The sequence below is a fragment of the Mytilus trossulus genome, chromosome 6 (assembly GCF_036588685.1).
Source record: "Mytilus trossulus isolate FHL-02 chromosome 6, PNRI_Mtr1.1.1.hap1, whole genome shotgun sequence".
Taxonomy (NCBI): domain Eukaryota; kingdom Metazoa; phylum Mollusca; class Bivalvia; order Mytilida; family Mytilidae; genus Mytilus; species Mytilus trossulus.
In genome coordinates, this window is record NC_086378.1 from 59,222,810 (window position 1) to 59,294,898 (window position 72,089).

General features: G+C 34.9%; 3 protein-coding genes across 6 annotated transcripts in view; 1 reads left to right on the forward strand and 2 right to left on the reverse strand.

Annotated features, from left to right (window-relative positions):
- Positions 1–37,232: 37,232 nt before the first annotated feature.
- LOC134722855 (uncharacterized) lies at positions 37,233–38,135 on the reverse strand. The gene has a single exon (XM_063586487.1). The coding sequence runs from the start codon at positions 38,133–38,135 to the stop codon at positions 37,233–37,235; it is 903 nt and encodes a 300-aa protein (XP_063442557.1).
- A 26,089-nt stretch (positions 38,136–64,224) lies between these two features.
- Positions 64,225–68,336, forward strand: LOC134721606 (uncharacterized). Of its 2 annotated transcripts, none has more exons than XM_063584709.1 (2): positions 64,225–64,317; positions 67,058–68,336. In XM_063584709.1, exons 1-2 carry the CDS (start codon positions 64,306–64,308, stop codon positions 68,264–68,266), a joined length of 1,221 nt encoding a protein of 406 aa, XP_063440779.1. In that variant the 5' UTR covers positions 64,225–64,305; the 3' UTR covers positions 68,267–68,336. The 2 variants fall into 2 exon arrangements, with proteins under 2 accessions (XP_063440779.1, XP_063440780.1); XM_063584710.1 differs by having other exon boundaries at positions 64,228–64,330.
- A 726-nt stretch (positions 68,337–69,062) lies between these two features.
- The window catches only part of LOC134721607 (lipid transferase CIDEA-like), a 6,681-nt gene continuing 3,654 nt past the window's right edge, over positions 69,063–72,089 (reverse strand). For all 3 annotated transcript variants that reach the window (XM_063584714.1, XM_063584713.1, XM_063584712.1), the window contains 2 exons: positions 71,475–71,540; positions 69,063–69,532 (listed from right to left, as the gene is read on the reverse strand). In XM_063584714.1, coding sequence (XP_063440784.1) covers positions 69,456–69,532; positions 71,475–71,540 — 143 coding nt within the window. In that variant the 3' untranslated portion in view covers positions 69,063–69,455. The remainder of the gene's footprint in view (positions 69,533–71,474; positions 71,541–72,089) is intronic.

Consider the following 72,089-nt stretch of genomic DNA (forward strand, 5'->3'; position numbering starts at 1 on the left):
ACTTCAAAGTCAAAGAGTGCATCTACAAATGCAAATTATCATTTTGGTAAAGTTTCATTCAATTTGTAGCATTTTGAAAATTTGGAAATTTTTTGCTATTTCCATGGTTACGGCGGCCATTTTGAAAATTCCAACTTCAAAAGTCAACTCTACTTATGCCAGTGACCATTCCTGTAAAGTTTCATCTAGTTTGCAGCATTTTCATTTTTTTGAAATTTTGGGCATTTTTGCTGTTTCCATGGCAATAGCAGCTACTTTGAAAATTCCAAGTATTGTTGGTAACTTAGGGCACCACTGCCAACATTTACATAAACTTTCAAGAGGTTGCCTCTTATAACGAAAGAGTTAGAATTTTGATTTTTTTTTGTATTTTTGCAGTTTCCATGGTAACGGCGGCCATTTTTTACCATTCCAATGTCTCTTGCACAACTTCACATGACGGTTCATATTATGGTAGAGTTCCATCAAAATTGGTCTAACCAATTCCGAGAAATAGCGTGGACAAAATGTGTGGAAGAATAAAAATAAGAAAAAAAAGATTTGTAATTGCTAGCAATAACGGATGGCACCCTTCCCCAATTGCCAGGTGAGCGGCAGCCAGTTTGAAAATTCCAAAGTCAAATAGTCCATCTACAGATGTCTAGTAACATTTTTGCAAAGTTTCATTAAGTTTGAAGCATTTTGAAATTTTTGATATTTTTTATGTTTCCATGGTAACGGCGGCCATTTTGAAAATTCCAAACTCAAAAGTCAAATCTACATATGTTAGGCAACATTTGTTATAAGTTTCATTAAATTTAAAGCATTTTGAAGTTTTTCATATTTTTGCTGTTTCCATGGTAACGGCGGCCATTTTGAATATTCCAAAGTCAAACCCGTGCTGCAATTTTTTCCCTCCATAATCATATACCATTTAATGTCTCTAGAATAAATTTAACATTGATGTTCTGGAATGTTCTGTGAAAATTCAAAGTTTTGACCTTTTTGCATTGTTTCCATGGTAACAACAGCGATTTTGGAAATTCCAACGTCAAATTCCACATCTTCCAATGTTGCTCATCGTTACTGTGAAGTTTGCTGAAGTTTGGAGCATTTTGAGATTTTTGAATTTTTTGGAGTAGTTTCCATGGCAACATAGTAGTTCCAATGAGTGCCAAAATCATCCAACACCTGTATATAGTGGGCACCTACATTGTATTAAAATATAATGATTCTGAGTTAAATAGTATCCAAAAAGTTCACCAAAACCAAAATTTAGATTTTTTCACAATTGTGCAGTTTCCATGGAAACGGCGGCCATTTTTTACCATTCCATAGCAAGGTGCACAACTTCACATGGGGGTCTTCATTATAGTAGAGTTCCATCAACATTGGTCCATTGGATTCCAAGAACTCGCGCGGACAAAATTTGTTGCAAGAAAAATAATAAGAAAAAAAAGAAACGTAGAATAACAATACGTCACCCCAACTCCGTTGAGGGTGCCATAAAAAGAAACGTACAATAACAATATGTCACCCCAACTCCGTTGAGGGTGCCATAATAACTAGATTTGCCATTGCAAGCAATAGCGGATGGCACCCTTCCCCTATTGCCAGGCGAGCAGCAGCAATCTAGAAGATTCTAAAGTCAAAGAGTGCATCAACACATTCAAATTATCATTTTTGTTAAGTTTCATTTAGTTTAGAGCATTTTGTAATTTTTGACATTTTTGCTGTTTCCATGGTTACGGCGGCCATTTTGAAAATTCCAACTGCAAAATGCAACTCTGCTTATGCCATTGACCATTCCTGAAAAGTTTAATCCAGTTTGCAGCATTTTTATTTTTTTTGAAATTTTTGACCTTTAAGCATTGTTTCCATGGTAACAAGAGATATTTTGGAAATTCCAACTTCAAATGCCACATCTTCCAATGTTGCTCATCGTTACCGTGAAGTTTCCTGAAGTTAAGAGCATTTTGAGAATTTTGAAATTTTTGGTGTAGTTTCCATGGCAACACAGTAGTTCCAATGAGTGCCAAAATTATCCAACACCTGTATATAGTGGGCACCTACATTGTATTAAAATATAATGATTCTGAGTTAAAGCATATACAAACAGTTCATCAAAACAAAAAACTGGATTTTTTCACATTTGTTCCGTTTCCATGGTAACGGCAGCCATCTTGAAAGTGCCACCCCCAAAAAGCAAATCTTCATTTGGTGGTTAACATTTTGGTATAGTTCCATCTTCTTGGGTCCATTCATATGAGAGTTCCAGACTGGAGAAAAATGTGTGGAAGAAAAATAATAATAAAAATAATAAAAAAAACAAAAAGAAACGTAGAATAACAATATGTCACCCAAACTCCGTTTAGGGTGCCATAACTAGATTTGCGATTGCAAGCAATAGCGGATGGCACCCTTCCCCTATTGCCAGGTGAGCGGTAGCCATGGTAACGGCGGCCATTTTGGAAATTCCAAACTCAAAAATCAAGTCTACATTAGTCGAGCAACATTTGTTATAAGTTTCAATACATTTGAAGCATTTTGAAGTTTTTTGGATTTTTGCTGTTTCCATGGTAACGGCGGCCATTTTGAATATTCCAAAGTCAAACCCCCGCTGCAAGTTTTTCCCTCCACAATCATATACCATGTAATGTCTGTAGAATAAATTAAACATTGATGTTCTAGAATGTTCTGTGAAAATTCAAAGTTTTGACCTTTTTGCATTGTTTCCATGGTAACAACAGCGATTTTGGAAATTCCAACGCCAAATTCCTCATCGTCCAATGTTGCTCATCGTTACTGTGAAGTTTCCTGAAGTTTGGAACATTTTGAGATTTTTGAAATTTTTGAAGTAGTTTCCATGGCAACATAGTAGTTCCAATGAGTGCCAAAATGATCCAACACCTGTATATAGTGGGCACCTACATTGAATTAAAATATAATGATTCTGAGTTAAATAGTATCCAAATAGTTCACCAAAACAAAAAACTGGATTTTTTGACATTTGTTTCGTTTCCATGGTAACGGCAGCCATCTTGATGGTGCCATACCCCACTGCACTATAGAATGTTCTTGTCTACATTATGGTATAGTTCCATCAATATTGTTCAAGCCAATTCTGAGAAATAGTATGGACAAAAAAGTGTGGAAGAATAAATATAATAACTAGATTTGTAATTGCTAGCAATAACGGATGGCACCCTTCCCCTCATTGCCAGGTGAGCGGCAGCTATTTTGAAAATTCCAAAGTCGAAGGATGCATTTACAGATGTCTAGTAACATTTTTGCAAAGTTTCATTAAGTTTGAAGCATTTTGAAATTTTTGATATTTTTGCTGTTTCCATGGTTACGGCGGCCATTTTGAAAATTCCAACTTCAAAATGCAACTCCGCACATGTCAGTCACTATTCCTATTAAGTTTCATCCAGTTTGCAGCACTTTATTTTTTTTGGAAATTTTGAACATTTGTGCTGCAACCATGGTTACAGTAGATAATTCCAAAATTCTAAAAGCGTACATCTCATTGCCACATGTCATGTTATATATCAATACAGTTTCATTTACTTTGGTGCAATACTCTCTGAGAAAATGCTGATTTTATGCATTTTTCCATAGGGTCAATGCAAAACTTGGCCCCAGTTTCCATGACAACGGCGGCCATTTTGAACTATCCAAATATTGTCTTGACATCTTGGCATACTGGAGAACATTTTCATGAAGTTTCATCCAGTTGGATCTTATAACGAAAGAGTTAGAATTTTTGATATTTAAGCTGTTTCCATGGTAACGGCAGCCATTTTGAAAATTCCAAAGTCAAACTGGAAATCAGCACATGCCAGTCAACATTCCTGTGGAGTTTCTTCCAGTTTGGAACACTTTGATTTTTTTCGCATTTATGCTGTTTCCATGGAAACGGCGGCCATCTTTTACCATTCCATACCAAGGTGCACAACTTTACATGGGGGTCCTCCTTATAGTAAAGTTCCATCAACATTGGTCCATTGGATTCCGAGAAACACGACGGACAAAATGTGTGGAAGAAGAAAAAGAAAAATAAGAAAAAAAAGAAACGTAGAATAACTAGATTTGCCATTGCAAGCAATATCGGATGGCACCCTGCCCCTATTGCCAGGTGAGCGGAAGCCATGGTTACGGCGGCCATTTTGGAAATTCCAAACTCAAAAATCAAGTCTACATTAGCTGAGCAACATTTGTTTTAAATTTCAATAAATTTGAGGCATTTTGAAGTTTTTCGTATTTTTGCTGTTTCCATGGTAACGGCGGCCATTTTGAATATTCCAAAGTCAAACCCCCGCTGCAATTTTTTCCCTCCACAATCATATACCATTTAATGTCTCTAGAATAAATTTAACATTGATGTTCTAGAATGTTCTGTGAAAATTCAAAGTTTTGACCTTTTTGCATTGTTTCCATGGTAACAACAGCGATTTTGGAAATTCCAACGCCAAATTCCACATCTTCCAATGTTGCTCATCATTACTGTGCAGTTTCCTGAAGTTTGGAGCATTTTGAGAATTTTGAAATTTTTGGTGTAGTTCCCATGGCAACATAGTAGTTCCAATGAGTGCCAAAATCATCCAACACCTGTATATAGTGGGCACCTACATTGTATTAAAATATAATGTTTCCGAGTTCAAGCATATCCAAACAGTTCACCAAAACAAAAGACGGGATTTTTTCACATTTGTTCTGTTTCCATGGAAACGGTAGCCATCTTGAACCATTCCATGCTTACTGCAACTCTGCACATGGGGGTCCTTACTATAAAAGAGTTCCATCAACATTCGTTCATTGGATTTCGAGAAATCGCCTGGACAAAATTTGTTGCAAGAAAAATAATTATAAGAAAAAAAAGAAACGTAGAATAACAATATGCCACCCCAACTCCGTTGAGGGTGCCATAACAATATGTCACCCCAACTCCGTTGAGGGTGCCATAATAATAACTAGAATTGCCATTGCAAGCAATAGCGGATGTCACCCTTCCCCCAATTGCCACGAAGCGGCAGCCATTTCTAATTTGTGAACAGTGAATGCACATGTATGCATGGCAATACATAATTCTGTAAATTTTCAGTACATTCAGAGCATTTTCAATAATTTCAAATTCTGCTGTTTCCATGGCAACGGCAGCCATTTTGAAAATTTCAAAGTCAAAAGTCTCGTCTTTACCTGCCAGTTAACAATAATATCAAGTTTCATTAAGTTTGGAGGATTTTGAAAATTTTTGACATTTCTGCAGTTTCCATGGCAACGGTGGCCATTTTGGAAATTCCAACTCCAAAAGTCTCATCCAGACTTGCCAGTCACCAATCATATTAAGTTTCATCAATTTTGGAGCATTTTGAAATTTTTGAAATTTTTGATCCTGTATCCATGGTAACATAGTAGTTCCAATGATTGTCAAAATCATACAAAAAATGTATATAGTGGACAACTATATTGTGTAAACATTTTATGATTCCATGTTTAAGCATACCAAAGTTATTTACCAAACCTGGAAGTTTTTGGAGCATTTTGACCTTTTTGCATTGTTTCCATGGTAACGGCAGACATTTTTGAAATTCCAACGCCAAATTCCACATCTACCAAAGTTGCTCATCGTTATGCTAAAGTTTCCAAAGAATTGGAGCATTTTCGTATTTTTGAAATTTTTGGGGTAGTTTCCATGGCAACATAGTGGTTCCAATGATTGCCAAAATTATCCAAAACCAGTGTATGGCTGGCACCTATATTGTATTAAAATACGATGATTCTGAGTTCAAGCATCTCCAAATTATTCACAAAAACCTAAAACTGGAATTTTTCACAATTGTTCTGTTTCCATGGAAACGGCAGCCATTTTTTATGGTCTTAGACCCACCTGCAACCCGAAATTTTTAGTTCCTCCCTATAGTGAACTATCATTAAGATTGGTTCCATTTCACTCCAAAAAAGCTGACGGACAAAAAAAGGTGGAAGAATAATAATAATAACAAAGAAACATAAGAAAAGCAATATGTCACCCGACATTGTCGATCGGGTGACATAATAACTAGATTTGCGATTGCAAGCAATAGCGGATGGCACCCTTCCCCTATTGCCAGGTGAGCGGTAGCCATGGTAACGGCGGCCATTTTGGAAATTCCAAACTCAAAAGTCAAGTCCACATTAGCTGAGCAACATTTGTTATAAGTTTCAATAAATTTGAAGCATTTTGAAGTTTTTTGTATTTTTGCTGTTTCCATGGTAACGGCGGCCATTTTGAATATTCCAAAGTCAAACCCCCGCTGTAATTTTTTCCCTCCACAATCATATACCATTTAATGGCTCTAGAATAAATTAAACATTGATGTTCTAGAATGTTCTGTGAAAATTCAAAGTTTTGACCTTTTTGCATTGTTTCCATGGTAACAAGAGCGATTTTGGAAATTCCAACGCCAAATGCCACATCTTCCAATGTTGCTCATCGTTACTGTGAAGTTTCATTAAGTTTGGAACATTTTGAGATTTTTGAATTTTTTGGAGTAGTTTCCATGGCAACATAGTAGTTCCAATGAGTGCCAAAAAATCATCCAACACCTGTATATAGTGGGCACCTACATTGTATTAAAATATAATGATTCTGAGTTAAATAGTATCCAAATAGTTCACCAAAACAAAAAACTGGATTTTTTCACATTTGTTCCGTTTCCATGGTAACGGCAGCCATCTTGAAAGTGCCAACCCCAAAAAGCAAATCTTCATCTGGTGGTTAACATTATGGTATAGTACCATCTTCTTGGGTCCATTCATATGAGAGTTCCAGACTGGACAAAAATGTGTGGAAGAAAAATAATAATAACTAGAATTGCCATTGCAAGCAATAGCAGATGTCACCCTTCCCTTATTGCCCCTAAGCGGCAGCCATCTCAAAACAATTTAACAGTAAATTAAGCAGATCTATAAATTGCAATATATCTTTCTGTAAATTTTCAGTACATTTAGAGCATTGTTAAAAGTTTCATATTTCTACTGTTTCCATGGCAACGGCAGCCATTTTGAAAATTCCAAAGTCGAAAGTCTCATTTGTACATGTTAGTTAACAATACTATTAAGTTTCATTAAGTTTGGAGCATTTTGAAAATATTTGACATTTTTGCAGTTTCCATGGCAACGGTGGCCATTTTGAAAATTCCAAACTCAAAAGTGAAGTCTGCATTAGCTGAGCAACATTTGTTATAAGTTTCAATAAATTTGAAGCATTTTGAAGTTTTTTGTATTTTTGCTGTTTCCATGGTAACGGCGGCCATTTTGAAAATTCCAAACTCAAAAGTCAAGTCTACATTAGCTCTGCAACATTTGTTATAAGTTTAAATAAATTTGAAGCATTTTGAAGTTTTTTGTATTTTTGCTGTTTCCATGGTAACGGCGGCCATTTTGAATATTCCAAAGTCAAACCCCCACTGCAATTGTTTCCCTCCACAATCATATACCATTTAATGTCTCTAGAATAAATTAAACATTGATGTTCTAGAATGTTCTGTGAAAATTCAAAGTTTTGACCTTTTTGCATTGTTTCCATGGTAACAACAGCGATTTTGGAAATTCCAACGCCAAATTCCACATCTTCCAATGTTGCTCATCGTTACTGTGAAGTTTCATTAAGTTTGGAACATTTTGAGATTTTTGAATTTTTTGGAGTAGTTTCCATGGCAACATAGTAGTTCCAATGAGTGTCAAAATCATCCAAAACCTGTATATAGTGGGCACCTACATTGTATTAAATAGTATCAAAATAGATTACCAAAACAAAAAACTGGATTTTTTCACATTTGTTTAGTTTCCATGGCAACGTCAGCCATCTTGATGATGCCATACCCCGTTTGCACAATTTCAGATAGTGGACTACATTATGGCATAGTTTCATCAATATTGTTCAAGCCAATTCCGAGAAATAGCATGGACAAAATGTGTGGAAGAATAAAAAGAAAAAGAAAAAAAAGAAACGTAGAATAACAAGATGTCACCCCAACTCCGTTGAGGGTGCCATAAAAATAAAAAAAAACAAAAAGAAACGTAGAATAACAATATGTCACCCAAACTCCGTTTAGGGTGCCATAATAATAATAAGACAAAAAGAAACGAACAATAACAATATGTCACCCCAACTCCGTTGAGGGTGCCATAACTAGAATTGCCATTGCAAGCAATAGCGGATGTCACCCTGGTCCACCAATTGCCACTAAGCGGCAGCCATTTCGAAATTTTAACATTAAATTAATTTATTTACTTTACAATGCATCAGTTTGCAAATTTTTAGAAAGTTTAAAGCATTTTTAAAATTTTGATGTGTTTACTGTTTCTATGGCAACGGCGGCCATTTTGAAAATTCCAAAGTCGTACTTCTGCTTCATATTGTACTCCCCATAATATTTTACAATCATATAAAATTTAATAGCTGTACAACACTTATGTTCTGGAATGTTCCATCACATTTTCTCATTTTGATGTTTTTGCCTTGTTTCCATGGTAACGGCAGCCATTTTGGAAATTCCAAAGTTGAATGCCACATCTAGATTTGGCAGGCAACATTTCTGTAATAGTTTTATATATTTTTAAAGAATTTTCAAATTTTTGATATTTTTGATCAGTTTCTATGGCAACATCGTAGTTCCAATGGATCTCAAAAACATCCACAGCGTGTATATAGAGGACAGCTACATTGTATAAAAATATGATGATTAAATGTTTTGTCATACTCAAACTATTCACCAAAAACTAAAACTTCATTTTTTCACTCTTTTTCTGTTTCCATGGTAACAGCAGACATCCTGGAAGTGCCAATCTCGACTGCACTTCGGACAATGGTTATTAACATTCTGGTATAGTTCCATTACAATTGGTCCATACGTTTTCAAGAAATAGTCTGGACAAAAAAGTGTGGAATAATAATAATAAAAACTAGATTTGCGATTGCAAGCAATAGCGGATGGCACCCTTCCCCTATTGCCAGGTGAGCGGTAGCCATGGTAACGGCGGCCATTTTTGGAAATTCCAAACTCAAAAATCAAGTCTACATTAGTCGAGCAACATTTGTTATAAGTTTCAATACATTTGAAGCATTTTGAAGTTTTTTGGATTTTTGCTGTTTCCATGGTAACGGCGGCCATTTTGAATATTCCAAAGTCAAACCCCCGCTGCAAGTTTTTCCCTCCACAATCATATACCATGTAATGTCTGTAGAATAAATTAAACATTGATGTTCTAGAATGTTCTGTGAAAATTCAAAGTTTTGACCTTTTTGCATTGTTTCCATGGTAACAACAGCGATTTTGGAAATTCCAACGCCAAATTCCTCATCGTCTAATGTTGCTCATCGTTACTGTGAAGTTTCCTGAAGTTTGGAACATTTTGAGATTTTTGAAATTTTTGAAGTAGTTTCCATGGCAACATAGTAGTTCCAATGAGTGCCAAAATCATCCAACACCTGTATATAGTGGGCACCTACATTGAATTAAAATATAATGATTCTGAGTTAAATAGTATCCAAATAGTTCACCAAAACAAAAAACTGGATTTTTTGACATTTGTTTCGTTTCCATGGTAACGGCAGCCATCTTGATGGTGCCATACCCCACTGCACTATAGAATGTTCTTGTCTACATTATGGTATAGTTCCATCAATATTGTTCAAGCCAATTCTGAGAAATAGTATGGACAAAAAAGTGTGGAAGAATAAATATAATAATAATAATAACTAGATTTGTAATTGCTAGCAATAACGGATGGCACCCTTCCCCCATTGCCAGGTGAGCGACAGCCATTTTGAAAATTCCAAAGTCAAATAGTGCATCTACAGATGTCTAGTAACATTTTTGCAAAGTTTCATTAAGTTTGAAGCATTTTGAAATTTTTGATTTTATTGCTGTTTCCATGGTTACGGCGGCCATTTTGGAAATTCCAACTTCAAAATGCAACTCCGCACATATCAGTCACTATTCCTGTAAAGTTTCATCCAGTTTGCAGCATTTTATTTTTTTTTTGAAATTTTGAACATTTGTGCTGCAACCATGGTTACAGTAAATAATTCCAAAATTCTAAAAGCGTACATCTCATTGCCACATGTCATACTATATATCAATCAAGTTTCATTTACTTGGGTGCAATACTCTCTGAGAAAATGCTGATTTTATGCATTTTTCCATAGGGTCAATGCAAAACTTGGCCCCAGTTTCCATGACAACGGCGGCCATTTTGAATTATCCAAATATTGTTTTGACATCTTGGCATACTGGAGAACATTTTCATAAAGTTTCATCCAGTTGGATCTTATAACGAAAGATTTAGAATTTTTGATATTTGAGCTGTTTCCATGGTAACGGCAGCCATTTTGAAAATTCCAAAGTCAAACTGGAAATCAGCACATGCCAGTCAACATTCCTGTGGAGTTTCTTCCAGTTTGGAACACTTTGATTTTTTTCGCATTTTTGCTGTTTCCATGGAAACGGCGGCCATCTTTTACCATTCCATACCAAGGTGCACAACTTTACATGGGGGTCCTCATTATAGTAAAGTTCCATCAACATTGGTCCATAGGATTCCTCTAAACACGACGGACAAAATGTGTGGAAGAAGAATAAGAAAAATAAGAAAAAAAAGAAACGTAGAATAACAATATGTCACCCCAACTCCGTTGAGGGTGCCATAACTAGATTTGCCATTGCAAGCAATAGCGGATGGCACCCTTCCCCTATTGCCAGGTGAGCGGTAGCCATGGTTACGGCGTCCATTTTGGAAATTCCAAACTCAAAAATTAAGTCTACATTTGCTGAGCAACATTTGTTTTAAATTTCAATAGATTTTGAAGTTTTTCGTATTTTTGCTGTTTCCATGGTAACGGCGGCCATTTTGAAAATTCCAAAGTCAACCTGCTCCTGCAATTTGTTCTCACCATAATTATATACCATCATTTCACATAAAATGTCTCTGGAATAAATTTAACATAGATGTTCTGGAATGTTCTATGTTAAACATTTCGCCTGTTTCCATGGCAATGGCAGCCATTTTGGAATTTCTAAGTATTGTTGGTACCTCGGGGCCCCACCACCAACATTTGCAAAAAGTTTCATAAGGTTGGCTCTTATAACGAAAGAGTTAGATTTTTTATTTTTTTTTACATTTTTTGAGTTTCCATGGTAACCGCGGCCATCTTGCACATTCCAAAGTCAGGTGCACAACTTCACATGGTGGACAACATTATAGCATAGTTCCATCAAGATTGGTCCATCCAATTCCGAGAACTGTCTTGGACAAAAAGTGTGGAAGAATAAAAATAATAAAAACTAGATTTGTAATTGCTAGCAATAACGGATGGCACCCTTCCCCCATTGCCAGGTGAGCGGCAGCCATTTTGAAAATTCCAAAGTCAAATAGTGCATCTACAGATGTCTAGTAACATTTTTGCAAAGTTTCATTAAGTTTTAAGCATTTTGAAATTTTGGATAATTTGCTGTTTCCATGGTAACGGCGGCCATTTTGAAAATTCCAAACTCAAAAGTCAAGTCTTCATAAGCTAGGCAACATTTGTTATAAGTTTCATTAAATTTAAAGCATTTTGAAATTTTTCATATTTTTGCTGTTTCCATGGTAACGGCGGCCATTTTGAATATTCCAAAGTCAAACCCCAGCTGCAATTTTTCCCCTCCATAATCATATACCATTTAATATCTCTAGAATAAATTTAACATTGATGTTCTGGAATGTTCTGTGAAAATTCAAAGTTTTGACCTTTTTGCATTGTTTCCAAGGTAACAACAGATATTTTGGAAATTCCAACGCCAAATTCCACATCTTCCAATGTTGCTCATCGTTACTGTGAAGTTTCCTGAAGTTTGGAGCATTTTGAGAATTTTGAAATTTTTGGTGTAGTTTCCATGGCAACATAGTAGTTCCAATGAGTGTCAAAATCATCCAACACCTGTATATAGTGGGCACCTACATTGTATTAAAATATAATGATTCTGAGTTCAAGCATATCCAAACAGTTCACCAAAACAAAAGACAGGATTTTTTCACATTTGTTCTGTTTCCATGGAAACGGTAGCCATCTTGAACCATTCCATGCTTACTGCAACTCTGCACATGGGGGTCCTTACTATAGTAGAGTTCCATCAATATTGGTCCATTGGATTCCGAGAAATCACCTGGACAAAATTTGTTGCAAGAAGAAAAATAATAAGAAAAAAAAGAAACGTAGAATAACAATACGTCACCCCAACTCCGTTGAGGGTGCCATAATAATAAGAAAAAAAAGAAACGAACAATAACAATATGTCACCCCAACTCCGTTGAGGGTGCCATAACTAGATTTGCGATTGCAAGCAATAGCGGATGGCACCCTTCCCCTATTGCCAGGTGAGCGGTAGCCATGGTAACGGCGGCCATTTTGGAAATTCCAAACTCAAAAGTCAAGTCTACATTAATTGAGCAACATTTGTTTTAAGTTTCATTAGATTTAAAGCATTTTGAAGTTTTTCATATTTTTGCTGTTTCCATGGTAACGGCGGCCATTTTGAATATTCCAAAGTCAAACCCCCGCTGCAATTGTTTCCCTCCATAATCATATACCATTTTATGCCTCTAGAATAAATTTAACATTGATGTTCTGGAATGTTCTGTGAAAATTCAAAGTTTTGACCTTTTTGCATTGTTTCCATGGTAACAAGAGATATTTTGGAAATTCCAACGCCAAATTCCACATCTTCCAATGTTGCTCATCATTACTGTGAAGTTTCCTGAAGTTTGGAGCATTTTGAGAATTTTGAAATTTTTGGTGTTGTTCCCATGGCAACATAGTAGTTCCAATGAGTGCCAAAATCATCCAACACCTGTATATAGTGGGCACCTACATTGTATTAAAATATAATGATTCTGAGTTCAAGCATATCCAAACAGTTCACCAAAACAAAAAACTGAATTTTTTTACATTTGTTCTGTTTCCATGGAAACGGTAGCCATCTTGAACCATTCCAAGCTTGCTGCAACTCTGCACGTGGGGGTCCTTACTATAGTAGAGTTCCATCAACATTGGTCCATTGGATTTCGAGAAATCACCTGGACAAAATTTGTTGCAAGAAGATAAATAATAATAATAAGAAAAAAAAGAAACGTAGAATAACAATATGCCACCCAAACTCCGTTTAGGGTGCCATAACTAGATTTGCGATTGCAAGCAATAGCGGATGGCACCCTTCCCCTATTGCCAGGTGAGCGGTAGCCATGGTTACGGCGGCCATTTTGGAAATTCCAAAGTCAAAAGTCAAGTCTACATTAGCTGAGCAACATTTGTTATAAGTTTCAATAAATTTGAAGCATTTTAATTTTTTTTGTATTTTTGCTGTTTCCATGGTAACGGCGGCCATTTTGAATATTCCAAAGTCAAACCCCTGCTGCAATTGTTTCCCTCCATAATCATATACCATTTTATGTCTCTAGAATAAATTTAACATTGATGTTCTGGAATGTTCTGTGAAAATTCAAAGTTTTGACCTTTTTTGCATTGTTTCCATGGTAACAAGAGATATTTTGGAAATTCCAACGCCAAATTCCACATCTTCCAATGTTGCTCATCATTACTATGAAGTTTCCTGAAGTTTGGAGCATTTTGAGAATTTTGAAATTTTTGATGTTGTTCCCATGGCAACATAGTAGTTCCAATGAGTGCCAAAATCATCCAACACCTGTATATAGTGGGCACCTACATTGAATTAAAATATAATGATTCTGAGTTCAAGCATATCCAAACAGTTCACCAAAACAAAAACCTGGATTTTTTCACATTTGTTCCGTTTCCATGGTAACGGCAGCCATCTTGAACCATTCCATGCTTCATGCACAACCTGACATGGGGGTCCTTAATATAGTAGAGTTCCATCAATATTGGTTCATTGGATTTCGAGAAATCGCCTGGACAAAATGTGTGGAAGAAAAATAATAAAAACTAGATTTGCCATTGCAAGCAATAGCGGATGGCACCCTTCCCCATTGCCAGGTGAGCAGCAGCCAGTACCATTTCTAAAATTCCAAAGACAGGTGCCACATTAGTACATGCCATGTTACATGTCTATAAAGTTTCATTGGGATTGATGCTTTATTCTTCAAGAAAATGCAGCTTTTATGTATTTTCTCATAGGGCTAATGTTAAACTTTCGCCCTGTTTCCATGACAATGGCAGCCATTTTGGAATTTCTAAATATTGTCGGTACATCAGGGCCTACCAAGGAACATTTCCATAAAGTTTCATCAAGTAAGGTCTTACAATGAAAGATTTGGAATTTTGATTTTTTTTTACATTTTTTCAGTTTCCATGGTAACGGTGCACATCATGCACATCAAAAAGTCCACTGCACAACTTATCATGGTGGTCCTTATTATATTAGAGTTTAACCAACATTGGTCCATTGGATTCCGAGAAATAAGCTGGACAAAATCGGTGGAAGAAAAATAATAAGAAACTAGATTTGCCATTGCAAGCAATAGCGGATGGCACCCTTCCCCTATTGCCAGGTAAGCGGTAGCATTGGTAACGGCGGCCATTTTGGAAATTCCAAACTCAAAAGTGAAGTCTACATTAGCTGAGCAACATTTGTTATAAGTTTCAATAAATTTGAAGCATTTTGAAGTTTTTTGTATTTTTGCTGTTTCCATGGTAACGGCGGCCATTTTGAAAATTCCAAACTCAAAAGTCAAGTCTACATTAGCTCTGCAACATTTGTTATAAGTTTAAATAAATTTGAAGCATTTTGAAGTTTTTTGTATTTTTGCTGTTTCCATGGTAACGGCGGCCATTTTGAATATTCCAAAGTCAAACCCCCACTGCAATTGTTTCCCTCCACAATCATATACCATTTAATGTCTCTAGAATAAATTAAACATTGATGTTCTAGAATGTTCTGTGAAAATTCAAAGTTTTGATCTTTTTGCATTGTTTCCATGGTAACAACAGCGATTTTGGAAATTCCAACGCCAAATTCCACATCTTCCAATGTTGCTCATCGTTACTGTGAAGTTTCATTAAGTTTGGAACATTTTGAGATTTTTGAATTTTTTGGAGTAGTTTCCATGGCAACATAGTAGTTCCAATGAGTGCCAAAATCATCCAACACCTGTATATAGTGGGCACCTACATTGTATAAAAATATAATGATTCTGAGTTAAATAGTATCCAAATAGTTCACCAAAACAAAAAACTGGATTTTTTCACATTTGTTTAGTTTCCATGGCAACGTCAGCCATCTTGATGATGCCATACCCCGTTTGCACAATTTCAGATAGTGGACTACATTATGGCATAGTTTCATCAATATTGTTCAAGCCAATTCCGAGAAATAGCATGGACAAAATGTGTGGAAGAATAAAAATAAAAAGAAAAAAAAGAAACGTAGAATAACAAGATGTCACCCCAACTCCGTTGAGGGTGCCATAAAAAAAAAGAAACGTAGAATAACAATACGTCACCCCAACTCCGTTGAGGGTGCCATAACTAGATTTGCCATTGCAAGCAATAGCGGAGGATGTCACCCCGTTCTAGACTTTGTCACAGTAGCAGCAACCAGTTTGAGTGTACCAAAGTCACATGGAACGTATAGTATACATGCCTTTGACCCCCCCCCCCCCTCTTTCTCTTCTCGTAGACTAAGAGTGATGTCTATATATAGTTGGGGAACTCTTTAAAATCTTAAATTAGACACACGCGCGAAGAAGAAAGGTGGTGTCACGTGATACTGAAGTATATTATCGTGGAGTTAGTACATTACTCTTCTTTTTAGAGGGGACCTTGGACAGACAACATGTGTATATATTGACGGAGCGGCATACTAACTGTTCATTTTATTCTTCAATATCTCGCGTATCACACGATACATGTATTTTATCTTGTACAATTTAATTACACGCTTATCGATTGATTTCAGCTAATGTGTATATTTTTGCAGGTGTTCAATTAACGGATGTGTACTTTAATGCAAGTGCAGAAATGTCAATTATGTGTACTCTTCGTGTTTCTCTCTCTCTCAGTGGCGATTTTCTCTCTTAAGCACGATTTTCGTATAGAATAGAAGCACTTTGAATTATGTATTAGTTTTCTTCTAGCATATTCTAGAAGACGTTTTGCACATAGTCTTAATCACAGAATTTTGTCTCAAATTTTCGAGTTTTTTTTTTTTTTTTTTTTTTTTTTTTTTAGCTGTTTCCATGGCAACGGCGGCCATTTTGAAAATTTCAAAGACAGATGACAATACAATATAATTTTAACGGGAATGAGGTTAAAATCTGTACAAAAATGTTACTTTGACGTTTTTTACCATATGGGCCCCATGTGCACTTTAAGCGTTATCTCCATGGTAACAGCAGCTATCTTAAAAATTCCAACGGCAATGAATTCTACAGTTTATACTACTGTTTTCTACTTACGGTTTTTTTGGTCGTATCTGTAGCGGTTTATTTTTTATGAATTAATTAAGGATTTATTTTCGTTTTTTTCACGTTTGGACGGTTTCCATGACAACGGTAGCCATTTTGAAAGTTCTCAAGATGGAAGTCACGCCTTCTATCGATGAGCTATTAGTTCTGAAAGTTTTATGTAATTTGGACCATTTTTCGGTTTTTTACATTTTTGCCGTTTCCATGGTAACGGCGGCCATCTTGAACCATTCCATGCTTCCTGCAACTTTGCACATGGGGATTGTCATTATGGTGCAATTTTATAAATACATGTCAACGCATCTCCGAGAAATCGGCTGGACAAAAAGTGTGGAAGAAAAAATTCGTAGAATAACAATATATCCCCCCTTTTTCAAAGGGGTGACATAACTAGATTTGCCATTGCAAGCAATAGCGGATGGCACCCTTCCCCATTGCCAGGTGAGCAGCAGCCATTTTGAAAATTCAAAAGTCAAAGACCGCATGTACAGATGTGTATTAACTATGTTGTACAATTTCATTAATTTTGGAACATTTTGAAATTTTTGAAATTTTTGCTATTTCCATGGTAACGGCTACCATTTCTTAAATTCCAAAGACATGTGCCACATTGGTACATGCCATGTTACATGTCTATAAAGTTTCATTGGGATTGATGCTTTATTCTTCAAGAAAATGCAGCTTTTATGTATTTTCCCATAGGGCTAATGTTAAACTTTCGCCCTGTTTCCATGACAATGGCAGCCATTTTGGAATTTCTAAATATTGTCGGTACATCAGGGCCTACTAAGGAACATTTCCATAAAGTTTCATCAAGTAGGGTCTTACAATGAAAGATTTACAAATTTGATTTTTTTTTACATTTTTTTAGTTTCCATGGTAACGGTGCACATCATGCACGTCAAAAAGTCCACTGCACAACTTATTATGGTGGTCCTTACTATAGTAGAGTTTAACCAACATTGGTCCATTGGATTCCGAGAAATAAGCTGGACAAAATCGGTGGAAGAAAAATAATAAGAAAAAAAAAAGAAACGTAGAATAACAATACGTCACCCCAACTCCGTTGAGGGTGCCATAATAAGAAACTAGAATTGCCATTGCAAGCAATAGCGGATGGCACCCTTCCCCTATTGCCAGGTGAGCGGTAGCCATGGTAACGGCGGCCATTTTGGAAATTCCAAACTCAAAAGTCAAGTCTACATTAGCTGAGCAACATTTGTTATAAGTTTCAATAAATTTGAAGCATTTTGAAGTTTTTTGTATTTTTGCTGTTTCCATGGTAACGGCGGCCATTTTGAATATTCCAAAGTCAAACTCCTGCTGCAATTTTTTCTCTCCACAATCATATACCATTTAATGTCTCTAGAACAAATCAAACATTGATGTTCTAGAATGTTCTGTGAAAATTCAAAGTTTTGACCTTTTTGCATTGTTTCCATGGTAACAACAGCGATTTTGGAAATTCCAACGCCAAATTCCACATCTTCCAATGTTGCTCATCGTTACTGTGAAGTTTCATTAAGTTTGGAGCATTTTGAGATTTTTGAAATTTTTGGTGTAGTTTCCATGGCAACATAGTAGTTCCAATGATTGTCAAAATCATCCAACACCTGTATATAGTGGGCACCTACATTGTATTAAAATATAATGATTCTGAGATAAAGCATATCCAAACAGTTCACCAAAACAAAAAACTGGATTTTTTCACATTTGTTCAGTTTCCATGGTAACGGCGGCCATTTTTTACCATTCCAATGTCTCTTGCACAACATAACATGGCGGTTCATATCATGGTACAGTTCCATCAACATTTGTCTGACCAATTCTGAGAAATAGTATGGACAAAATGTGTGGAAGAATAAAAATAATAACTAGAATTGCCATTGCAAGCAATAGCGGATGTCACCCTGGTCCGCCAATTGCCCCTAAACAGCAGCCATTTTGAAGTTTTCCATCAGTGAATGCAGATGTATGAATGACAACAGATATTTCTGTTGTTTTCATAGCGTTAAGTTCGCATTTCAAATTTTGTACAAATATGCTGTTTCCATGGCAACGGCGGCCATTTTGAAAATTCAAAAGTCAAATGCCACATCTTTGAAAGGTGTTAAACGTTTTTGTAAAGTTTCATAAAGTTTTGAGCATTTTGATTTTTTTGCCGTGTTTCCATGGTAACGGCAGCCATTTTGGAAATTCCAACTTCAAAATGTAACTCTGCACTTGTCAATTACCATTCCTGTAAAGTTTCATCCAGTTTGCAGCATTTTGATTATTTTGAAATTTTTGAAATTTTTGCTGTTTCCATGGCAATAGCAGCTATTTTGAAAATTCCGAGTACTGTTGGTAACTTAGGGCACCACTGCCAACATTTACATAAACTTTCAAGAGGTTGCCTCTTATAACGAAAGATTTAGAATTTTGATTTTTTTTTATATTTTTGCAGTTTCCATGGTAACGGCGGCCATTTTTTACCATTCCAATGTCCCTTGCACAACTTAACATGGCGGTTCATATTATGGTACAGTTCCATCAACATTGGTCTGACCAATTCTGAGAAATAGTCTGGACAAAAAGTGTGGAATAATAATAATAATAAAAATAAAAACTATAAATAAAAAAAAGAATCGTACAATAACAATATGTCACCCGACCTCCGTCAGGGTGACATAACTAGATTTGTAATTGCTAGCAATAACGGATGGCACCCTTCCCCTCATTGCCAGGTGAGCGGCAGCTATTTTGAAAATTCCAAAGTCGAAGGATGCATTTACAGATGTCTAGTAACATTTTTGCAAAGTTTCATTAAGTTTGAAGCATTTTGAAATTTTTGATATTTTTGCTGTTTCCATGGTTACGGCGGCCATTTTGAAAATTCCAACTTCAAAATGCAACTCCGCACATGTCAGTCACTATTCCTATTAAGTTTCATCCAGTTTGCAGCACTTTATTTTTTTTGGAAATTTTGAACATTTGTGCTGCAACCATGGTTACAGTAGATAATTCCAAAATTCTAAAAGCGTACATCTCATTGCCACATGTCATGTTATATATCAATACAGTTTCATTTACTTTGGTGCAATACTCTCTGAGAAAATGCTGATTTTATGCATTTTTCCATAGGGTCAATGCAAAACTTGGCCCCAGTTTCCATGACAACGGCGGCCATTTTGAACTATCCAAATATTGTCTTGACATCTTGGCATACTGGAGAACATTTTCATGAAGTTTCATCCAGTTGGATCTTATAACGAAAGAGTTAGAATTTTTGATATTTAAGCTGTTTCCATGGTAACGGCAGCCATTTTGAAAATTCCAAAGTCAAACTGGAAATCAGCACATGCCAGTCAACATTCCTGTGGAGTTTCTTCCAGTTTGGAACACTTTGATTTTTTTCGCATTTATGCTGTTTCCATGGAAACGGCGGCCATCTTTTACCATTCCATACCAAGGTGCACAACTTTACATGGGGGTCCTCCTTATAGTAAAGTTCCATCAACATTGGTCCATTGGATTCCGAGAAACACGACGGACAAAATGTGTGGAAGAAGAAAAAGAAAAATAAGAAAAAAAAGAAACGTAGAATAACAATATGTCACCCCAACTCCGTTGAGGGTGCCATAATAACAAGTAATCCTGTGTTAGGATGCTAACACAAAAGTCACCAAAACGGACCCCAAATCGTTTGTTCTGCGGTATCAATGATGCCAAATTACCTATGTGTAAAGTTTCATTAAATCGAATGGATTTTGATATTTTAACATTTTTGCTGTTTCCATGGTTACGGCGGCCATTTTGGAAATTTTGAGGTCAAAAGTAATGTCCACATATGGTAGGCAACATTTGTTTAAAGTTTCATCAATTTTAAAGCATTTTGAAATTTTTGGACATTTTTGCTGTTTCCATGGCAACGTCGGCCATTTTGAAAATTCCAAACTCAAAGGTTTAGTCTACATACATTAGGCAACATTTGTTATAAGTTTCATTAAATTTGAAGCATTTTGAATTTTTTCATATTTTTCCTGTTTCCATGGTAACGGCGGCCATTTTGAAAATTCCAAACTCAAAAATGAATTCTACACAAGTTAGTCAACATTAGTTTTAAGTTTCATTAAATTTGAAGCATTTTGATGTTTTTCTTATTTTTGCTGTTTCCATGGTTACGGCGGCCATTTTGAAAATTCCAAAGTGTCACTTCTGCTGCAAATTGTTAACTCCATAATTATATACCATCATATACCATGAAATGTCTTTAGAACAAATTTAACATTGATGTTCTAGAATATTCCATGAAAATTCACCCCCCTAAAATTATGCCATGGAGACCCCCTACTGAAATAAAATTAGTGCCAAGTTGAAGCAGACATATGTCTCTAAATATTCATAAGAGAATATATAATTCCATCTACTCTACATACAGCAGAAAATTTAGGAAATGTAAAAAAAATTTGACCCCACCCATCTTTGAGCCCCCCTAATTATGCCAAGATGACACCCTGGTATCATGGACATTGGGTTCTGCATCCCCCATGATGCAGACCCTTACCCAGAAAAAATATAAAATTTCCATCCTCTACTCCTTCCAAGAAAATGGTAGGACCGTTTAAGGGGTTAGAAAAAGAAAAATAAGAATAATAATAATAATAAGAAACCGAACAAAAACATAAAGTCCCCAAAACTCCGTTTTGGTGACTTAACTAGATTTGTAATTGCTAGCAATAACGGATGGCACCCTTCCCCCATTGCCAGGTGAGCGACAGCCATTTTGAAAATTCCAAAGTCAAATAGTGCATCTACAGATGTCTAGTAACATTTTTGCAAAGTTTCATTAAGTTTGAAGCATTTTGAAATTTTTGATTTTATTGCTGTTTCCATGGTTACGGCGGCCATTTTGGAAATTCCAACTTCAAAATGCAACTCCGCACATATCATTCACTATTCCTGTAAAGTTTCATCCAGTTTGCAGCATTTTATTTTTTTTTTGAAATTTTGAACATTTGTGCTGCAACCATGGTTACAGTAAATAATTCCAAAATTCTAAAAGCGTACATCTCATTGCCACATGTCATACTATATATCAATCAAGTTTCATTTACTTGGGTGCAATACTCTCTGAGAAAATGCTGATTTTATGCATTTTTCCATAGGGTCAATGCAAAACTTGGCCCCAGTTTCCATGACAACGGCGGCCATTTTGAATTATCCAAATATTGTTTTGACATCTTGGCATACTGGAGAACATTTTCATAAAGTTTCATCCAGTTGGATCTTATAACGAAAGATTTAGAATTTTTGATATTTGAGCTGTTTCCATGGTAACGGCAGCCATTTTGAAAATTCCAAAGTCAAACTGGAAATCAGCACATGCCAGTCAACATTCCTGTGGAGTTTCTTCCAGTTTGGAACACTTTGATTTTTTTCGCATTTTTGCTGTTTCCATGGAAACGGCGGCCATCTTTTACCATTCCATACCAAGGTGCACAACTTTACATGGGGGTCCTCATTATAGTAAAGTTCCATCAACATTGGTCCATAGGATTCCTCTAAACACGACGGACAAAATGTGTGGAAGAAGAATAAGAAAAACTAGAATTGCCATTGCAAGCAATAGCGGATGTCACCCTGGTCCGCCAATTGCCCCTAAACAGCAGCCATTTTGAAGTTTTCCATCAGTGAATGCAGATGTATGAATGACAACAGATATTTCTGTTGTTTTCATAGCGTTAAGTTCGCATTTCAAATTTTGTACAAATATGCTGTTTCCATGGCAACGGCGGCCATTTTGAAAATTCAAAAGTCAAATGCCACATCTTTGAAAGGTGTTAAACGTTTTTGTAAAGTTTCATAAAGTTTTGAGCATTTTGATTTTTTTGCCGTGTTTCCATGGTAACGGCAGCCATTTTGGAAATTCCAACTTCAAAATGTAACTCTGCACTTGTCAATTACCATTCCTGTAAAGTTTCATCCAGTTTGCAGCATTTTGATTATTTTGAAATTTTTGAAATTTTTGCTGTTTCCATGGCAATAGCAGCTATTTTGAAAATTCCGAGTACTGTTGGTAACTTAGGGCACCACTGCCAACATTTACATAAACTTTCAAGAGGTTGCCTCTTATAACGAAAGATTTAGAATTTTGATTTTTTTTTATATTTTTGCAGTTTCCATGGTAACGGCGGCCATTTTTTACCATTCCAATGTCCCTTGCACAACTTAACATGGCGGTTCATATTATGGTACAGTTCCATCAACATTGGTCTGACCAATTCTGAGAAATAGTCTGGACAAAAAGTGTGGAATAATAATAATAATAAAAATAAAAACTATAAATAAAAAAAAGAATCGTACAATAACAATATGTCACCCGACCTCCGTCAGGGTGACATAATAAGAAAAAAAAGAAACGTAGAATAACAATATGTCACCCCAACTCCGTTGAGGGTGCCATAATAATAAAAAGAAAAAAAAGAAACGTAGAATAACAATATGTCACCCCAACTCCGTTGAGGGTGCCATAATAACTAGAATTGCCATTGCAAGCAATAGCGGATGGCACCCATCCCCTATTGCCAGGCGAGCGGCAGAATTCTAGAAGATTTCAAAGTCAAAGAGTGCATTTACACATTAAAATTATCATTTTTATTAAGTTTTATTAATTTTGAAGCATTTTGAAATTTTGGACATTTTTGCTGTTTCCATGGTAACGGCGGCCATTTTGAATATTCCAAAGTCAAACCCCCGCTGCATTTTTTTCCCTCCACAATCATATACCATTTAATGTCTCTAGAATAAATAAAACATTGATGTTCTAGAATGTTCTGTGAAAATTCAAAGTTTTGACCTTTTTGCATTGTTTCCATGGTAACAACAGCGATTTTGGAAATTCCAACGCCAAATTCCACATCTTCCAATGTTGCTCATCGTTACTGTGAAGTTTCATTAAGTTTGGAACATTTTGAGATTTTTGTTTTTTTTTGAGTAGTTTCCATGGCAACATAGTAGTTCCAATGAGTGCCAAAATCATCCAACACCTGTATATAGTGGGCACCTACATTGTATTAAAATATAATGATTCTGAGTTAAATAGTATCCAAATAGTTCACCAAAACAAAAAACTGGATTTTTTCACATTTGTTCTGTTTCCATGGTAACGGCTGCCATTTTTTACCATTCCAATGTCTCTTGCACAACTTAACATGGCGGTTTATATTATGGTATAGTTCCATCAACATTGGTATGACCAGTTCTGAGAAATAGTATGGACAAAATGTGTGGAAGAATAAAAATAATAACTAGAATTGCCATTGCAAGCAATAGCGGATGTCACCCTGGTCCACCAATTGCCACTAAGCAGCAGCCATGGTAACGGCAGCCATTTTGGAAATTCCAAGGTTGAAAGCCGCATCTAGATTAACAAGTTAACATTTCTGTAACATTTCATACAGATTTGAAGAATTTTCTAAATTTAGCTTTTTTTTGCACAGTTTCCATGGCAACATTTGAAAATTCCAAAGTCATACTGCTGCTTTATATTGTGCTCGCCATAATATAATACCATTATATAACATTTAATGGTCGTAGATTTACTTTAACACCAATGTTCTAGAATGTTCTATTACATTTTTACATTCTTTCTGTTTCCTTGACAACGGCAGCCATGTTGGATATGCCAACCCTCGACTGCACTTCTGCACATGGTCTTTAACATTTTGGTAAAGTTCCATAACAATTGGTCCATCCTATTCTCAGAAATAGTCTGGACAAAAAAGTGTGGAATAATAATAAAAAAAAGAATCGTACAATAACAATATGTCACCCGACCTCAGTCAGGGTGACATAATAACTAGATTTGCCATTGCAAGCAATAGCGGATGGCACCCTTCCCCTATTGCCAGGCGAGCAGCAGCAATCTAGAAGATTCTAAAGTCAAAGAGTGCATCAACACATTCAAATTATCATTTTTGTTAAGTTTCATTTAGTTTAGAGCATTTTGTAATTTTTGACATTTTTGCTGTTTCCATGGTTACGGCGGCCATTTTGAAAATTCCAACTGCAAAATGCAACTCTGCTTATGCCATTGACCATTCCTGAAAAGTTAAATCCAGTTTGCAGCATTTTTATTTTTTTTGAAATTTTTGACCTTTAAGCATTGTTTCCATGGTAACAAGAGATATTTTGGAAATTCCAACTTCAAATGCCACATCTTCCAATGTTGCTCATCGTTACCGTGAAGTTTCCTGAAGTTAAGAGCATTTTGAGAATTTTGAAATTTTTGGTGTAGTTTCCATGGCAACACAGTAGTTCCAATGAGTGCCAAAATTATCCAACACCTGTATATAGTGGGCACCTACATTGTATTAAAATATAATGATTCTGAGTTAAAGCATATACAAACAGTTCATCAAAACAAAAAACTGGATTTTTTCACATTTGTTCCGTTTCCATGGTAACGGCAGCCATCTTGAAAGTGCCACCCCCAAAAAGCAAATCTTCATTTGGTGGTTAACATTTTGGTATAGTTCCATCTTCTTGGGTCCATTCATATGAGAGTTCCAGACTGGACAAAAATGTGTGGAAGAAAAATAATAATAACTAGATTTGCTATTGCAAGCAATAGCGGACGATGGCACCCCGTACTGCACATTGTCACAGTAGCATCAACAATTATGAGTGTACAAAGTCAAATGGCATATCTATTATACATGTCGGAATCAGCATGTCTAAACAACTCCCCCCCCCTTTTTTTTTCTCTTCCGTAGTAGAATACGTTTCAGTTCTATACATAGTTTGGGAATCCTTTTTAAATCTAAAATTAGACACGCGCGCAAGTAGGAAGGTGGTGTCACGTGATACTGAAGTATATTATCGTGGACTTAGCATATTAATATTCTTTTTAGAGGGGACCTTGGACAGACAACATGTGTATATATTGACGGAGCGGCGTATTAACCGTTCAATTTATTCTTCAATAGCTCGCGTATCATACAATACATGTAACTTATCGTGTACAATTTAATTACATGTTTATCGATTGATTTCAGCTAATGTGTATATTTTAGCAGGTGTGTCATTCACGGATATGTACTTTAACGCAAGTGCAGAAATGTCAGTAATGTGTACTCTGAGTGTTTCTCGTTCTCTCGGTGGCGATTTTCTCTATAAAGCACATTAAATAAATTACATATTTTTTATTCTAGAATATTCTAGTACATGTTAGCAGTACAGCATTGCATGTGACCATATGCACATACTCCTAATTACGATTTCCGTGGAATTGTTGTTATATTTTAAAAGAAAATGCAGCTAAAACGCATTTTCCCATAGGGTCAATGTTAAACTTTTGTCCAGTTTCCATGGCAATGGCAGCCATTTTGAAAATTCCAAGTACTGTTGGTACCTCGGGGCACCACTGCCAACATTTACATAAACTTTCAAGACTTTGCCTCTTATAACGAAAGATTTAAAATTTGGATTTTTTTTTACATTTTTGTAGTTTCCATGGTAACGGCGACCATTTTTTACCATTCCAATGTTTATTGCACAACTTAACATGGCGGTTCATATTATGGTATAGTTCCATCAACATGGGTATGGTCAATTCCGAGAAATAGCATGGACAAAATGTGTGGAAGAATAAAAAGAAAAAGAAAAAAAAGAAACGTAGAATAACAAGATGTCACCCCAACTCCGTTGAGGGTGCCATAAAAATAATAATAAACTAGAATTGCCATTGCAAGCAATAGCGGATGGCACCCTTCCCCTATTGCCAGGTGAGCGGTAGCCATGGTAACGGCGGCCATTTTGGAAATTCTAAACTCAAAGCTCAAGTCTACATTAGCTGAGCAACATTTGTTATAAGTTTCAATAAATTTGAAGCATTTTGAAGTTTTTGGTATTTTTGCTGTTTCCATGGTAACGGCGGCCATTTTGAATATTCCAAAGTCAGATCCCCGTTGCAATTTGTTTCCTCCATACTCATATACCATTTAATGTCTCTAGAATAAATTTAACATTGATGTTCTGGAATGTTCTGTGAAAATTCAAAGTTTTGACCTTTTTGCATTGTTTCCATGGTAACAACAGCGATTTTGGAAATTCCAACGCCAAATTCCACATCTTCCAATGTTGCTCATCGTTACTGTGAAGTTTCATTAAGTTTGGAGCATTTTGAGATTTTTGAAATTTTTGGTGTAGTTTCCATGGCAACATAGTAGTTCCAATGATTGTCAAAATCATCCAACACCTGTATATAGTGGGCACCTACATTGTATTAAAATATAATGATTCTGAGATAAAGCATATCCAAACAGTTCACCAAAACAAAAAACTGGATTTTTTCACATTTGTTCAGTTTCCATGGTAACGGCGGCCATTTTTTACCATTCCAATGTCTCTTGCACAACATAACATGGCGGTTCATATCATGGTACAGTTCCATCAACATTTGTCTGACCAATTCTGAGAAATAGTATGGACAAAATGTGTGGAAGAATAAAAATAATAATAATAATAACTAGATTTGCCATTGCAAGCAATAGCGGATGGCACCCTTCCCCTATTGCCAGGTGAGCGGTAGCCATGGTTACGGCGGCCATTTTTGAAATTCCAAACTCAAAAATTAAGTCTACATTAGCTGAGCAACATTTGTTTTAAATTTCAATAGATTTTGAAGTTTTTCGTATTTTTGCTGTTTCCATGGTAACGGCGGCCATTTTGAAAATTCCAAAGTCAACCTGCTCCTGCAATTTGTTCTCACCATAATTATATACCATCATTTCACATAAAATGTCTCTGGAATAAATTTAACATAGATGTTCTGGAATGTTCTATGTTAAACATTTCGCCTGTTTCCATGGCAATGGCAGCCATTTTGGAATTTCTAAGTATTGTTGGTACCTCGGGGCCCCACCACCAACATTTGCAAAAAGTTTCATAAGGTTGGCTCTTATAACGAAAGAGTTAGATTTTTTATTTTTTTTTACATTTTTTGAGTTTCCATGGTAACCGCGGCCATCTTCCACATTCCAAAGTCAGGTGCACAACTTCACATGGTGGACAACATTATAGCATAGTTCCATCAAGATTGGTCCATCCAATTCCGAGAACTGTCTTGGACAAAAAGAGTGGAAGAATAAAAATAATAACTAGAATTGCCATTGCAAGCAATAGCGGATGGCACCCTTCCTCCATTGCCAGGCCAGCGGCAGCCATTTAGACAATGTTTGCTGTTTCCATGGCAACGGCGGCCATTTTGAAAATTCCTAACTCAAAAGTCAAGTCTACATAAGCTTTGCAACATTTATTATAAGTTTCATTAAATTCAAAGCATTTTGAAGTTTTTCATATTTGTGCTGTTTCCATGGTAACGGCGGCCATTTTGAATTTTGCAAAGTGAAACCCCCACTTCAATTTTTTCCCTCCATAATCATATACCTTTTAATATGTCTCTAGAATAAATTTAACATTGATGTTCTGGAATGTTCTGTGAAAATTCAAAGTTTTAACCTTTTTGCATTGTTTCCATGGTAACAACAGATATTTTGGAAATTCCAACGCCAAATTCCACATCTTCCAATGTTGCTCATCGTTACTGTGAAGTTCCATTAAGTTTGGAACATTTTGAGATTTTTGATTTTTTTGGAGTAGTTTCCATGGCAACATAGTAGTTCCAATGAGTGCCAAAATCATCCAACACCTGTATATAGTGGGCACCTACATTGTATTAAAATATAATGATTCTGAGTTAAATAGTATCCAAATAGTTCACCAAAACAAAAAACTGGATTTTTTCACATTTGTTCTGTTTCCATGGTAACGGTGGCCATCTTGACCATTCCAAAGTCAGAGGGACAACTTCGCATGGTGGTCAACATTATACCATAGTTCCATCAACTTTGGTCCATTCTATTCCGAGAACTGCTCCGGACAAAAATAGTGGAAGAAAAATAATAAAAAAAAGAACAAAAAGAAACGTAGAATAACAATATGTCACCCCAACTCCGTTGAGGGTGCCATAAAAACTAGATTTGTAATTGCTAGCAATAACGGATGGCACCCTTCCCCCATTGCCAGGTGAGCGGCAGCCATTTTGAAAATTCCAAAGTCAAATAGTGCATCTACAGATGTCTAGTAACATTTTTGCAAAGTTTCATTAAGTTTTAAGCATTTTGAAATTTTGGATAATTTGCTGTTTCCATGGTAACGGCGGCCATTTTGAAAATTCCAAACTCAAAAGTCAAGTCTTCATAAGCTAGGCAACATTTGTTATAAGTTTCATTAAATTTAAAGCATTTTGAAATTTTTCATATTTTTGCTGTTTCCATGGTAACGGCGGCCATTTTGAATATTCCAAAGTCAAACCCCAGCTGCAATTTTTCCCCTCCATAATCATATACCATTTAATATCTCTAGAATAAATTTAACATTGATGTTCTGGAATGTTCTGTGAAAATTCAAAGTTTTGACCTTTTTGCATTGTTTCCAAGGTAACAACAGATATTTTGGAAATTCCAACGCCAAATTCCACATCTTCCAATGTTGCTCATCGTTACTGTGAAGTTTCCTGAAGTTTGGAGCATTTTGAGAATTTTGAAATTTTTGGTGTAGTTTCCATGGCAACATAGTAGTTCCAATGAGTGTCAAAATCATCCAACACCTGTATATAGTGGGCACCTACATTGTATTAAAATATAATGATTCTGAGTTCAAGCATATCCAAACAGTTCACCAAAACAAAAAACAGGATTTTTTCACATTTGTTCTGTTTCCATGGAAACGGTAGCCATCTTGAACCATTCCATGCTTACTGCAACTCTGCACATGGGGGTCCTTACTATAGTAGAGTTCCATCAATATTGGTCCATTGGATTCCGAGAAATCACCTGGACAAAATTTGTTGCAAGAAGAAAAATAATAAGAAAAAAAAGAAACGTAGAATAACAATACGTCACCCCAACTCCGTTGAGGGTGCCATAATAATAAGAAAAAAAAGAAACGAACAATAACAATATGTCACCCCAACTCCGTTGAGGGTGCCATAACTAGATTTGCGATTGCAAGCAATAGCGGATGGCACCCTTCCCCTATTGCCAGGTGAGCGGTAGCCATGGTAACGGCGGCCATTTTGGAAATTCCAAACTCAAAAGTCAAGTCTACATTAATTGAGCAACATTTGTTTTAAGTTTCATTAGATTTAAAGCATTTTGAAGTTTTTCATATTTTTGCTGTTTCCATGGTAACGGCGCCCATTTTGAATATTCCAAAGTCAAACCCCCGCTGCAATTGTTTCCCTCCATAATCATATACCATTTTATGCCTCTAGAATAAATTTAACATTGATGTTCTGGAATGTTCTGTGAAAATTCAAAGTTTTGACCTTTTTGCATTGTTTCCATGGTAACAAGAGATATTTTGGAAATTCCAACGCCAAATTCCACATCTTCCAATGTTGCTCATCATTACTGTGAAGTTTCCTGAAGTTTGGAGCATTTTGAGAATTTTGAAATTTTTGGTGTTGTTCCCATGGCAACATAGTAGTTCCAATGAGTGCCAAAATCATCCAACACCTGTATATAGTGAGCACCTACATTGTATTAAAATATAATGATTCTGAGTTCAAGCATATCCAAACAGTTCACCAAAACAAAAAACTGAATTTTTTTACATTTGTTCTGTTTCCATGGAAACGGTAGCCATCTTGAACCATTCCAAGCTTGCTGCAACTCTGCACGTGGGGGTCCTTACTATAGTAGAGTTCCATCAACATTGGTCCATTGGATTTCGAGAAATCACCTGGACAAAATTTGTTGCAAGAAGATAAATAATAATAATAAGAAAAAAAAGAAACGTAGAATAACAATATGCCACCCAAACTCCGTTTAGGGTGCCATAAAAAGAAAAAAAAGAAACGTAGAATAACAATATGTCACCCCAACTCCGTTGAGGGTGCCATAAAAAAACAAAAAGAAACGTAGAATAACAATATGTCACCCAAACTCCGTTTAGGGTGCCATAATAATAAGACAAAAAGAAACGAACAATAACAATATGTCACCCCAACTCCGTTGAGGGTGCCATAAATAATAAGACAAAAAGAAACGAACAATAACAATATGTCACCCCAACTCCGTTGAGGGTGCCATAAAAAGAATCGTACAATAACAATATGTCACCCGACTTCCGTCAGGGTGACATAATAATAATAAAAAGAAAACAAAGAAACGTAGAATAACAATATGTCACCCCAACTCCGTTGAGGGTGCCATAATAATACAGAAAAAGAAACAGAGGAAAAGCAATATGTCACCCGACATTGTCGATCGGGTGACATAATAATAACAAAGAAACGGAGGAATAACAATATGTCACCCGACATTGTCGATCGGGTGACATAATTAGAAAAAACGATAGTGCAAAATGACAGAACCCAGAAAAAGTAAGACTGAGCGACACGAAAAAGCAAGTGATTTGAAGTCCAATATCGTGGTTGACGAATTAATGGACGCGTCGTATTATAAAAATATACGAACTCCTCACGAACAGATGATACATATATTGTCTTCTTTGTCGGTCTTAAAATGCAATCATTTTTGATTTTATTGGAATTTGGTTCATACGCACGTACAAATAAAGGCAACAGTAGTATACCGCTGTTCAATACTCATAAATCCATGGACAAAAAACTAAATCGGGGTAACAAACTAAAACCGAGGGAAACGCATTAAATATAAGAGGAGAACAACGACACAACACCAAAACGCAGCACACACAGAAACGGACCAAGCATCAGACAAAATACCACGAAAATAACAAATATAACATCAAAACCAAATACATGAATTTGGGATAGACAAGTACCGTGCAAAAACAATAATTACTATTATGATAAAATATATGTAGAAACAACGGTCGGTAATTCATTGTTTAATTAACACAAAAAAAACCTGAGGATCAAGCTATGTTTGTAGTACGTTTTTCTTTCTTTAATATGTTTATGAAAGATAATAAGAAAAACACTGCATTCCACCCTATAATATACTGAACGACTTTAGAAACGCAACACTCATTTTGTTGATTTTTTTTACCAAATCTTGTTTGATTCTCTTACAACTACTTTTCATGCTTATCATGCTTCTTTCTCCTTACAAAATTCAAAATCTGACTTACCTGTGGTTATTGAACATACCTAATTTTTGAAGTCGGATGAATTTCTTTAAAGCGAAATGTTGGTTCCACGAAAGGTTGTTTCATTTTTTTTGCTTTGTGAAACAGTTCTTTCGATCCTTTGCCTTACTTACTTCTTTTTTAAATGTTGCATCTCCATTTTGCCAAGTCTGAGAAATAAAAAAACAAACAACTGAACTAGCCCTTAAGAATACTGCAAACATGAAAACATAAATGTGCTACAACCATAACGTATGACGTCAGAAACTCGTACTACTGTCCTGCCGACAACGATACAAGTAGACAAGATTTGTTGCTGGCCATCAATGAACAGATCAACGTGTAGTGACAATGAAACATCAACAGAATTTGATTATGCAACGTCATTTGGCAATCATGTTTACGGACGCAACGTCAACTGCTAACCAAATTGCCGAGTGCCATTGAGTACAGATTCATGCCATAAATGTTTCCCATGAACTGCATTGACAAAGAATTGACTGAAGGAAAACCTGTGAAGCCCTCTAGTTCCAACCTCATAATTGCTAAACCCAATTAATGGGTTGAACAAATGCAAAATCAGAAGGTGTAAAACAAAACAAATGTCAGACAGAATTTGTTGACCTTTCTGCCAATCATTTTGAAGTTAGTAACAGCCAGTCATCGCTTTTGACGTTTACACATTCATTAAAAAATAACACAAAAATAATCTAGTGTTGCGTTTCTAAATTCGTTCAGTATATAAATTTTTCAATCGACGTTTACGATTCATCCAAGTACTCGCGAGTACTCGAGTTGTATGAGTTATATCAGAGTATTCAATTTCTGTTGTTTTGACATTCCTGGTAAATTACTGTCTGTTTCTGTATTAGCACTGTTATGGTTTGCTGTCTCTAGACCCGTAGGGTCAAACGTTAGTTTAGGGCCGATATTTCCAATACGGGCTTACAATGATGTGAATATAGGCCCAAATTATTCATTACGGACTGGCAATGAATCCTGAATAAAATGCACAATATTTTACATATTATTCAGGATTCATTGCCAGTCCATATTCGAAATAATGGACCGGGCCGAAAAGAGATATATAACTCGTGATTTATATGACCAGGACGACGTAACCAGTATGACAAATGCGTTTTTGGTACTATTAGGGCTGTTTTAATCGTATTATTTAATAAGACGTTCTATAGTATATTTAGTACAAAATACAGCAATTTTGTATATCAAATAATTCAAGTCTGTATCACCTACCCTGTATCGCATTCCCCGTATAGCTTAGCTAAACCCGTATCGCATAGCAAAACCCGTATCGCATACCTGGCTTGACGTCATGATTCGAATGATGTTAATGAATGAATTCTGACGTCTAGTTGTTGTTCCCATTAAAAAAAATGTGCTATCATTTCAACTAGTTTGATTTAAATCAGTTATGTTGTTACTTTGTAATATATTTTAAATATTTATTTAAATTAAAATATGTAGTTGGAATGACGGAAAAGTATCGTTAGCTTAGAAAATTATTTAAATACATGGTCTAAACAGTATTTGGAGAATGTGATAAGGTTATAGGGGACATTACAATGCGGATATTCAGCTAATAAATAAGTCTGTAAAAACAAGTCAGCTGAAAAAATACAAGAAAATCAAAAATTCCTTTTTCTAGCTTATATTTTCAGACGATTTAAAAAAACACTGGATATTCCACGAATCCTATTTTGTTAAGATATATGATAAACAGAATAATACATGGCAAAATCCGTATCGCCACGAGAAACCAAAATCAGTCCCGAGATTTTGCCATGTATCATTCTATTTGTATTGTAGGACAATTGTTATTCTAACATATACATATATCGTTTTATCAAACTTCAAATAAAACAAAATATGGACTTTTAAGCGCACTGCAATAAGTAAGAGTTTATATACACAAAATCATTGTTACACATATGCTTTTAGCTTACCTGGCTAGAAGGGCTAAGTGAGCTTTTCATATCATATGGTCCCGATGTCATCGTCGGAGTCGTCGTTAACTTTTATAAACATCTTCTCCTCTTAAACTACTGGGCCAAATTAAACCAAACCTGGCCTAAATCTTCATTTGGTTATTTTAGTACAAAAATGTGTACGGTGACCCGGTCAACCAACCAAGATGGGTACCATGTCTAACTAGGTAGACAGTAGATTTTTGCTTGTATCTCTAAATCTAAAGCAAAACGAAAAAAGCAGACAACCAGACCTACACTATATTGTAATGTGTAAACTAATATAAATAATGGCACGACAGTGCTCCAATTAAATATTTACAAAATTTCACATACCGCACATTGCAGAAGACAAAATGTCAAGTTTTAAACATACTTGTTATTGTACCTAAAAAAATAGATGTCAAACAGGGGTATATGTAATTACTTTTGTAGACTTTAAATGGTTTAAAAATAGAAAATCTAGAACATCAAGAAAGCAATCCTATTGACAAAGGAAAAATATATGGGAAAAGAGATATTTTTACTGGAATTCTATTCAGAAGCTTATAACATATTATTGTCATTGCCGGAAAAATATATGGGAAAAGAGATATTTCTACTGGAATTCTATTCAGAAGCTTATAACATATTATTGTCATTGCCGTGCAACATTTTGACCGGGCCTGAATAAACTAGAAGATCCAATAAGGGTTATCCACCCGGTGTTTTTTTTAATAATTTTTATAGTTGTTTACTGTTTCATCACTTTCCGTCGTTTAGAGAATGTTTTGCACCAGCAATCCTTTATGTGACTTTTTTTCAGGTGCCTGTTATTTGCTAGTTATAGATTGTTGCTGTTCTTCATATTTGATTTGCTTATATAAATACTTTGTTGATAAATCATGTCGTTTGTTTTCTTGTTTGAATTGTTTCACAAAATTATATCATTTAGGGTCTATAATAGCTGACTATATGTTTTGCTAATTGTTGAAGTCCTAACGATCACCTACTGTTGATTATCCCTACGGCATATTGCTTCTGGTGGCGATTAGTCTATTTTCATGGTCATACCGTACCTTTTTCATTGTTTGCACAATGCTTGCAAACTAGAATAAAACGCCTTGATTCATGTAAAAGAAACAAAGCAACAAAATGACATTGGACGTTGTAATGCAATTACATCTCATCTCCTTTTTAATTGGCTATATCCCGTCCACATTGTAAAATAGGCATTATTTGAAAGTGTTTTTTTCCGCCATTGTCAAGTTGGGCACGTCTAATTAGAGAGTTTCTTTATTGTTGGTGTTTTATATTTGAATAGAAATTTAAACAAACCTCACACAGTGTTTTAGTTATATAACATATACAAAATGGATGTATTTTAGGACGTCAATGGTGGAATGAAAAAGGGAGATGATTGTGTCACATATCCAAAAATATTGAATATGGATTCATTCTGCAGCATTGCCAATGAGGTAACATATAGTTATGACCAATTCATAAAATAAGTGTATATTTGTTATAACCAATTTATAAAAAAAAATCACTAGTGTTCATTAATCCAAACTTTGGAACGTTTTTACGTAATTGCATCAGAAACATTCAAGGCTTAATATTTGAAGTCTGGGGATGTATGATTACAAGTTACGTAAATACAGTACTGATGGAATTACTGCAAACACCGCCAAAGTCCTCAGCCGAGGCCATCCATCATCATGTGTTTCGACCCCAAGCTCGGTTCACTCTCAGGATGGGGGTTCCACTGTGGTGATCAATCACTGCGCATTGGTGGTAGGTTTCCAGCTACTACTATCCCTCTTCATACATATCCAGCAAGATGCTTTCTCTGCTGCTTGGTCCAGTTTCTTGATTGCTGCTTTTCTATTCTGGCCAGTCACTCCAACTGCAGAAAACATTCTCCACACTGACTGTGCAGGGAAGCCTCGGCAGTCAACCTCAACAGGAAAGTTCATGTCTGCCATCCTCTATCTCTGCACTCTACCAACAGTCCATCATATTTTGCCCTCTTTCTTTCATTTGTTTCGCCACATCTCTCCACCCTGCAGGGAACTGTCAACTCTATGATTACAACTTTTTTACTGCTTGTGGACCAAAGTACCATGTCTGGTCTTAGGTTAGTTGGTACAATATCAGGAAATTGCATCTTCTTTCCTAGATCAACTTCTAACTGCCAATTCTTCGCCTAATTAAGCATTCCTGATATGTTCTTTTTACTTTTCTGGCCTACCTCACCCTCCTTCACAAACTGGATCTTAATAGGTTTGTCTCTAATGTGTTTTGCATCTTTCCTCTGGGTCTCTATAACTTCAGCAAGTTCCCGGAGTACTTGGTTGTGTCGCCATGTATATCTCCCCTGTGTAAGAGCGATATTGCACCCTGAAAGAACATGTTGTAGAGTTCCTCTGTTTCCGCACAAGGGACAGTCTGGTGTTTCTGATAGTTTCCACCTGTGCAGATTTGAAGGTGTCGGCAACACATCATACACTATTCTCAGAAGGAACTGCAGTTGGTTTTGCGGATATCGCCATATATCTGACCATGTAAGGGATCGTTGTTCCAAATCCCATCTCGACCAAGCACCTTAGCTCCCTAACTCTACTGTCTTTGCTTGTCTGTTTTCTTCTTCTTTAGATTTTATCTCTCTTTGGACAAGATTTCGTCTTTCTTGTGTGTTAGCGTTCTTCCAGTAGCAACTTTTTGATGTACCAAGGCCCTGTCGTCCTACTGCCACTGTTCCAACAATATCTTTATGCCTCAATCTACTCTCTGCCTCTGAAACTGCTTTTGATGCTGACCATTTTCGTCCTGTTCTTAATTGGACACCTGCTGTTCTTACTTTGTCATCTCTAGATTCTTTCATCACAAGGCGACTTTTGCTAACTTTGAATTCTTCCACTAGAGATGTAAATGGTAGCTGCAACTTTGCGGTCCTGCTGTACAGTCCTACAGTTGTAAAACTTGGAGGGACACCTAACAATTTCCTTAGATGTCTGTTGATGATTCTTTCATGCATCTCAACTGTTGTCAATGATATTTCGTACAGCATAAGTGGCCATGATATCCTTGGCAAGAGACCATTTTGGTATAATTTCCCTGGTAGACCTGTCTTGTCGATGTTTATCATTCGCTCTGAAACCTGTTGTTCAATTCTCTTAATATTGTTTTTGTCACTTAGAGAGTCATCATACCATTTTCCTAAGCACTTGATGGGATTGTTTATTATTGATGGATTGACTTCTCCTTGCACCTTCAGTTCGACTTGGTCTGTTCTCTTCCCTTTCCTTATGATTAGAGCTCTAGACTTCTTTGGCTTGAAAGACACCCTTGCCCATGTTACGGTCTCTTCCAATGCCTTTAATACCTATCTAGCCTGAACATGGGTATCTGTAGTGATGGTTAAGTCGTCCATGAACACTCTATTTGGTGGTTGCCTGATGTTTTCGGCCCTTTAGTTTCTCTCTCTCCAGATTTAATAATCATATTCATTCCCATGACAAACAAGATAACTGAGATGGTACACCCAGTAACTATTCCTTTTTGTATTTTCTGCCATGTTGTTGTAAATATGCTTGTTGTAAATCGCAGCTCAATCCCACTGAGATAACTTCTTATCACTTTCTTAAAGTGGTCGGGAATATGTTAATGATCTAGTGATTGTTGTATCAGCATATGAGGAACAGTACCATAGGCATTCGCCAAATCTAGCCATACTACTGTCAGATCTTTCTTGTTCACTTTGGCCTCTTGAATAAGTTTTGAAATGATGCTTGTATGTTCAATACATCTTGAGAATCCTGGTATTCCGCCCTTCTGTACTGAAGTGTCTACATAGTTGTTATCTGTCATATATGATGTCATCCTTCTAGCCATAATAGAGAAGAAGATCTTTCTTCTACATTTAGGAGGGAAATTGTCCGAAATTGTGTGATGTCCTCCGACATTTCTTCTTTTTGAATAAAACACCCCTCTGCTTTCTGCCAACATGATGATATCTTCCCTTTCCTCACAACTACTTTCAGTAGCCTCCACAGGTGTTTCAAAATTTGGGCACTTCTTATATACCTTGAACGGGATGCCATTTGGTCCTGGTGATGATGCAGACCTGGCTTTCTTCACTACATCTGACACTTCTTTCAATGATGGTTCCTTAGTGTTCATTGGTATTTCTGGTTCTGGTACATTTTCTATCCTATCGCAGTTACCTAGATGTTCCCACTGCCTTTCGTCGCTGTGTGTCTCTGATAGATGTTTTTCCAATTTCTCTGTCGTGCTTTTTACTAAACCCGCCTTTGTTCCGTCCAGTGTTGCTTTGGTAAACTTGTAGGGGTTGGCAACAAACATTGCTCTCTTCTTCCCTCTTTCTCTCCTTGCTTTTCTGATTCTTTCTGCTCTTTGTAGATTGTTTCTTCTTTCCCTCAGTATTGATCTTAACTCATTCAATCCTTCTTTTTCCTCCTCATTTGCTCTTTTATACTGCTTTGTGACATCATTTATTTCGGTTCTGAGTGTTTGTATTTCTTGTTGACGTCTGTTATGTTTCATGTTACCCTGAGTGCCTTCTCTGGTTCCGGTGTTACTAACTTCAAATTTATCTTGTCCTACTGCATATACAATAGTTGACTATGCTGATATCTTTCTTTGTACGTCTCCAGTAAGTGTGTTATCCAAGATCTTGTCTAGGTCTTCATCAAAGATCTCCCATCTCCTATCATCTGTTGGTGGCCATTGTATCTTTTCTTTCCTGCTGTCTGCTGAAGGTGTCGATGTTCTCTGCTGATTCCAATACTCCTTCTCAATGTTGATCTGGGTAGCTTCATTAGGTAAGAGGTCCTCAGCACTGTGGTGTGCTTCCTGGCTGTGGTCCTCCGTTGTCTCATTAGTGTTAACTGTGTGTTCCCTTTGCTGCTTCCCAGATCCACACTTAGTCTTTGTCTGGTTTATCTTCAAAGTTCTTGCAAACCTTCCCACAATGACACTTGGTTTCTGCCGTTGTTCCAGTCAAAGTCCGTTGGATTAGCCGAGTTGTTACCGTTTTGTCCTGCTCAACGGGTCCCTCTTTTCCCCATCTTGGAAGACCCTGGGGTATTACTCTTTATTCTGTTCTGTAGCTTGATAAGGTGTTCCTTCACACCCTGGTTTCAGTCTCCCCTGAATGCCATCTGTCTCTTCAGACTAATACATGAAATGGTAGAAATAGTTAATTATTTCTACTAATATATCAGTAGATTAAAGAAGGACTATCTTAATCGTTTAAAGGGATACTAGCTACGAGATAAAAAAAAAAATATGACTTTTTACTCAATCATCACATGTTGAAAGTGATATATTATAAAATGATAATTCGCTTTTTGCAGCCAATTTGGTTCAATTTGTCAAAATGATCAAAGAACATCGCTCTTAAATTATTCAATTTTAAGTGAAAATTCTACAGTATTGATTAATAAATTATGCGACCTTCGATTCAATCAATTATCAGCAGATATGTTACGTTGCAATAAACGATTTAACAGAAAAGATTGACAGCAATGGTAGTAATAAAAGAATAAATAATAAAGGCAAAATTATCATACAGGAGTTTAAAAGTAGTAAAATCGATTGGGAGAAAACAAATCCGGGTAACAAACCAAGATTAAGAAAAACATATCAACTATATAGGAGAGAAAAACAAAGAAGCAGCAAGAACACCAAATTGCAACAAAAGCAAACGCCAACACACAAAAAACGAACTATCTGAAAACAACTGCCATTTACTGACTTGGTGAAGGACATTTTAAGAAAAAATGATAGGTTGAACCTAGTTTAATGGAATGCCAAACCTACCGCTTTATGACATTGTTTAAGATATCGCTAATACACCTCTTGACAGGACACATACACCCACAAAAACAATCATAACAGAGAAATACACAAACACATGATATTATAGTCGAAACAACATGCAAATCGCAGCAAATCAACGAACATATTTCAGTTTATGGAAGGTGCGATACGATAAAAACTTTTCTTATATCAATAAGCGATATTGTCTTATATCAACGAGTTGCATTGTGGGAAATCTCAGACGAATGTTTACATTTTTATGAAGGAACGAAGATGTGATGTTTGTCTTATATCATAGCGATATTTGTTTAATATCAAAAATTTATGAATGCGATACTTTTCTAATATAACTGCTATAGTTTTCTAATATAAAATTAATACGATGACACGTCAAAATGCATGTCAAAAGAACCGCAAACATAATCCACAAACTTAGTTCTTGGCCGGCTTAATGTTTGAGGATCAATATCACTAAAATTTCGTATCTGTCACAAAATTAACGCTTACACGATCTTATCATTTTGAAAATGTTGCTTGATCCTATTGATATTTGAAAGTGTTAACAACCTGTTCAGTCTATTGTTTTCAATCACATGGTTTAACCGACTAATTCTGTTTGAAATGATGATGCAATGTTGGAATTTAAATGCGGTTGTTGATAGACTACCAACCTATTAGATTCTAATATAGGTCCAGTGGCCGATCAATGGATTTGAATTGGGACATACGGTTGGACCCAACCCTTTATCCTAGTTTTGGAACCCCCTTTTGAAAACGGATCTGCCCTTGAGGTCACACTGTTATAGACCATCACATGGGTAATATCTAAACAGACAAAAGCTAGATATGTCAAAGCAACACGAATTGTCCCGTCTTAAAATGTTGAAAAATCTGCAATTTCAATAACAAATGTGGACACAAACATGATGGTAGTCTCACATGTCAAAAATCAGCTCAAAATCTAAAGGCGTATAGAAAAAGAGTCAGTATAACTGTGATTTTCAACAATTTTAAATTTACCCTGCAAATCATCATAGTTAGCTCAAATACAAAAAAAAATCCGTCCAATATCTGAAAGCATTTAGAAAAAAAGTCTGTATAACTGAGATTTTCAACAATTTATCAAAGTCCATAGCCCGTATTTTCGGCAAAAATTAGCCAAGCAGAACAAATCTAAACTTGATCTGTTACTCATCATGGTTAACTCACATAACAAAAATCAGCCCAATATCTGAAGGCGTTTTAAAAAAAATTCCGTATAATGGTTTGTAACAGAATGACGGAATTTCGAAATTAGTAATCGATCGTATAAATAACAATCCGTATCGCTTGTTATAAATTCATTTCTTCAATGATACTAAAAAAATGTTTAGAAAACAAATGAATAAGATGTAAATGTCTGTTGACGTTAGAAATGTGTATATATTTTTTTCTATATTTATACATCTAGATCGTTCAGTGCTGTTTATTTGGTATTTTTATTGACGTAATCGTTCTTGTACCATCATAACTGTCGTTACCTTTAAAGCTTTAGAAGTGTGTTTGTTCATATTGCACTTAACAAAAGATTCAGCACCCAAATGGCGTTTTGAAGGACAGGAAACCAGTTATTTAGAAGGGGTTTATCTGATATAAGATTTATAGATATATTAAGAAGATGGTGCCGGTATGGGTTCGAATGAGAGAACTTTCCATCGAAGTTATAGTTTGTTTTAAGTAAACCATTATAGATCAAGGTAGGGCCTTAAACACGAAGCCTTGACTCTCAGCGAACACCAAGCTATATAGGAACCAAAAAAATACTAGTGTTAAACCACTCAAACAGGAAAACCAACAGTCTAATTTGTATAAAAAGGAGATTCAAAAATGCACAGGCCAAATTTTGTCGAATCAATCTGAACGAGGACAGTATGATTCATCTTTGTCCATACATGCGTTGCGAGCATAGCTGATATATATTATTTCGGTGCGTTCATTATTAATTTTCTAAATGTAATATATATATGCACAATGATTTTGATACTTAGCTATTTGATTACGACATTGTTTATTAAACCCCATCGGTAGTGGCATTTTCAAATTTTGAAAATGGTGGATTTAACCTGGTTATATTGCGCTAAACCTGTCTCGTGTATGACAGTATCATCAAATTCTGTCATATTTACAACGATGCATGAACAAAACAGACATAAAAGGTAAAATTGTCAAAATATGGATACAGCAGTCAAATATTAAGACTATAATAATTACTAATATCAATATTACAAAAACACCTCTATGATATTTTAAAAGTATCGCATTTATATTTTAAGAGTATCGCATTGTTTATTTATGTATATAAGAAAACACAGCACTTCAAATTTTACACGGACATAAACTTTAGCTTCTAACTAACTTCTGAATGTATATTTAGACTCAATAGTTGTTTATATTTGAACAATAAGTTTTAAAGTTAGTATTTTCTTAATTTTTCGTTGACGAAAACAACATTTTCCGCATGGAATGTCTGCATGTTTACAATTGATATTAGACAATATCGCTCATTGATATAAGAAAAGTTTTTATCGCATCGCACCTTCCATAGACTGTATTTCATCAACGACAAACACCAAATACTAGCAAATACAATGACGTGCTTACGTGCCTAACATGCAATCTTGAGTTTTATTCATTTACTTTCACAATTTTCATGATTATAGTATTTGAAGGTAAATTGGTATCATTTGGACAACAGACTATACGACATAACAAATTACTGTAAATGTTTTTCTGCGTGAACATAATTTCGCGCAATCGGTATTGCCAAATTCGCATGCATTTCATTTCGCGGATGTGCCGTAAAAGTGGATGGAATAAGATTTGATCTTAAACTTTCTACTTTGAAACCGCTATTTAAAGAATAAATTTTGAAAAGAGGATGGGTATATATATAACTGGGATTTCGAATTTTGTCCTTAGTTGATTTTCTGTTTGGATTACAGGTGTTGTTCTAATAGTTACACAGTTCAAATGATTTAATCATATGGGAAACCAGCTGGTGAATGTTGTAAATAAGGGTCATATATAGGTTTTGAAGTTTTACATTTATTTAAGCTGTATTTTTATTCGCGTGTATTAATATTTGCGAAAATATACCTACCGCAGAATTCGTGAAAATACGTACACCGCGAAAAACAGTACATATCCAATTATCAACTGAATACATTACAAATACATAAATTAATAAATGTTTGAAATACAAACTATTAAGACAGTGACATCAGGAATACCAAAGTGCAACTAAAACAAACACTAACACACATTGAAAGGAATTGTCTTATAGCACCTGCCATATTCAAGACTTCATACAGGAAATTAAAAAAAAACCTACACAAAACAATTTATTCCAGATAAACTCAAGAACACATTAAATAGTAGTAGACACACCAGATGCAAAACGCAGAACAACAACGAACATACACCATCAACGACAAACACCACAGAATATTAAAAACACACATAGAAGCGAGCTATCTGATAACAACTGCAATATTCCTGATTGTGTACAGGCCTTAAAAAAGGAGTTTAACCGGGTGTAATGGCATGCTTAACCTTCCGTGTCATGACAATGTTAAAAACTATCGCTAAAACACTTTTTTACAGGGCACAAACACACACAAAAACGTTCATAACAGAAACTAACAAACACATAATACAAAAGTTGACACAACATACAAACTGCAAAACAACAGCGAACATATTTCATCAACAACAAACACCACATAATATTAAAAATGTGACGTGCTTACGTTGCCATGGTATCTAACATGCAATCTCAAACGTTATACACATTGTTTTACACTTTTCATGATATTTGTTGTATTGAAAGGCATTACTTTTTTTAATTATTTGAATGAAAAACGATACAACATAACACATTATTCAACCGAAATCATAACAAAACTTCATATACATGAATGTATAATGTACAAAATACCGAGCACACGTCGTGTAGCAATGTAAATTCACTCTTGGTATAGCAATATTAAAGTATGAAGCAGTCCTTCTTGTATCAGAAGTATCTTTAATTTCAAGTTCTCTAAGGTATATGAGATGCAAGTAATGACTGAAATATGGTTTCAGTACATAAACATCATTAATATATCGGAAAGTAAAATAAAATAAATTTGAAAGGTGCTTTTTGTTTCTTGTCTTTTAGAGGGTTCTGAAGGAAATCTGCTTCCTACGAGAGCAAACAAAGGTCGACCGAAAGTTGACCAGAAAGGGTGCACAGTTAGTCACACTTGAATACAAACTGTCTGTTGAAATATGAATCCTCCAAACTGATGAAATATGCAGTCAATTAAAAAGTCCAGCAATTTGTTAATAATATCTTCACTGTATATTCTTGTAGAATCAGTGCGGATCTTTGCAAAATAAGACTTTTATAACTTAAAAAAAGAAATGTATATCTACAATTCCCATTTCTTAGGACTTTATGACTATTGAATTCTTAGATAGGTATCAAATAACAAAGGTAGGGAACAGGATTTTTGTTAGATCACCTCCTTTTGTCCAAAAGCCGTTACTTTTTTGTTAATGTTCAAGTTCAACTATTGTCGCGTTTTTTGTATACTATAACCATACATATTCTATAAATAAAATATTGCAATGTACTATCAATTCCAACTTAACTATCCACGGCGGTCAACAATATACTTTATGGAGACTCTGTATAACATACTCAGGGGAAGATTCAGACTAAATCTTCATCACATAGTCTGAAACGATGAAAAACTTACTTTTAAACCTACAATTTGTTATCAAATTGACATAGAAACATTCAATTGTACGTTGATTTTTATATCTTCATATCTAGTAATGTTACCGTCGAATGTCGTTAGAGGTCATCTCGACGTAGATACAAAAGTACACACTACATGCTGGTAAATATAATCAGGCCCATGCATTTCTAATTGTAAATTTTAGACCTTATGAGTTCTGGATATACGTTTTAGTATGTTATTAATCATGTATATCAGTCATTTAAATACATTTAACAGCTAATGTCCCTTTAATATCACGAATTTGAATCGACACGAGTGATATCAGAAGAAATACCCTTAATTTTATGATGCTTCAAACAAATCAACAAGTTGATTAAAGTTTCAAAACGTTGTGCTCAAAATGTGATGTATGCTAACACTGATCATGAATAGACATTTGTTGCCGAAATACACATCAGTTGCAGGAAAACTGGTTCAATTGTTCTCTGATCACACGAAGTCTATAATTATCATTTTATCTATTTATGGAACACTCATTATTAACAAGTGATTTTCTATGATGAAATAAGAATGAAGTGATCAAGTGATTGAATTTTTAGGGGTCTACAAAACTAAGCTACAGTCTATTTGGAGTAGTGGCACATTCCGGAAGTCTACATGGCGGTCACTATATTGCTTATATAAAAGCTGAGGAACTCGCAGCTGATTGGTACGATGAATTGTGCAAAACAGTGTGGAAGGACCCCGAAAAAATTAAAGATAAAATAGAGTGTAGATTAAAGGAATTAGAGAGCAAAGGCATATCACGTCCTCCTTGTAACAATAAAAAGAAAACTGATGAGTCAATTACCATAAGAGAATCAAATTGGTACACGATAAGCGATTCTAGAGTAAAAATTTGTGAAGCAGAAGATGCAATTAATAAAAAAGATGCATACATACTAATGTATGAAAAAATGTGAAAAAGTTGAAGAAATAAATTGCATGCAATATCTTCCGTATTTATATTTAGTCACATATTGTTGTTTTAGCCTGTTTAACCTGCATTAAAAGTTGACTCCCTAAGTTTAGTTATAAAGTTTGAATACACATATTCTTGAACATGCTGATGTATATAATCAAAACAACACTTCGTACGTGAAATGTAATTTTTTAACACAGTGCTTATAATAAGATCTTCAAATATTGGGTTTTGACTGAATTATTTCTTAACATGAATTTGTTGAACACCATTTTGATAAATTGATCTTCTTATCGAATATAGTTTTGGCTTTCCCAGACTGTTTACGACGTCTTTACACTATAGCAATCAATTATGAACTGTCATATATTTAAGTCTGGGGAACATGTTTTATTTGTGAGTTAAAAAAAATCAGTATTAATAATAAAAAGCTTAAATTTTGCAACTCGTAAAGACAATAACAATCACAACTAAGGAGTAAACAAAGACTCACAAAACCAAAGGACATTTACATCAACTGTTATAAATAATAAATAAGAAACAACATATAGCATCAATTTTGTTTGGTGGGTTGCAGTTTATCTTTTTAATTGAATTACAGGTTCTGAATTGCATATCCATGTATAAGTGATTTACAACATGGTGTTCATTATAAGATACTATCAGACCTGTAACACTGTTACAGAATAAACAAATCACTATATTGAAATATTTCTAAAACGGGGAGAAAGTAAGAAACAAACACATAAAACCTTTGCAACTATTTTATCTGTTTGTTTATGTTAAAAACAAATGTTGTGGGAGGATACAAATCATGTCATGCATGTTGTTGTCAGATGGGGTAAACCAAATACGTAAAACTTCAAGAAAATGACTTAAAAATGTGTGTGAATTTTTTTTTATTAAAACAAGTGAAATAAAAAACAGAATTGATTATAATGTACATACAAATTTATGATAAATGTAACTGTTATATTTTTCTTAATGTCATCAATTATTAATGGTAGCTTGGTTGCTATTACATGTAGTATATTACACTTAGGCCGTGTTCACATTGACCTAAACTCGGTGTTATGTAAGTGTAACTCACACATAAACTAAACATAATTACGTTCCCATTGATAAAACTCAATGTTTACATGTAGTTTAAATCATGTTTTGCCTACATGCAGTCGATAGTCGTACACAAAACTAGGCATTCCGAACTGTAATTTTTCCATTTATACGTAAAAAAGAAACGATTTTTATATAAAATTGATACTTATAACACTTAATAATAAAGTTCTTTACAGAAATATTTGTCTAAACTTGATATATTTATTTGTTATAAAACACTTTACGTAGCCTTATTAGCCCCTTATCAAGACGCATCCATCATCTTTGCCGAACACATAATTTATTAGAAAAGGTCTTCCCATCACAGGCACTTGTTTCTGTCAATATATGGTTTACTATCTATACCAGTACAAAATGTTTTTTTCTCTACTGGTATGGATAGTAAACCATATATTGACAGAAACAAGTGCCTGTGCTTCCCATATCGACTGGACGTACACACTTGACAGAAATATTTGCCACTGGTATTTTTTCAAACACCGATTCACTCATTAATGCATTACTGAAAAAGGGTGAGGTTACTTGTTTGTTTGTGTAGAATCTCAGATCCGTTAAAATACAATTAGAAATAAAAAAAAAATATATCACCCTCTTCTTTTGCCAAAGAAAAACTTGTAGAAAAAATATCATTTGAAACAAACAGAAAAGATAGAAATGTACTGATCCTTTAAATCGCAATTCTTTTTCTCTGTCTATAAGCAAGCTGATGCAGCCTTTTTTTTAATGCGTAGTCGAGACATCTTTAAACTACTGCAAATCATCCAGAATTACTTTCATAAAGGAGCAACCACTTTACTTTAAAAACAAAGGGTGGGGGGGGGGGGGGGGGGTCTGAGTCCGATTTTTTTCTCGCGCGAAAGTTAATATTTATTTCGATGATAGCAATTCAATATTTAACACTATAATGTATGGGGAAACTTTGGATTCAGAATATTTTTTCATTCTAATCATCTGTATGACCCAATTTTTTTTAATCAAATTGTGGAAAAATCCATCCCCCTTTTTTTTAAAGTCAAATGGTCGTTCCCTGTCTGCTAGAAAAGTTGTTTGAAAGTTTGAATTCGGTTTCTACGTAATGAACATTTAAATGACATATCGTTTACAAGTGTGAACAAATCTTATGTACAGGTAACTAAACAAGGTGTATAGATGTGGACAAATCTTATGTGAAACTAGTGTACAGTTCATTAAACCAAATGTAAACATGTTTACTGTACACGGCGTTTGGTGTGAACACGGCCTTACATGATGTACATGTGCAAGTACATTTTTATAAAGTCGAAACAGTTGAAGGAAAACACTAAAGAAAAAGAATTGGGACAATTTTAAAGTTCACCAAGGTCACAATAAATCATCAAATATATGATGCAATACCAAACTTGAGAACCGGAAGACGAAGAGACATGGGACTAGCACCATTCAACTCAGGACCACTTGACCTTTCAAATATCACAAGATCAAGGTCATATTATAATGTGAAGGTCAAGTTGAAATTTCATCATGACCTGACATTGACCTCAAATTGAAGGTCTTGAATAGTAGATCATCTTTGCAGTTTATAGTAGGTTGATATCTGTTACCTTTAAAAAGATATACACAAATACTATACTTTTAAAAATCATCCCGTTGTAACTTTTGAACAGACGTTCGGACATTTTGGGCTTACTATAGAAAATGTAGAGCTCGTCAAGAGGAACATTTTATACGCTGTATATAAGCATCAAAGTCTTATTGTTTTCCTAATATAGTACTTGCAACCTTACGCGTTACTGTTGGGCGTGAACTTGACTGATTGGTGAATGATCGGTGACGGATGTTTGACTGATCGATGAGTGATCGGTGATCGGTGACCCAAATAACCTATGTGAGAGTAACCGTGACAACGGTCATCGATCGATTAGTAAATCAAATTTAGGCACGGATCGGACGGATACGTATATATTTAAAATTCTCATGTAAACCGAATTCAACAGTGTTTACGATCGATGAACGCTGACCTCTAAGAAGACGCCTTAATTCTTAATAAAATTGGTTGCCAAAAAAAAGTAAAAAAATAGTATAACAGTATAAGATGCTTAGAGCGTTAAATTGTTTGTGTTGATTAATAGTTTTGTATTTAATATTGTTAACATCAGAGACATAAAAAAATACCTAATTGTATTCTGTGTTATCTCTGTTAATATGAGCTTCTTCCTACGAAAATGGTAATTATTGACCGCCATTGGATTTTTGAACTTTTTATAGTTTAGAAAAGGTTATTTTTCATAAAATAAAAAGAATGTCAGAAAATCATATTAAAATTTTGTTAGCATTGTTGAGAACTACCAAAATTAATCGTCTTTTTATTAAAAATGATACTATTTTATTTGAAATCACCTATTTCAAACTGAGACTACTAACACATTATAGAAGTCTCAGTTTCAAACAACTCGAGATAAGTCCTGTTGTTAAAATTGTATTATATATAATAAGAATAAAAATTCTTAAACTTTTATTTTTGTGGAAAAAGAAGCAGTTATTGCTTGATCTTGATACTTTATAACCGCCATATGATTTCAGTAATTTTTGTTCCTCAGGATTGGCTGTTCTTCATAAATTATGTTTACTTTAAGGGAAAAGATTCTTAATTTTTGTACACATTGCCTAAAGTGCAAATATATCTTCTCTTATTGAGAAATATTGTAACTTCAATTGCGATCAGTTGTTAAACATGTTATAAATGCCTTTTTATGTTGTTTTTTGTATAAATGTGAATATTTAAAGGATAAGTATGTGTTAAATTTTGATTTTGTTGAATCAGAATGCAATCATTTCTTCAATTGGATGGAAATTAACTCATCATAGATACCATGACTAAATTTGATTTATACACCAGACGCGCGTTTCGTCTACAAAAGACTCATCAATGACGCTCGAATCCAAAACAGTTAAAAATACCGAATAAAGTACGAAGTTGAAGAGCATTGAGGACCAAAATTCCTAAAAGTTTTGCCAAATACAGCTAAGGTAATCTATGCCTGAAGTAGAAAAGCCTTAGCATTTCCAAACATTCTAAATTTTGTAAACAGTTAATTTATAAATATAATGATATCAATGATAATTCATGTCAGCACAAAAGTGTTGACTGACTACTGGGCTTGTGATACCCTCGGGGAAATAAATCTCCACCAGCAGTGGCATCGACCCAGTGGTTGTAAATTAACTCATCATAGATACCAGGACCAAATTGTATATATACGCCAGACGCGTGTTTCGTCTACAAAAGACTCATTAGTGACGCTCGAATCCAAAAAAGTTAAAAAGGCCAAATAAGTTCGAAGTTGAAGAGCACTGAGGACCAAAATATTATTGACCACCATTTGATTTTTGTACTTTATATAGTTTAGAGTAGGTTGTTTTTCATACAATTAAAAGAATATCAAAGAAATCATACTTAAATTTAAATTTAAATTTAATTCGCATTGGTTAAAATAACCAAAATCATTCATCTTTTTATTGAAAATGATACTATTTCATTTGAAATCAGTTATTTTTAACATCTCGAGACAAGCTTGAAGTTGTAGCTTAATTTTATTTTGCACTCTGTGACCTTTGACCTTGGGTTCGTATTGAAGGTTACATGCATTTAAGATTATTGGTGAAGGTCCCAAATCTCTACGACTGCCGGTCTTCGAAATACATTTTTTTTTTAAATTGTGTACACTTTTTCAAGGGTTAATAACAACATGATTGTATATGTTCATTTACATTTCAATCTGTTCCCGTACATGTTGCCGTTTTCAGATCACTTCTATCTTTATTACTTTATGAGAAAAATGCACAGGAAAGAAATTGTTTTAAGGGGATATAACCCTCATAGGGAACGATGAAAATGTTGAAAAATATCAATAAAAGGGATATCACTTCTAAAGGGGATGATGAAATCCTTCAAAAGTCCACCAGGTAACAGTTCATGATGAGGTATATCGATGGTTTAAATTTGGTATTGATGACTCTAATAGAAGGGGAAGGAGGGCGTGACAAAGAAATGCTGGAAGTAAATAAAAAAAACAAAAAAAAAAACATGAGAAAATCAATAAGGTCTTTCCTCTCGAAGAGGAAAGACCCTCAAAACAATAAATTGATAAGCAAATAGCTACTATCTCAAATTCACTTCTTAACGCTCAAAAACAGTCTATTCCGTCCAAAATTACACAGTGAGCTGAAATGTCCTAAATGGAAAGCTATCCCTGAAGTTAGTCTTACTCAGAATGTGTAAAGTTCTTTACAACAAATGGGCAGATTTAGAGAAACCAATTGGACATCCGTTATTTCTTGAATTAAAACGCCATAAAAAAAGCTTCGGCAACGCTAGCAAATGGAACAAGCCATCGACAGAAATACCATATATTGTCAAATTATGAACACCTCTAGCTCACAAATGTTCCACAGACTCATGAGAAGAAATTTGGATGACAACTTTCAATCTGCAATAAATTGTATAAAAACTGATGATAATGAATATTTTTTTCTGGCTAAAGACCAAAGGAAAGCTTTTGCAAGCTATAATGAAGAATTGAGTGCCCCAAAACCTGAACAATACGATTATTTATATGTAAATTTATGCAAAATCCGTCAAAAAGAAATGATTTAAACATGCGAAGACCAGGAAATACCATCCATCTTGTTTGCACCAGCTGATATAATCAAGGCTATCAAATAGTTAAATATGAATAAAAGTGCTGACGAATTTGGATTATGTGCTGAACATCTTAAATTCTCAAAAAAAATATAGCTTCTTATCTCCAGGCACATTTAAACTGGCATTCTCTTTTCTGTATTAAAAAGGACAAGGATCCTTCTTATGTCAACAGTTATCATGGTATTACAGTAACCCCAGTCCTAGGAGAAGTTTTCAAATACTGCATTTTACAAAAAGTCAATTTGCAAAACATTACGGACTTAGTAAAAGGCATCAATCCTCTTATCTCTGGCTGCATTATATCTGAATCAAAATATGACCAAACAAGGAAAATCAGTGAATTTTATATGGGTTTCTCGGATGTCAAATCAACCTTTGACGTGGTACAGCTTGACATTATACTAGATAAATTACTAGACTCAAATTTTCCTTCTTTCCTTTGGCTGGTAATAAAGGTCTATATTCTAATCTCACTGGGGTAAAGCTGATGACCGTAACTGAATTCGCGGTCATCCCAAGATGTCAGACGAAAAATTAGGTCAGTATTTGTATTGTCTGTTTAAGTGTTTCTATATCATTTTCTTTACAAAGTATACATTGGTACGATGTAAATTTATAACTCAACATATACCCTCACGACACTTACCAAAGAGGAAATCCTGGATAATCATATGTCTGTTCTTTGTTCCTTTGGAATTTCAACCAAAGATGAAGAACTGGATCTCCCATCACTGTATTGGATACCTAAACTACAACAGAAGTGTCCTTACAGACAACGGTATATTGCTGGGTCTTCCAAGTGATCCATGAAACCTCTTTCTAAAGTATTAGCATCTATTTTACCAGCAATCAAAGACGGGCTTCAAAGTTATTGTGAAACTGCCTATTCTAGAGGTGGCGTGCACCTAAAAATTATAAAGATCTTTTAGAGTACATACAATCTAACTCTCTTTCATCTTGTAACAGTATTAAAACATTTGACTTTTCTACTCTTTACACAAGTGTTCCGCATTTCAAACTAAAAGACAAATTGAAAGAGTTGGTATTGCTTTGCTTCATAAAAAAGAATGGCCAACGTAGATACAAATATCTTGTCTAAGGGAGGAATAAATCCTACTTTGTAAAGGACCACTCTGATTCAAACAAAAAATTATCTGAAACTGATATTATCAAGATGCTTGATTTCTTGATTGACAACATATTTGTTACGTTCGGAGGACGTGTTTTTCAACAGACTGTCGGCATTCCAATGGGAACAAACTGTGCCCCTCTACTAGCCGACTTATTTCATTATTACTATGAGGCTGACTTCATGCAGGAACTTTTTATGAAGAAAGATAAGAAGTTAGCTATATCCTTTAACTCTACTTTCCGCTATATAGATGATGTTCTTTCACTAAATAATTCAAAAATTGGTGACTATGTGGAACGCATCTATCCCATGGAACTAGAGATAAAGGATACTACAGATACAGTCAAGTCGGATTCATATCTTGACTTGCATCTTGAAATTGACAATGAGGGTCGATTGAAAACAAAACTTTACTATAAAAGAGATGATTTCAACTTTCCAATTGTGAACTCTCTATTTCTAAGTAGCGACATTCCAGCAGCACCTGCATACGGGTTATATATGTCCCAATTGATACGATATTCCCGTGCTTGCAATTCCTATCACGATTTTCTTGATAGAGGGTTGCTGCTCACAAGGAAGCTTTTAAACCAAGAGTCCCAAATGGTGAAGTTGAAATCATCCCTTCGTAAATTTTACGGACGCCATCACGAGTTGGTTGACCGTTATGGAATAACCGTTTCAAAAATTATATCGGATATGTTCCTTACGTCGTAACTACAATCCCCTTCCCTTTCATGAATTTGATCTACCGAATTAGACTTTTCACCGGATATTTTATCACATAAGCAACACTACGGGTGCCAAATGTGGAGCAGGATCTGCTTACCCTTTCGGAGCACCTGAGTTCAACCCTAGTTTTTGGTGGGGTTCGTGTTGTTTATCCTTTAGTTTTCTATGTTGTGTCATGTGTAATATTGTTTGTCTTTTTGTCTTTATCATTTTTAGCCATGGCGTTGTCAGTTTGTTTTAGCTATATGAGTTTAACTGTCCCTTTGGTATCTTTCGTCCCTCTTTTTATAAAAGATTCACACGAAAATCACACATTACTACCGCGAAATGCGTATAAAACAGAAAATTGCATTAAAAAAAATCGCTAAGATGACTGTAAATCATAATAGAGATGGCCGTAACAGGATCAGCGATTCATAACCGTAATTGGTTAAAAGATTACCGTAACTTTTAAAGGATGACTGTCTATACTAAGAAATATCCATAATTGTATTCATAGCTTTTTGTTGAGTTTGTCTCAATAGGGGCTCAATTAGCGGATATTAATATATTTAATCAATTTCTTTTAAATATTTGCCGTATTTTGAGTTTATGACAATGATAGTAAATAGCAAAATTCTCATAAATAATTAAATATTTATTGATAACGACATAAAAATTTGAATACAAATTGACAGCGATACGACGAAAAGTTGAAGAAAAAAAACCCGGTAAAATATAAACATATGAATATCCAGCAATCGAGCCTATGTGTATGGTTCCAGAAGATGCATATTAAAATCGTAACATCTGCTAAAAAAATGAAACATTCCCTTGACAAAACAGGATCATCCGATCCGATGGAAATGCAAAATTAATAGTCTGCATTCAGTTGGTTTTACTGGTTTGTTTTTAGCTGATAGTCCTTTTGCTTTATAACCCCTAAAAAGTTAACTCACTTAATTACCCTTGAACTGTGTCTTTATACATTTGTTCTTTGGAACATATCTTATGGAGTATATTGTTGACTGGGAATAAAACCTTCCGACATCCAGTAACAAATGAAAAGCAATATGTTCAGTAAATATTAGATATGGATTTCAATACGGAAATAAAGTCTTATTATCGCCCTATCTCTTTTAGTTTTGCTTAGATATTTGGCAATAGTTCATAAATATAAAAAAAGAAGATGTGGTATGAGTACCAATGAGACAAACAAAATGTCACGGTAATTAACAACTTTATGTCACCGTAAGGCCTTCAACCATGAGCAAAGTCCATACCGCATTATCAGCTTTAAAAGCCCCCAAATAACAATGTAAAACAATTCAAACGGGTAAACTTACAACCTTATAAAGTTCCTTTTTTTATTCCGTTTGACACCCTTCTTAAATAAAGTGAATGTGCAGGTGGTATAGTGATATGACATGTACCTATCTGAAATAAAGTACATTATTTTGAAATGGTAATTGAAACTAAAATGGGTGTACATGCATTGGCATTAATCTAAATAAGACCAATATAACACAGCTGAAATCTTTTCATAGAAAGAATTTAAGACATTTTCAATATCTTCCTCAACGCACGGCTATAGCTGCAGTATATATCTTGATTGGTGGACTGCCAATAGATGCTGAACTCCACAAAAAGCAATTGTCTTTTCTCCATAATTTATTTTCTTCAAATGTTTAAAATTTAACGATATCATCATCAGACAAATGTCAGATAAGTATGATTACCCGAACAGCTTTATAAAAATTCGACAAGTCCAAAACAGTATGGACAGCCTCCGACTCATCTTCTTACAGAATCTCTCCCTTCAAAATTGAAATACAAATCTCTTGTAACGAAGCATCTGAACACATACTGGCAAAATACATTCAGGGACGATGCCGAATCTAAATCTACTCTACAATATATGGAAACTGAACATCTTCTTATTGGCAAAAACTATGTAGTGTGGACTTTATTTGACAAGACAAAAGCCGAAGTTCGGAAAGCTATTATTAAAGGTAAAATAGTTTCAGGAACATTTATACTGAATCATGATCGAGTGAAATTTAATCAATCACCTTCTCCAGTCTGCCAACTATGTAATCTTTCTGAGGAAAATATCTCTCATTTTCTCCTGGAGTGTCCACTTTTATCAAATACTAGAATTACATATTTTGAACCAATCAAGGCCTATGTTACTCAACATACAACTGTTGTAGTCTGGCACAGTGTCTTTCAATCCAAATCAAACATTATCAGGCTAATTATAGACTGCAAACATTTTACACAAACACTAAGAGACGGAAAGATAATGAACACGTTAGAAGCCAAAACTAGGGAGATGTGCTATAAACTTTATATTAAACGCTTAAAGTTGCTTGAAGCAATGGATGGTTGACGGTCAGAAACAAACCATTTTTATTCCGTATACGTTGTGTTTAAATGTTTACAAATGACACTCGGACTTTACGTGTTAGTAGAGATGACCAGGATATTGACGAACGAACCTATCTCGACGAACGAACGTATAAGGAGCGGTAATTGTATGTTTACAAACGTACCTACAACCAAAAGGTGTTGTTATGTAATGATTTATATGTTTGAATTGTATTCGGATGCAATCAAGACAATAGAGAGAAATGCATTATAGATACCAATTTTAAATGGTTTTCCTGATTTATCGATAAAAGACATATAAAAGTGTTACGATATCATAGTATACATGTAATTTTTATAATTGGTGGACGCATAATGAAATAAACATCACACTCAGGATTATTCGAGTGCACCGACAACTTTTTATATACTCGTACAGATATGAAGGCATAATTTATATTCTCTCAAACAATATGTAAATGTGAGGTAAATGTGGTGCTGTGGGATCGTTTCTTTATCTGTCTTTTTAATTGGTTATTCAAGTTTTATCTGTAATCTCATCGATCAGTTTATATATAAAAAAATATGTCGTTTTTTTTTAGCCCGTTCAAAAATGTTTTTTTATTTAAATGAGGAGGGGGCAGTATGTTAAATGATGCCCTGCACTCTTTGTGATCTCTGTCGTTTTTATGTTTTACCCTATTCGGTCCTGCCTTGTTATATAAGTGTATCCTGACTTTTTTATTACATAAATTCCCCCCCTTTACCCCCAAAACTCATATGGTAGTCTTTTATCAATCCTGTCAACCTCTGACGGAGCAATCTTTTTAGTGTTTAACTGGCCATGAGATTTCATACAAGTCTTACTTGGTCCTTCAAAAATGCAAATGACGACATTGGAACCTCACAACAAATTAATAAGATAAATGCAGATACTGATACTAATGTGTATAAAAAAATACCAAGACGACATTGGAACCTCACTACAAATGTATAAGATAAATGCAGATACTAATGTGTATACAAAAATACCAATAGCGGTTGTGAGGTTGTGTGAGGTAGAACTCCACCCCCCCCCCCCCCCCCCCCCCAACCCACCCAAGCTTATGAAAAAAAACATATATTATAGCCTAGGCTTCGTGTTGAAGGCCGTTCTTTGATCCATAATAAAAGGAGGGTAGTATACCTTATATATTATTGACTTCATTGTTTAGCTAACAAGCAAGCTAACCAAAGACTCTACCTTACCTTCACACTCAATGCAATTGGCTGTAATTCTGTTAAATTATCACAAAATAACAATACAACAAATAATCAAAATGGTCCCTTGAAGTTGCAAGCCTTATTGTGATTTCCTGACATATTCTCCTTTCACCATTAGGCAAAAACCTGGACCGCTGTTACAAAATAAAATCATCAAACAATGTTTCTAAATAAAATTCAGAATGGAAATGTGGAATATGTCAATAAGACAACAACCCGACCAAAGAGCAGATAACAGGCGAAGGCTACCAACGGTCTTCAACTCCGCGAGAAATCCCGCATTCGGAGGTGGGCCTCAGCTGGCTCCTAAATAAAATTAGGCACTAGCTCAGTGAAAATGGACGTCATACTAGACTCCAACACATATAAACGAACTAAAATTAAAAAAATACATACACGACTAACAAAGGCCAGAGACTTGGGATAGAAGCAAACATGCGGCTAGGTTAAACATGTTTTGTGAGATCTCAATCATACCTTATACCTCAAACCAATGCAGTTTTGGTCCTCGTGGAAGGAAATTTCGTTTACGAATTTAAGTTATGATTCTAGACACCAATGGTATAAGTAACAGAAATACAATAAACGATTAAAATCCAGAAAGTGCTGTTGAGGCATGGAGTACAAATGTATGTCATTCGTAAATTGTAAAATTGGTTATCACTTTTGGAGTTTCGACGAGAAAATAATGTATTTTGCTTCTTCCCAAAAATAAGCCTTTCAAGTCTCTAGGTCATTATTTTTTACGTTTGAAATGTGGAAGGATTTTGTTTAGTAATATATCCATTGATTTAGTGTAGAAAAATAGGTACAAAATAACTTAATTTCCGGTAATTACATGTTTACTATAATTAGAATAAGAGCTTTGTCCTAATTTGTCGATTTTCACATGAAGCCATATAGCTATCGGACAAATGTCACACAAAAAAATGTATTACCTGTTGGTGACCTTCTGCTGTTGTGTTTTTTTATTTGGTAGGGTTGTTGTCTCTTTGACACATTCCCAATTTCCATTCTCAATTTTATTTGTCTCAAGAATGTCTAAACCAACATTTCAAAATGATGTTTTAATTTTATTGTCTGATTATTTTTTTTATGCCATACTGTGATACTCAGCCAGTTGAAATGTAATTTAGGTCCATCTGTGTGCGTGGGTAGGATGATCTGGTCCACTTTTTCTAGGGCTATATCCTTTAGTACTCAAAGATTGGACCCTCACCCGTATGCGCCTCCTATGACGTGGTAAATTGGATAATAGTATTCGTATAAATTTGCAATTATAATGAATAAGCTATTTAAATGAGCGGCAAATATAACAACCATAAGAGACGCAACTGCACTTTGATTATCAAAAGTATCAATACACTAGCAAAAAACTTCAATATCTATTTGTGTAGCATCCCCTTTTACGACATTCAAAAATTGAATAAAAACAAAATTTAGGAACTTATTTCTTTGATTTGATCAGGGTTCCTGGTAATCAGCCTTATCTGGCTTTTCTGGGGGCATAAGCCAACGAAGACAGATAAACTTCGGAAAAGAAAACAAGATTTAAAATTAAAAATAAATTATATCAATATGGTAAAATTTGATATCTATGCTTTAGCCATTTTATACCCTCCAAAAACACTTTTGGGACCTCAAATTTTAAAACAGAGTCTTGAATATCGAGTGCACCTGTTTTCTGTTGTAGAAACATTAAGATCGGAGTAAGCTTATAAACTGGTAAGATCAGGTAATATTTCTTTAAGCTACATTCAGAACCATGCAATTTCTTTCACTTGGACTATTTTATGTTGGATTAATTCATTAATATGTATAAACTACCGCTCCCGCTTCGTACGATTCGTCAAGTTACGCTTTCGTACGTTCGTTCGTCATTATCCTGGTCATCTCTAGTAGAAGAGGTTTACTGTGTATTTTAACCGTTGAACAATAACTTTTTAAATATAGCCACCATATATTTTAATATGTAAATATCAATTTTACTTGGAGATTATCATTGGTGTTCCTTATAAAGACAGAAACTCTTTTGGTTGTTGGTACTCCTACATGTGCTGATGACATGGCTTTTATTGAAACAAATAGAGACAATTTCCAAATTATGCTCAACGTTTCGGAAAGATATTATAATCAACATCACTACAAAATTCATCCTACAAAAACAAAAATTGTCACATGTGGAAAGGTTACCAACGCTGATTGGACTCTATACGATACTCCGGTTACAGTATAAAAAAGCAATTTTGGTTTTGCAATTTGATGTTATAAATATTTTGTATTCATTCTTTGTGACTGTGCTGAAGAATTTGGTTTCGATGTTGGCGACTTAGCTGCACTTACAATTGCCCCTTCCGCATGGTTAATAACCTCCGATTGTTGATATCTCCTGCTTAGATACTTTGGAAGTTACTAGAATATCTTTGAGGTTTTTTGGTCTGCGGTAAGACATAACAGGAGGTGATGGACAAATCTCTTTCAAAGACGGATCATTTTCATTAAGACGTCAGTGTTTGTGAACAATGGATGAACGATTTTTCAGGTCAGGCTGAAAGCTAACAAGAAACGGGATTTTATTTGTCTGGGCCGTCTTTTCTTTGTTTTCAAGTAGATTTGTTCGGTCTTTTGCTCTTGCTTTACCGAAAGCTTCTGAAATATTTTTGTGCTGATAACCTCTTGATTTAAGTTGCTGTCTGAGTTGCCCAAACGATGGTTTAATTTTGATTCCGATCAACAAATCCGTTTTAACCTGATGGCGGAATGCTCCGGGAGCAGTGTTTTGGGGGACAACTCTTCGGAGAGAGAAATTGGTGTTAATCAGTTGTTGTTTTTTTTTGGTGTGAAGGTCGGTTGTCATGACTCCGTTTTCTAAAGTTATGGTGGTGTCGAGAAACGCAATTTTCTCATTTGAAACTTAAGATATGAACTTCATCGATTGATTGAAGTTGTTACAGAAATCGAGAAATTCTTGCAGACGTTCTGCAGTTTCGTTCCATTTGATGTCTATGTCATCAATATAACGGAGCCAAGACAAGGGTTTGGATGGTACATTCGAAAGGATGCGTTCTTTGTGACTCCCAATGAAAACGATCGCAAAAGAAGGTGCCATTGTGGTTCCCATACTGGAACCGTCAACCTGCAAGTAGTACTGGTCGTTGAATAAAAAATTGTTGATTTCGACAACTGAACCAGAGAGTCTGTTAGGGGATGTTTATCCGTACGATTGTTCCATACTTGTTCACAAGCGACTATTCCTTCATTTTTGGAAATGTTTGTGTATAAAGAAGACACATCCATCGATACCAAAATAAATAAGGCCGTTAGTTTTCTCGTATGAATTGTTTTACATTGTCTTATCGGGGCCTTTTATGGCTGACTATGCGGTATGGGCTTTGCTCATTGTTGAAGGCCGTACGGAAACCTATAGTTGTTAATGTCTGTGTCATTTTGGTCTTTTGTAGATAGTTGTCCCATTGACAATAATACCAAATCTTCTTTTTTATATGAATAAACGTCATGTAAAAGCATATCAAAGCAACAAATTCAACAGTAAAAAAAGTATTACGGATGTAATCAAAAACCTATTAGGTGTCAATAAATTGCAAAGATCATAATCTCAGGAAATACCATTTAACTTTTGTTTTATGAATCGCTTAACTATGAGAGTTGACGATTTGATAGCCACAAGTACAAATTTCCTGGCATGTTATATTTTCGGCTGATTCAAATAACGAAACACGGTTCTTTGTTTCGACATTTAAACTGTGGGTTTGACGGAAAATTTTAACCAATGAAAAAATTGTTAAATGAAATGAGTATTATAATTTGTAATATCTCCTATGTCTCGAACAAGTCGATGAAACGTGCCATTACTTTATTGTTCACAAAAATAAGCAAATTGATTTGTTGTAGGTTATCATTCATCAACAGAGAATAAAATAATACTCATTGCGCATCCACATGCCATCAACACTTCAGCCTCTGTTCCATCTTTCACTTTCGTATCGGGTACCAATGTTATCATGGATTGAGGAACTGTCCGAGTGTCTGGGTGCTTGACTATTTTGGAAATATCTGATTTATTTGTGATGGTATCCCCGTCTTCAAGTACGGTGCCATTAAGTTCCGATACTATATCGATTGCTCCCACTGAAACCTTCTCTTTAATTAAAGCTTTAATATCTTTTGTCTTTGGTTTCAATGAAAATATATATAGCAATTTATGATTAGAATTACATGATTAAAATTATGTTACTTGTTTCTGTAAGTATCTGGTATTTCGTTTTCTACTAACTATATTAAGAGATAAAGTTACGAACATAACGCATTTCAAAAATTTTAACATAACAAATTATGACGTATTATATAGTTTTCCCGGTTTTCTTCTTTTACATCAACTTTAAAGAATATTTGAGTAAAAAGGTATGTGCGCACTAAAATACAGCATGCTATTTTTTGAAAACTATTCAAATGAAATGATAAAGGTTATCATTAAAAGAGGGGCTTACGATACCAGAGGAACATACAAAATGATAGAGCGACAACAAACTGATAACGCCATGATAAAAAAAGGCAAAAGGCAAACAGAAATACAGATAAATAATAGTACACAGAGAGACAAGTTGAACATAGAACATCACAGCCTAATAAATATCCCCTCCACAAACTGGAGGTGATCAGGGGAGATCAAGAAGTGTACGCAAATGCTGCGCAACATTTGGCACCTGTCGCTTTGTTCATGTTATTACAAACCCGTTAAATAGTCGAATTCGGCGGGTCATATTCTTGAAAAAGGAATTGTATTGAGGTTACGTCATAAGGAAAATACCTGATATCATATGATGACGAATATTCCAAAACGTTCAACTAACTTTGATAACGTCCTTACAATGTACGAAGGGATGCTTTCAACTGCACCATTTGTAACTCGTTGTTTAACTGCCTCCTTGTAAGCATTAAGCCTCTACCAAGGTTATCACAATATAAATTCCAGCACGAGAATATCGTTTTAAATGGGAGACTTATACTCTGTTTGCAGGCGCTGCTGGAATGTTGTGAAATGGAAATGGAAAGTTCGAAAAAAAAAGGAGGTTGAAATGATTTCTTTTGTCGTAATGTTTCTTTTTCAACCGACCCACATTGCCAATTGCATGATGTAAGCTTTAGTCAAGATATGAGGCAGACTTAACTGTATTTGATATCCTTTATCTCTAGTTCGATACGTTCAACATAGCCATCAATATTTGAAATATGCAGCGGAAGGACATCATATACTGAACGACTTTAGAAACGCAACACTAGATTAGTTTTGTGATATTTTAATTGAATGTGTCAACGTCAAAAGCGATGACTGCCTGTTACTAACGCCAAAATGATTGTCAGAAAGGTCAACAAATTTTTTCTGACATTTTTGGGGTTCTGGTTTACACCTTCTGATTTTGCATTTGTTCAACCAATTAATTGGTTTTGACAATTATGAGGTTGGAACTTGCAGGCTTTACAGGTTTCCCTTCAGTCAATTCTTTGGCAATGCAGTTCATGGGAAACATTTATGGCATGAATCTGTACTCAATGGCACTCTATGGAACGCCGGAACCGTCTTATAGTGTAAATATTTCATGTGTTTTGTTGCTTTGCCTTTACGTCCTGTCATTTCTTCTTTATGTTATGTGCATATGCCTTTATATCCTGACACGGCATCTCTGTGTTATGTCAAATTAATTGTCTGATTGGTCAAACAACTATATGATATGGCATTGCTGTTCTTTGTTATCTGCAATATGCATTACATTATGTTGTTAGTACTGTTATATATTCTGTAAATACCTCTACACTTTATGAGCAACCACCTTTACGTTCTTCCACATTTTCTATATAATATGTCTATTCTTTTGTACTGTATATCAGATGATAAGTGCGTCCTATCACAAATTACAATTGTTGTGTTGAAAATCAAAAACGTTTCGTTTTAATACATCTTTGTTCTATAAAAACCTCATAATATTATAATAGGATGGCTTTATGTTGTGTTTATTTATTTGTATATTATGTGAATAATGTTATACGTATATTATTTTTTTTTAAAATGCGTTATGCCAAACAATATATTCTTTCAGTAAACAGTCATTATTTGATGTCGTTCATTCGGTACGTTATGTACCAACACCTATTACGTTATGTGCCAACACCTATTACGTTATGTGCAAACACCAATTATGTTATGGGCAAACGCCTATTACGTTATGGGCAAACGCCTATTACGTTATGTGCAAACGCCAATAAAGTTATGTCAAAACACCTGTTACGTTGTTTGCAAACATTTATTATGTTATGTGGAAATACCTATTACGTTATGTGCAAATACCTATTACATTATGTGCAAACACCTATTACGTAATTTGCAAACACTTATTATATTATGTTCCATTATCTATAACATTTATGTGCAAATACCCGTTACTTTCTTTGCGAACATTTACGTTTTGTTCAAACGCCTATTCTGTTATGTATTAACACCTATTACGTTATGTGCAAACACCTATTACTTTATGTACAAACACCTATTACGTTATGTGCAAACATCTATTACGGTATGTGTAAACGCCTATAACGTTATATCCAAACCCCTGTTACGTTATTTGCAAACACCTGTTACGTTATGTACAAACACGTTTAATGCTATCTGCAAACACCTTTAAGTTTACGTTATGTGCAAACACCTATTACGTTTTGTACAAACACGTTTAATGCTATGTGCAAACACCTGTTACGTTATATGCAAACACCTTTTTCATTATGTGCAAACACCAATTACGTAATAAGAAAACACTTATTACATTATGTTCAAATATCTATAACTTTTATGTGCAATTACCCTATATTTTCTTTGCAACCATTTACGTTTTGTGCAAACGCCTATTCTATTATACGGAAGCGTATATGTGCCGTGTCTTTGCGAGTTATTTTCTCCGTTTCACGAGTATAAAATAACGAGTTGCCGAGTTACTTCTCAACAATCCGACTTTTAAAATCACCCGTTAGTGTCTTAAAACGCAATATTACAAGTTGATATGGCACGTAATGAGTTTGGTTTCTTAAACTTCGTGCAATATCAAAATCGTGTTACTCATTACGATCGCGTTATGCGAGTTGTACTCTGCAAGTTTGTGTGTTCTTATTACTCGATTACGAGTTGTAGAACTCGTGTTTATTTAGCCAATAACACTAACACAAGTTCCTTAACTCGCCTCAATGCAATGTTTGGCGCCCTTTTCATTATCAAACTGGAAAAGAAATGGCGGAGGTGTGTATACAATATCATGCCAAGAAATTGCCTCCGTTGAAATTCTGCAAACACCCCATAGAGCAAATTACATGGATGATTAATTTTGACCATTTGGTATATGGCCGTGTTCTAAGCGACACGTACATGAAGGTCATACATTAATTTCTTGAATGAAATCAAATCTTTAGCTACTAATGACTGCCGTAGGGGGTCGACCGGAATTTTTAGCGAGGATTTCTTGGCATGTAACAGATAGAAAACTCAGGGTCAAAATTCATAGAACAGAAAAGGGGTAGTGGCAAATATTTCATGTATATTTTGAACACAGTGAGAATTACCCCGGCACCCTTTGCCAAAAAAAACACCCTTTCTTTTTTCTTATATGTGCCTTCGGACTTTATGCTTTGAATTGTAGTTTCACTTTCCATATTCGGTACTTATTCAAATCTAAGCTCCACGTGGTAAAAATCACGTGATGCAGGAATATAGTATCTTGGAGTTCGGCTATTTCTTTCTTTTCGGGAAGGGACTCCAAGCAAACAACATGCATGTGTATAACGGCACTGTAGATTTTCGCATTAAATAAAGAAAGTTGCCGGTCCGGTACATGAATAAATTGGTTAGAAAGCAAGGTTTTAATTTTAATTAGATTGGAAAGCTTAATTCGAGGGTTAAACATAGAGAGCACAAAAAAAGGGGGGAGGTGTTCCACAGGGAATATTTTTTATCTTATGAACTGTTCATTTGAAAGGTTTATTATTTTTTTTATTTAATTAAAAAAGAGAAAAACATAAGACAAATTGTGAATGGTCTTTCTTCCTTTCTCCCATAACAAGAAATTGCCTCCGTCGAAATTCTGCAAACACCCTCATAGAGCAAATTACATGGATGATTAATTTTGACCATTTGGTATATGGCCGTGTTCTAAGCGACACGTACATGAAGGTCATACATTAATTTCTTGAATGAAATCAAATCTTTAGCTACTAATGACTGCCGTAGGGGGTCGACCGGAATTTTTAGCGAGGATTTCTTGGCATGTGCTGTTCTTATTTAACATAATTCATGTTTTAATATAGTATGCTTGGAATGTTAAATAAAATGCTATAAGAACTTTCAAATTGAACTGATTTAAATGAGAACTAATTTATAAGACATATGTTTTGATAGGGAAAATAACATCGCTCCCGCGGGATGTTGTGCAAAAGATTTCCTGCTCTAAAGTTAGTTTATATACATGTATGGCAATATGATCAGTGTCAGTTCCTAAAGAAATATGGACCTTGCGTTGTTAAGAGGAAGACCGTCTGAGCGAACTTCAGCACGGGTTTCCTCTATTCAATATTTTTCGTAAAAGGGGTGTTGAACACCTTGAGTGACCCATAATCTACCAATGAATTTAATATCTTTTATTGTACAATGAAAACTTAATGAGGAAATGTGTCATCCGTACTTGAAAAATGAAGACTATTTAATTTTAATCATGCAAAAGAAAGATTTCTTGGCACCATCAAGCCTTTTAAATGCCAAGTCACTTTGACATATTGTTTTTTTTAACAATTATTTGATCATCTTTGATATTTTTTTGATAAATTTTATTTACAAAGTTGGTTTATATACAATAGTTTAATAAAAATACCAAAATATATTTGTAGAAATAAACGTTTTTTATTCAAAGAAAATAATCAGAAAAAATGAATTGTGACTTTTTGTCTGTGACTTTTTGTCCTGTGACTTTCTGTCCTACATTCATGATACCGTAGGAGGTTAGTAAGTTTCATAGGGGGTTCAGGACGCGTTAATGGTGACGTCATCTATTAATGTTGTTGTGTTTTATTGTTTTATTTTTCAACAAAACGCAGCAGAAAAAGTCCAGCGTCCGATAAATTCGTTATACGGTTAACTACTGTTCCCCTACGGATCCATAGAGAGTGAATAAAATCCATAGGGGATTCGGCCCATGGCCTCATCCCCTATGGATTGTATTCACCCTCTATGGATCCGTAAGGGATTAGTAGCGAACCATATAACTTATAATAAAACGCTACCGTCTGTCAGTATATAATTCTTGTGAACACTTCTGAGTCAGCATGGTTTTATGGATTTTAACCAAATTTGGTGTGTAGTTAGTTAAGTCTGCAACAAAATCTAGAAACGTGTTGGTACCCTACCCTTTACAATTATTGATTATTTCCTATTGATTATTAAGGTCAAAGGTTAAGATCACAAAGAGACAATCCTTGTGGGCTCAAAAATCTTGTGAACACTTTAGTGTCAACATCGTTTTTGAGGGATACTTTCAAAAATTTTATTTTTCATAGTCCTTTGAAACATCTAGATCCAACTGCCATTTGTTTTTCAAGGTCAAAGATGAAAGTTCAAGGTCACAGTTGGATATAAAATATGTCTTTAAGATATATACATGGCGAGGATATGTTCTGTCTTGCGATGTCCTTGTTATGTCCAACCTTAATTTACACGAAATGGGGGCTGAACGTTTAATTGAGATAATTGGGCATTACTTCATAAGATTGAAAGCAATACTTTGTTCAATTTGACTAGTTCTTAACTATGTTATTTTTGTATTTATAACTATTTGAAATACTAAGGAATTTATACATCCAAGAACAGATGCCCAAATTTTTCGGAACTTTTCAATGTTCTTTACTACTGGACATCTTGCTACAACTTAACTGGATCAACCATTTTCTTCCTTATGTCTAGTGACCTTGGGAATAACTGCAATTTGATAATCATTTACATATATTTTATACGAAACTACCTTTTAATTTGAAAATTAACCTTGCATTTTTTATTAGTCCGATGTGACCCCCCAGGAGACTCATTGATATTAAAAGCAGCACAAAATACACAAAATACACGTATAGCACAACAACAAATGAAGTAAAACGAAATTTTCAGCAAGCAAATGGAATTCTAATGCAACAACGTTTGTAACGTTCAATTTGATTGGATAACGTCACTTTCTTACATGGCATCAATTGACAATTGATGCTATGGGAAGTACGCGCAAGCGCAGACGGCATATGGCAGATTTTAAATACATGTTTTAACGTTGTTTTCTGTCAGTTTCATTAGAATGGAGATAACAATATTGTATTTTAAGCTCCGACGGCATCAATTTTGGATTTGATGGTCGCAAATACCCGTTTACTGTCTCCGCTAACGCGTCGCCAGTAAACTTAATTTGCGACCATCAAATCCCCAATTGATGCCGTCGGAGCTTAAAATACAATACAGTTATCTCCTAAATAGAAGATAGATGTAGGCCGTAGTCATATATTATCGGACTGTAATTGAGAGCATAGTAACGCTTTGGTTTTTTTTTATACTTTTAGGTAGATGTATTTCCTGGTGTACCTCAACACGCAACCGTCGAAGAAATTATTGAGTATTACTTTAAAAAAATGTATACTGCTCATGAAATTTTAGGATTTCTTACTTTCTTGCATGGCATTGTTATCAGTAGAAGAACGTTTTACAGAATAACAAAGAAACTAGGCTTAAAGAGGAATCGTGCGTCAAATAGCGGAATGGACATTTATCGGCAGATGACATATTTGCTGAGAGAAGGCTATTCCAATCTGGGGTATAGGTCATTGTGGAAACTTTTGAACACGCAGTGTGGTATTCGGGTTACACAAAAAGCGGTCAGACTTATGCTAGGAGTGTTGGACCCTGAAGGTGTGTCATTGCGTTCATCACATCGATTGAGGAGGAGGAGATATTGCAGTAAAGGTCCGAGTTTCACAACTCATATTGACGGGTACGATAAATTAAAACCTTTTGGAATAAGCATTCATGGTGCTGTTGATGGATTTTCAAGAAAGATACTTTGGCTCAAAGCGATGCCTTCCAACAAAAACCCGCGTGTTGTAGCTCGCTTTTATATCGACTACATCAAAGAATTGAAAGGAGTGCCGCGGGTTGTTCGATGTGATGCCGGAACTGAAAATGTTGTTATTCGAGACATTCATATTGCACTCCGTTCTTCACATGGAGATCATATGTCTGGTAGAAATAGTTTTTCTGTTGGACGATCAACCGCCAACCAACGGATAGAAATGCTTTGGAGTTTTTTGAAAACGTATTTTACCCAATTTTGGAGAAATTTCTTTCATGATCTCATAGACGATGGATTGTTTAACAATGCAATTCCTATTCATCTTGAATGTATTAGATTTTGTTTTTTAGATATCATCCAAACTCGTTTGAATATTTTTACAGATTACTGGAACTCTCACAGAATCCGTTCACAAAGAAACCTGGAGGGAGTTACTGGAATTCCAGATGTTTTGTTCCATCAACCATTGCTGTATGATGCAATTGATTATTCTTACCCCTTACCGTGTAGCAACATAAGCATAGACAGGATTTCAGAGGTGTATACGGAAACGGTGCCGATGAAAGGGTGTTCTGAAGAGTTTCTTAATTTAGTTGAACTTGCAACCGACACTAACAGAATTGAATTCCCAGAATTTACCACAATACAAAATGCTTTGATTATGTACCGTTCTTTCATACACTTGTTAAATGAAATAAATTAAAATGAGATATTCCTGTATATCAAGACTGTCATTAACAAGATCAATTAAAAAGTGTTCTAGTGCTTAGAAACTCTGTTGTCCGTCAGTCCGCCAAACCCCCAAGTTATTGTCCATCTTTGTCTGTTCATTTTGTTCAACCGCTAGATTTACACCGAACAATCTCCAACAATTAATGTGTAAATCTACGTAAAATCGTATCTGGTCCTCCATTTTCAACTGGTTCCTTTTCACCGCATTAGATCATGATGAAACGTTGACTGAACAGGGAACCGCCTTTCAACTGGTTCCTTTTCACCACATTAGATCATGATGAAACGTTGACTGAACAGGGAATCGCACTGGATTTTCGAATCCACTCCGAGGATATTCCGACTGGATGAAGAAAGACCGATCTTTTTTTTATCATGTTTTTATTTTTATTTGTACTTCTTCAAACAGAAAAGGGTCGGCGGAATTAAATAAAATCTTCAAAATCGTTTTTATTTTTATTAAAAAATCGTGAAAACCAGGGTCGGCGGATCCGTAAACCAACAAATAAAAACAAGTGAAACTGCGAGCTACTGCTCACTGATGATACCCCCGCCGCAAGTGGATAATATTAATAGTGTAAAAATATGCAAGTGTTCGGTAAACAGGAAGTTTTCGAGTGATGAATCTGAAAACGCATCACACGGTATAGCCGACTTATATCAAGCCTGAAACCAAATTTTAGAAATCCTTTTAGTATAGTTCCTGAGAAAAATGTGACGGAAATTTTAAACTTGGTTATCATATGTAAAATGATACAGGTGTTCGGTAAACAGGAAGTTGTTGAGTGATGAATCTGAAAACACATCACATGGTATAGCTGACATATATAAACTCTGAAACCAAATTTCAGAAATCCTGGTTGTGTAGTTCCTGAGAAAAATGTGACGAAAAATATTCATGGGACGGACGGACTGACTGACAGACTGACGGAAGGACAGACAGAGGTAAAACAGTATACCCCCCTTTTTTTCAAAGCGGGGGTATAAAAAAGTGGCCTAAGACTGTGAATTTAAAAAAACAAGTGTTTTATATCTTTTTTATAAAATTTACCCAAAAAAGGATGGGGGAAATGGGCATGATTACATTTCCGAATGCAGGAAGCGAGAATATCAAAAATATTAAAAAAAAAAAGTTGTGGGCGGGTCCGTTGATCAAGGAATTAAACAGAAATACTTACTAGTTTCCTTTTCTTCACTTTTTCTTTTAACTTGTCTATCATTGCAATCATCTTTTCCTCTAAAAAAAATAAACAAACAAAAGGCTTTCACAGACATCAAACAGATTTTTTTACATTTATTTTTATAATGCCTGTTTCTATATTTCAAGGAACATAACTCCTGAGGTCAAACATGTCAAGCAATGTCAAAGGTGGAAAATTGTAAAAATTGAATTTGTCCTCAGATTGTCACAAGTTACAACAGATCACTACTCGAAAAGCTTTGGTTTAACTGTTCGTGAGTTATGAACTTATGGCATGGACAGGAAATGCAATGCTATTTTTTTCATTAACCATAGCTCCTGAACATGCTAAAGTGTGAAAATAGAAATCAACAACATCTTTAAACTTGACCTTCATTTTGTCATTATATATATTAACAAAATATCAAATCTAAAAAGTTTTGGTTAAATGGCTTATGAGTTATTATCTGGATATTACTGGAAATGCCATTTTTAAATCTTTCAAGATCTCCTGAATGGTGAAAATGAAAATCCTCTTTTTTCCACTTTACCTCAATTTCATCAAAAGTAACATGTTATAACCTGAAAAGCTTTGGTTGAATGGTTTAAATCATATTGTACAAACACTATTTGGAAACTGATCTACCAGTCACCATACATCAACAAATTAATTACACTTATTAGAACACACCTGCTTAACCGCAGGTATTTATAGAGCTTGGTTAAAAATAATTGTAAACTGTTGTAGAATGAATTTTTGTGAAAGATTTTATGTCATGTATGTCTGGAGAATTTCAGAAAAAAGTATCAAACTGAGTCATAGGCTCTTGGAGACAGGACAATTATTTCTGCCCTATCCCTTTTTCCAAAGTCCGTTATTTGTTTTGCTCTCTGTTAAATTCAATGATTTTTGCGTTTCTGAATACTAGTCTCAACATACATATAATATAAATAAAGTGCATTTGCTATTAACTATCAATTCCAAGTTTCGTCTCCACGTCAATCACTGCTAAAGTAGATACAGTCTCTACATATGGTCCGAGACCACAATTATTTTGTAATGCATTTCTTTTAGAACATAAATGAAAATAAAAAAAATCCAACCTGTGTTTCTCAAAGAAACTTTTACAGTGTGTTGTACTACTTTTGGGACAAATTATATCAAAATTATAGAAAACTTCATCGTTTCTAACTCAAAATATGGACAATTTTATGTTTAGGGCGTCTTGAAATCTTTTGACAGCTTCCGAAGTGCTAATTTTAAACCTTTTTCAGCTGGACCAAATCACTACTTTCCTTTAAAATTGAACATGGAGAAATAAATTTGGAAGGGGTATAAAAATTAATGGCAAGTAACCCACTGTCAACACTAGGGACTATATTTGTGAACAACAAAAATCAAGGGACGACAATTGTGGTCTCAGAACATATAGGATTATAATCTTACTATACTATTAGAATAAATGCAGAATAACGCGAAAATAATTGTCTTGTCCCCAAGTAAAGTTTAAAATGTGGAGTGATCCTTTTATCAATTTCACGGCTTAACGTAAAATAAAAAATGGCATAACACGTTGCACCAAAATAACCCTTTATTACGCCCCTCTTTTTTAAAGCTTAAAATCGAAAGTCTCGGGTATGACTCAAAAGTCTGTCTGATGACGAAATAATATTGTTCAATTTTTCTCTCAAAATAATCCAAATCTGAATAATCATAAGAATGGATGACAAATGCGATTATGCATGATACCTATAGGACACAGAGGCATGATGATTAATTTATTGGCGAAGGAAGAGAAGCGACACACAAAATGAGGTCTTCTCTTTTAGTAGTATAGACTGTGAGACATGATAGACGTGTTCATGTATCTTTAAATCATATGGCTACTGTATGTAGCATTTAGAAAAACAACAATATTTTAATTCTGGCCTTTTAAATTGTTTTTTTTTTAAAGAAAAATAACCTTTTCTAGCATGTCTATTAGTTAATTGTACTAACCTTCTGATTTTAAAGTAACTCTTTCATGTGACGGTTGTCTATCCACATTCTGAGTGAAATTATTGTCTACAATAAAAAATAATTAAATGTATATCATAATGAATACTTGTTTCATTCCATAAATTTATAAAGCACAATTTGACACCAATGTAAATGTACATGGGACAAAATTGCAAAAAATACAAAGTATCATGTAGACAGTCAATGTAGTGTCTTCAACAATGAACGAATCATTCATACCCTACAATGATGTCAATTACTGTTACTGAGTGTAATATTTGTTTTTCGTTTATTGGTTTTATATATAAATCTGGCCGTTAGTTTGTCCAATCTGAATTGTTTCACATTAGTGATTTTTTGGGCCATTTAAAGCTAACATTGCAGTGTGAGTCAAGGCTCCATGTTGAAGGCTACACTGTTACCAATAATTGTTTATGTTAACTGCTTTGGGTCTTGAATAGAGTTGTCTCAGTGGCACTCATACCACATTTTTTGTTTTTATATTATGTAATGTATACCTTAGCACACAAGTCAGATGGTAAAATTTGAATTATACATTGTACATGTACCTTGTGTCCAATCAATGTAATTAATTCCTTCATATATGCCCCTGTC

Excerpts from the sequence above, each read along its gene's own strand:
- LOC134722855 (XM_063586487.1), bottom strand. The coding sequence starts at position 38,135 with ATGAAACATAACAGACGTCAACAAGAAATACAAACACTCAGAACCGAA.